The sequence below is a fragment of the Lycium barbarum genome, chromosome 10 (assembly GCF_019175385.1).
Source record: "Lycium barbarum isolate Lr01 chromosome 10, ASM1917538v2, whole genome shotgun sequence".
Taxonomy (NCBI): Eukaryota; Viridiplantae; Streptophyta; class Magnoliopsida; order Solanales; family Solanaceae; genus Lycium; species Lycium barbarum.
Window position 1 is genome coordinate 119,641,881 of NC_083346.1, and position 72,089 is coordinate 119,713,969.

Here is a 72,089-nt window from a genome sequence, read left to right on the forward strand (position 1 = left end):
CTAAAAGTGTGCCCATAAAACATAACTAAAAGTATGCCCCATAATGCGTAAGTTTTCATTAAGGCATAACTAAAAGTTTGCCTTATAAGGCAAAGTTTAAATTTTGTATGCCCCCTCCGGCAGACTTTTAGTTATGCCGGATCCGGCATAACTTTAACTTTTTCTTAAAGATTGTATGCTGGATCCGGCATACACTCTCCCAGTCCTGCCTTGCGAAATTATTTTTTTATTTTATGCCTGAGCGGGGGTTCGAACCCAGAACTTCATGTATTCGCCTATCTTTCCAAGCAAAGGGCAAAAAATGTCTTTTCTCTTCCTTTCAACCCTAAAACCTAACAGATCCGCCTCTCTCATCTTCTTTCTCCTCCCTTCCTCTCTCTCTCTCTTTCTCTCTCTCTCTCTCTGTCGACGTGAATGGAAAATACACAGTGAACTTTCGCAAATCCAGGCCGTGCATGGCCATTTCGGGGAAAGGCAATCAATGCTCGTCCTTTCCCCGTCAGTATTCAACCCGGGTGGGTCGTCGTTTTCCTCCGTCGTCTGTCCTTGATCTGAAACCATTTTAATGGTTTTGGCCCTTTGTGAGTTGAAATCCATATTCTTCATCAGCCTTTTTCATTTTTTCGGGTACGAAGTCTTAATGGTTTTTTGTCTATTTCCCTTTTTCTGATCTTGGGTAGGTCAAAATACCTGCAAATATGAACGTTGAGCCACAAAAAAACCCCGCCCAATTTTTTGAACCCCAAGCAAACCCTAGATTTCCCCCTATAAATAATCGTTTTCTGAATTGAAAAAGGGGCTGGAGCCGCAAAAAATCCCCTACAAAATATAAGTTTTAGCCGCCTAGAATACCCTAAAACATCAGTCCTTCAGCAGTCGTAATCTTGTTTTAATATCGAGTCAAAATACTAAATCAATTTTTGTTTTCGTTTGCCTTGGTACTGCTTCTAATCCGAGCATCGCAAGCTTGGATTTGATAGTGTTCGAGTGAATCGGAGCCCCCCCGCATCCTGTTCGCTGCACCCGAAGAAGGTGAACTTCTTCCCTTTAGTTACTTTATGTTTTGTCGGATCTTTATGTGTTGTCCTGCTATGGTTTAGTTTGGTTAGTTAATATTAGTAGTGCAAGCATGATTAGGATAAAACCTTAATATGTTTATATTGCTCAGTTAGAAAGATTATTGAATGTTAATAGTGAGCATGATTAGAGTACAAAGAAGTTTAGCATGCTATTTAGTTAAAATTATTACTGAATGCTTATTTGCGTGGCATGTTTATTGATTAATTAGTTCGTATATGATTGATAGCATTTGTTTGTCTCCGTTAGATTAGTTAATCCTCTGTTGATAATGTCTGAGCATGGTTAAATGAGTTATGGACTGATATTTGATTGGACCTCTGTTAATGAATTTGTAGTCCAAACATGATGCTTATCTTGTCAATAAATAAAATGTTGGGAGTCTCTGTCTATGCGCCATCACTGTTAAATCATGATGTTAACTTGCCCCTGTGTTTGCTTGAACTCATCTAGACATGGATTGCATTTAATAAAGCTTATTGAACTAAAATGGTATTTAGCTTGATTTAGAAAGTTGAACAGACCATTTATTTGCTTCTTCTAATGTTCTTGTCCAACCCATGAAGTACTTGCAAATGATTTGTTATTAGTATAGTTGGTATGGTTCTATAAACCACAAAATATGCTTAATAAGTTTAAAGAGCACTTTAGATTCAGTTTTAGTATCTTTGCATATGTATTGTACCCTGATTGAATCCTTTAGAAATATTGAGGTTCACTAAAAAATGATAGTTGCATGCTGAAGTAATCATTCTCTGTTATGTATGAGCCTGTCTTTATTCACTAATGTCACTTAAGAAGTCACATGAATCAGTTAAGTGTACATCTTCTAAAGTTGTCGCCTTCGATACATAATCTGAGATTTTTGTGTAGTTTCTACATTTCCATCTTTTAGTTTACTATTCTAGTTTTGAATCTTTAGTGATGGTATAAGAAAAACTGCTAACTTACATTCATAAACACGGTAATAGTTTGCTGAATTTTCATACGCATGACATTCAGTTTTTTTTTTTTTTTTTTGCTGGGCTTGCATTGCTGTGCACATTCATAGAAATTTTTAGTGTTGTTTTTGGGCTTGCTTTAATTGACTATTGGTTGTATTGTTCCATTCTTTAATGGCATTCTGATTGCTTTTAGTTGACCCTTGCTAGGGAAGCTAATAAGGTTTGGTTAGTAATGGTTAGTAACTAAGATCTGTAGTAATCTAGGGATGAGGTATACTTAAATATACGTAGTCTATACATAATCTACTGATCTGTTTGAGCTTATATTTTACGTGTTTGATCTTATTCATTTGATTATATTCTAATCTTTTTCCTTTCGTTTTTATGCATGACCACCGCGTGCGAGTCCGAGGGACTCGTCTTCTTCCGCATTCGATATTGGGCCAAAGCCCAACGAAACATTCTTATCGAGTCAGCCTCATCACCTGTGTAAAATGATTCTGGGCCGAGGCCCATAACAGCAGCAACAGTGCACATCAATTGGCCTGAAATGGGCCGATCCATTTAAATCCTTTCCTCCTCTATTTTATGCTCCGTTGTGCATTTTTGTTTTGGTATTGAATGACTAACGCTTTGCCTTGTTTCGTTTTCTTAACATTAGATGAATCCTAGCGGATTAGTGGGGATAATGTTAGTAGTAACGAGTAGTTAAATTTAAAAGAGAAACCAATAGTTAATTCCCTAGGTTTCAGTTCTTATGTTAAAATTATTTAAAGTCTCCTCTTATGCAAATTATTATATTTTCATTTAAAGCCTTAACATCATTTATAAGTCTTATTTTAAATAGTATTATTATATTTTCTTTTAAAGCCTCAACAACATTTGCAAGCCGTTTTCTTAAAGTTTAAGCACTATATTTGCATCTTCCACTTTAATTAATTAACCTAAGTTTGACCGGATAACCGTAGTAAACGGATTCTAAAGGATGCCTAACCCCTTTACTTTTAGGATAATCTAGAACCCTTACCTAGAATCATGCTTATTAAGCGGACCATTAAACGGAGGTTTAGTTTTAACTTTGCCTTAGTTAATGTTTAGGTGTCCTAATTCACCATTAAATTAATTAGGTGGCGACTCCTTAGAATAAAACAAATAGGAATCACCAAAATATTGTACTCTACTTTAACCCGGTTAAAATGGGGTATAACAGCTTGGCGATTCCGCTGGGGACTTTAGGTTCTTAACCATAACAACTTAGGTTAATAATTAATTAATTGGATGTTTTGGGTGTTTTCTTTATTTTGCCTTTATTTTTGCTTTTATTGTTTTCTTATGTGCTTTTAAGTGGTTGTTTTATTATGTGAAATTTTCTATGTTACCGCTTTCTTTAACTGACATTCCGTTCATATTTTCTCCGCTCCTGGAAAATTCACACAAATTCACACACTTAAAGCGGTTTCGCGGTTCGCGGCCGTGCACTATTAAATCACCCTCTAGTTGGATCGATCTTGTGGATTTAGTCGATCGGCGGTGCAGTCGACAGCCACGGACTTTCCACTCCCAGGTTGTCCACTTGGGAGAACCTTGTGTCTAGTAAGTCAAATCTTAGAAAACTTAGGATAGAGCTATGTCACCAATTCTATTTAAGTCATGCATGCATAAGCCTTAGGTGGGTCGGTCCTTGGTATCGACTCTACAATTAGGAAACCTATCAAATTGTCGACGGGTTTCATAACCCAACGACCAACAATCATATTATGTGTAACGTGATAATGATAGAGGGATCCAAGCCTAACCATGACATGTCGAGTTTGGGAGTCATTTCTTTTTGTAGGAAGTTTTAACATCCCCAAGTTCTGAACTTTTCAATTACGTCGCTTAAAACAAAAAAATTTCTCTTGTAAATCGAGTTCTTGAATTATCGGAACAAGTTAAAATATTTTTGAATTCGAGTTAGCTATCGCGTTGTTTTTAAGTTGATTCGTAACTCTTGTCGCCCTTGTCGCTGCACATACAAAAAGTATTTTTTTCCTTCCTTCAGTTTACTTTCAGTAATTTAAATATTTAGGAGTGTTATTTGTGTGCTTTAATGGTTAGCTGCTAGTTTAGCTTAGTGTGACCTTGTTGTAATGTTTAATCAATCATGATTAGCAATTAGTTTGTTAGTATAGTCTTGTTTAAATGCCTAGTTAACAATGATTAGCTGCAGTTTAATTATTAGTTTGATTCTGTTCATATGCCTGTTCATTCAGGATTAGCTGCTGGTTTAATTGGTAGTTTAACCCTCTGTATTGTTGGATTTATAAATATCAGCAGTTTGAGCTCATGCCTTTTCAATTCCTGTCTAGTCCACAAATGTCAGATGCTAGCTCTTGAATCCAGTTTACATGTTATCTGCTATCAGTTTAGTGGCTCAGTTCCTATATTACTTACTTTGGGTATAACGATTAGTGTTTAACTAACTACTCATTAGACTTTGATGCGTTCCTAGTGTGTTTACATGGCCTACATCAGTCAGAAAATATGATCACTTAAGGTATAATCAGCAGAGTTAATGCCCTGTTAGGCCTATAAATGGCTCAAACTGCCTAATCATGCTAATGTTTGATAAATAGGGGATAAGCTGGCCATTAATCTGTTTAACTGTTTTATTATTTGAAATTAGTTGAGTTATGTGGGTTGTAAGCTTGAAAGTATGCCCACCATGGGTATATTAGGAAAGGTTTGGTCATCCTCCTTTTGCTTTGTTTCTGGTTTGAGATTCAATCCAATACCCTTTCTCTTCTCCTTTATGTGTTAACTAAAGAGTGTTTGTACTAAGAGATAAAATGAGATTGATTTTCCCTAACCTTTAAGCCAAGACACTCTCAAACTATGCTCTTGTAAGCTGTTATTCCTTGACGTTTTATGTCACCACTACTTTTGTATGTTGGAAGGTGAGATGTGAACTTGTCTCACCATTTTGTACCAAATTTACACTAAGAGATTTCTTTTTCCAATCTGTCTTGAGAATGTAGATTGACAGAGTTAATTTAGGATTGCTGGAAGTATAATCTTACCTATTTGATCAAAGAACTAAGGGTTCAATCTTGAATATTTGTTGCCAGGGTAGTTTGTGCACTTTGACATTACTAGTTAACTATCAATTTTATTGCTTGCTGATTTCTCAGTAGCTTAAGTCCTAAAATTCCTCAGTTTTTAGTTTAGATTCTTTAAAAAATAGGAAGTGAAACCTCTCTTCTTTGCATGACTTGGGGATTTTCAAATCCCAAAATGCTCCGGAGTTGCTGCCTAACTTGAGATGAGGCTGCTACTTTGTGCTGAAAAATGAAAGGAGAGCAGTGGCTGCTAAGCCTGTCGTTCGAACCACTACTATGTCGAGAGGCTCTCCTATGCTGATGTTTTTGTTTCGGTCCTTTGTTGTGATTTTGCTGCACTTTGAGGCTATACTTGCTGCTGCAATTTTGGCTATTTACACTGCATTTTGGGCTGAAATATGCCGCCTCTTGAGTCAACGGGTTGCTGCATCTTTTGGGGCTGAAAAATGCCAAACTTCTGAGTAAATTTGCCACCGCTTTCATGGACGAAAGCTGCTGCAGTTGTGGCCGGACAGTTGCTGCATTTTTGGCTGAAACGCTGTATTTTAGGCCAAAAAAAAAAAAAAACTGCTGCACACAGTCCGGAATCGATGCCACATCGAGTCAGATTTGTGCTACAGTTTGGGAGTCAAATTGCTTCTGAATTTTTGGCCTAAGCCAATGCTTTTTTTGGACCAGTTTTCCCGCTACATTCCTTAGACCAAATGCTGCACTTAACTACAGCCCTGTGATAATTTGTTTACTGCATTTTGTGGCTCATTGTGATTGCCTTTCTAAGGTCGTGTTGCAGCCTATTGTTACTACTAGTTGCTGATTTGCTGATTTGCTGCTTTAAATTTTGGGGCAAAAATAGATGCTGCCCAGCTTGTGGTTGAGCTAGTGTCTTGTTAAAAAATGGTGTGTTTTATTATGTGTTTACAGCTGATTATATATGAATACCTATATAGTATAGCTGTTTGGCATAGAGGTCATCCAAGTTTGAGAAATTAAAATGATATAGACACCAAAATGGTTTCACATTTTTCGCATTCATAGAGGAGTAATGGCAGTTAGTGAAAGTTAAACAGTAATATTTGTCAGATATGAGGCGAAGCTGAGTACTATTCAGTACTCTGAAATTTGGTTATTCTGGCAACCTACATTGTAATATTTATGGCTTAATGAAGAAAGTACATAAGCATCTCAATTGTGGATGTGAGTTAGTTCCTTTAAATGATGGGAGTCATGGAGATCATCTATGTTGGACATGCTTGAAGCACAGATGTCACTTTTTGTGATGTTAGTTATATCTGTTTTTTACTTTTCATCACTTAATGTTTGTATGTTCATCAACTAATGGACAAATTGGATAAGATATTTGTGTTACTGTCCTTGTAGAGTGTCACTGAAAGTTGTCTTGTTGTCAAGAGGAGCAACTCAAAGTTAGTTCTAACACATGAACTGGTGTTAAAGTTCCTACCTTTTGCTTACATAACCTGTCCCTAAATAAACCTCTGACCCATAATGCTTTGTGATACATCCAGACCAGACACGTTGGTTGTCTTTGCAAATCATCATGATTTTCATTTCCTCTTCTGCAGGGCCCCACATCATATATAGCCCTGTAGATTCATATTTTGTGTCATCTAGATATTTATGTGCATTGGATTTTCTGATGTATAGCTGCATTATTTGTGGTCTGAGGTAAGCGAAAATAGATATAAAAATATTTATATAATCGATACTAACTAATTTGGTAATGAGTCAATTGGTCACCATTTGAATTGCCTCACGTTCAAATCTTAGTGGTCTCAGAAACCAAGCTGTCGAGCAATGCCAGGTGTTGGGGACTGCAGAGATTTTTTTTTCTTTCTTTTCATTTTTTGGGGTAGATTTCTTTTCTTCACACTATGAAACTGAAGGTGGTCATTCTTATTTGAGATTATAGTCTTGGCATGACTTGGGTGTAACTACATTTTTCTTTTGTGTTCAGACCTGTATGTATTTCAATTAATTAGCTGAATATCTACTACCTTTTCACTAGCTTACAAGACATAGAAATGCAATGCTTTTTATTGTTGCAACTCTAGTCTTGCAAGATCTTTTTTCCTTCGCTGATTATTAGACCATAATTATGGATGCATTAAAAACTAGATAGTTTCCCTGTGTCACGTCAATTCTTTCTTACTAGAAAAAGACTATTTTAAAATTCAATATTCAAAGGTTTTACCAATTAAAAACAGGTCACGGCTAGTCCCTTTGGGAACATCCAATTAAAAAACGGGAGGTCAAGGCTCAATTTTCCCACTTTTTTGATTAGAAACATGATTGAGATAATGTTTGTTGAGCTAAACCTAAATCTGCTACTTTTGCACTGCGGAAAACCTTGTTTCAAGTCACAATAGTTTAAAAAAATTCCCAAAATAAAATTTTCAAGCACTTATCTTTTCCTGGAAACATCCCTTGGCTTGTTCTTTCATCAAGGTTTTGTTTAATTTAAGTTGCAACTGCTAAAGGCTGTATTTTGTAGAACTAAGGAGGAAAAGGATACCAACTGGTTTCCTTAAGGATAAAGTCGTTTTGGTGCTAACTGGGGGATCAAATGATGCCTTGAACCATCTAGTTTTCTTTGATATTTGTATGTGTCGTAGCAGGAGAAGGACAGATTTATATAAGAGTTGATTTCGCGATCTTTTCTTCTTTTGGTTTACGTATGGAGATTTTCTATTAGGATTCTAATTTAATTAAGTTTCGCATGGGTTGAGAGTGTTTATTGCTTTTGGATGTTGTCATGGGAAGACAATGTGGATAAGACATTCTCGCTTAGGGACCATGTTGTCACTCCTGAGATGTGGGCTCAAATGGCTTTTGTTATTTCAATGAAACTTGGCCCTTTTATTTCCAAACTCAAGTGTCTCAATTAAATGGCTTGGATCACTCTATCATAATCTCGAATATTTGGCGTTAGGCCTACCTCTGGCATAAAGAGGTCCCTACATATTAGGACGTGTTATTAATGTTTGTGTTATAAACTTTGTAAATCGTATGTTCACTTACTTGCTAAGTGATTTACTTGAATTCATTTGCGATATGCTATTACTTGATGCTAAGAGAATTACTTAAATCTATTTGCAATATGCTCCTACTTAAATTTATTTGTGATATGCTATTACTTGATGTTTACTAACGTCTTCTTCGTTTCTCTAGATAAAAGGAGAGAAAATTGAATCCATATTTGTTTATCTCTTTATTTTGATATTATCTTTTAATTTTTTTTATGCATCACCTTCACGATTTTTAAAATGATAATAATCAAATTATTCTGCGATCAGCGCACTTTAGCAATTCTAAAGCACTCTTAAGACCGTTCACATTCCTAGCATGATTCCCGTTTTCTTATAAAGTAGGACGTTTTACTCGAAAAGTTCTAATCGTCGGAGGAAATGTCCTAATTTTCACATCCATGAACTAGCCTTGAAAAATTCATTTGCCAACACCTGAAAGTTAATTCTTATCATTCCAACTTTGTTTTTACAGGCATTCTCTTATAATTATATTTCCCATCGTTATTTGCTCAGTTAATCAAATCTATTAGTGTCAAATAATTTGTCTCGCGTCAAACTGCAAATTCTAGAGCGTTTCCGTGTCCTTTCTTTACGGGTATGATCTTCTGTCTCAAACGACAGAACATTTGGCCGGTTAGCTCCATGTCTCGTAGAATCCGTTTTGCACTCGATCTACGTCATGGAACTTTTACTTTTAAACTCTGTCATTTTCACCATTTATCGCTTCTTAAATTGGTAGATGTCCAAATTTATTTGTGCAATCTATCAAATGGCACTTCTCGATATTTGTTCGATTTTTCCATCAAGTTGCTCAAGAACGACTTTTCAAGTGCCTTACTTCTGCGGAGTCTTCACTCATTCAATCGCGTCATCCTTATTTTGGGTCGCCGAGATTTATCTTCGCGCACCCATCAATTTCAATTTTTGGCATGCAAGTCGAGGGACAATCTCATAGGTTTTCATCCTTGACATTTTGTAACCTGCTAATGCTTCGCAGCTCTCGGGTATATTACATGCAACTGTCGTGCGCTCGATCAATCATGATCTTTCTATCTTAATCCCGAGTCTGTCTATCATATCCATACAAGCGCTCGATCAATCATGATCTTTTGTAAGCTTAAATGACCAATCTTTTGCATTATTAAAAAGTCCCTTGTTATGCAAGACGAACTGCGCTTGACCTGATTCCTTGGTGGATACGTAGGCAGCCCACATAGGGACTCGGTCATATTAGGATAGAATTTTTAATTCCCATTTGCATGCAACCGAAACTACATATTGACCTGACTTCCTGTCGGATACAGGATACGTAGGCAACCTATATAAGGCTCAGCCCTATTATTATAAAATTTTAATTCCCCCCCCCCCCCCCCCCCCCCTAAAAGAAGGAGCATGAAACTGGGGTAAATTCTTGGCATGCAACTAAGCCATCTTCTTCAAAAAAAAAAAAAAACGTCCTAGAGACTGGGGCAAAATTTTTGGAATATGCCGGAGTTAGTAAAGGATAAAAATCAAGCTTTAATGTTCGAATAAGTCATCCTTTAAAAAAAATAAAAAAAAACTTCGTATTCTACTCCAATGTAGTTTGCTTTCCTTTCGTTAATTCTCGAGCGTTACAGCCTGCTAGTTAATAAGTCGTTTCCCTCCACTCGTGCTACGACTTAGGTCAATCTATTTTGGCTTAACTAAATCACAAAATAATCCAATTTCTCACATATTTTATTATTTTGTGCATTTGCTTCATATGCATATTCTCATGCACTAACACTTTAATTTGCGTTTGTTTAGTTTTATTGTATTCTTTAGAGGTTGCCTAGCATTGAACACTGTTTTGGCTGTGAATCTGCACTAAGGAAAGGACTAAAATGACAAAGAGATTTGAATCATTCAACACTGGGACAGCTTTGCAAATGGCCTAAGCATGAATCGAAATCCCGAGCAATATATTAGCGTCGCCAGATTGTTGCAATGACATCACCACGAGAAATGCAGATTCAACGCCAAAGCTTCAATGTTCAATGCAAGGCGACCACTTTATTTTATACTAACAATTTTTTTTTAAGTAACGCAGGGGCATATTTTAGCTATTCTTGAATGATATTGCACAACATCAAGTCGGCAATTGCAAGATTCAGACAAAGCAAAGGGCAAAGCCAACCTAATACTAACTAAATTTCACAGCTCACAATTTTCTTTGAGTGCAGGATTTTTTTTTTAGCAACCAAATTGCAACAAGTTGGGAGATCTCCAATTTATTGGCATTGCACCATGAAATATTTGCTACTATAAAACTAGGAAATGCACAGGCTTTCCTCATTGCGCCATGAATGTTCGCTACTACAAATCAATCATCGCATTAAGCTCTTCTTTCTGCACCAATTTTTTTAGTAAGCATGAATCAAGCACCGGCTAGTCTGCCTTTAATGGGACATTCTAGGCTCGTCCGCCTTTAATATGACATTTTAGACTCGTCCGCCTTTAATTGGACATATTAGGTTTGTTCGCCTTTAATTGAACATTTAGGTTTGTCCACCTTATAATAAGACTTCATTATTTATTTAGGTTTGTCCACCTTATAATAGGATTTCATTATTTATTTAGGTCTGTCCACCTTATAATAGGACTTCATTATTCATTTAGGTTTGTCCACCTTATAATAGGACTTCATTATTCATTTAGGTTTACCCACCTTAAAATTGGACGCAATATTATTAGGCTTGTCCGCCTTACAATAGGACTTAATCATTTTATTTGGGTTTGTCCGCCTTATATTAGGATTCGATTAATTTATTTGGGGCATATCCGCCTTAAAATTGGACATATTAAGTTTTAAAAAAGCACTGATGTTGCACTTGCATTTGCACTATTTTTACCTCGAATATTCTTTTTTACTAATCTCGCACTAGTACTACTTTATCTCAGATATTTTGTACTAATCTCGCATTTGCACAACTTTTACCTCAAATATTTTATACGAATCTCGCACTTGCACTATTTTTATTTCAAAATAATATCGCACTAATTTTTACATCTGCATTAATTTTATCTAAAAGTAATTCCACGCTTCTTATAAAAAGAAAGAAAGTACGTAGTGTTTACAGCCTTGCAAGGACTATGCGTCGAACGGTTTGAGCTTTCTTATAACAACTATGCCTCTCGAGTATCAATAATTTTCGAGATTTGCAATAAATTAATGCTTGAGTCTTGCAAACGATTTTTCAAACGTATCGATGCACAAATATTTCCTATTGCTTTCAAAGGCCTCGCATAAACGCTTTCAAATGCACTGCGCATGCATTATTACTTTCAAATGTCCCGCACTGCACATGCACTGTTGCTTTCAACTGCACCGCACATGCATTGCATTATTACTTAAAAATGCCTTGCGAATTCTCGCAAATGCACTGCACATGCACTGCTGCTTTCAAATGCACCGCACATGCATTGCATTATTACTTAAAAATGCCTTGCGAATTCTCGCAAACGCACTGCACATGCATTGCTTTATTACTTTCAAATGTCTTGCGAATGCTCGCACATACATTGCATTATTACTTTCAATATCTTGCGAATGCTCGCAAACGCACCGCACATACATTGCATTCAAATGCCCTGCAAAGGCACTGCATCAATGCTCGCAAACGCACCGTACATACATTGCATTCAATGCCCTGCAAACGCACTGCATCAATGCTCGCAAACGCACCGCACATACATTGCATTCAAATGCCCTGCAAAGGCACGCATCAATGCTCGCAAACGCATCACACATACATTGCATTCAAATGCCCTGCAAAGGTACCGCATCAATGCTCGCAAACGCATCGCACATGCATTGCAATATTACTTTCAACCGCCCTGCAAACGCATCACATTATGCCGGCTTAGAAAGCCTCATTTCTCATTAATCATTCGGCTTAAATAGCCCACATTCATATCCGGTTTGAGGCCTCATTTTCATCGCCAAAAGGCATCATTCTCATGAATCATCAGCCTAGAACCTCATTTGCATTAGCCTCGCCAAAGACTATCATTTATTTAAATCATTGCAGCTTTTTATGGGTTTATTTAACATCGTTTTACTTCCGATATTTATTTTTACTGACTATTTTATCGAGTTTAAGTTTCGCAGGAGCCTTAGCGCGACGTGGAGCTATTTCTTCTGCAGCGAACTGGGGCAAATTGTTGGGAAAGATAATCAGACTTCCTGACAAGGGTCAAAGATCTACCACGAACACTCGCCTCCAACTCCAAATATCCCGTTTGCAGTCCAGCATACTCAGTTTTAGAATTCTCAAGTTCTACCATAATACCCAGTGTCATCATAATTTGACACTGGGACAATATTTTGCAAAGATTCGTGTCAATCGGGATTTGTTATTCATAGGTGTCGCAGTTATCCCAGAACTACACACGGCCTGATTCTCGTGCAGCCCGAGATATATAGGCAACTTGGAGACCGGAGTTCGGCCATGATCCTCTCAAATTTTGTTTACCGTTAGTCCTCCAAAATCCTTGAGCCGGGACAAAATAAGCTACTGAGTCAACGTCTTTGCCCGAAAATTCTTTCATCATTACCGGGCAAAGAGGGATAAGTTGTTGACACCCAATTTTGTCCCGCCTCTCCTCCAAAATATATATTTACGCTTCTAATATTTTTAGCAATTTAAGAAATAATTATTTATATTTTTACTATAATTATTAACTTTTATTAACACCAGCGTTTCATTATCTTGTTGTAGTCACTACTGTTATTACCTTTTATTTTATTACTGTTACTGCTACCACTATTATCATTATTATTATTATTACTATTTTTTGTCTTTATTATTATTACTGGTATTATTATATTTCGCTTTATAATCATTTTAGCATTTTACCAGCTTATGCACACGCATCGCATTTATTTTGCGCAGTTAAATAATAGCGTTTATTTACTGATATTATCGCACGACCATTACGACGTCATATAATTTTATTTTTATCCGAGCACTGATAAATACATACTTTTATAATAGGTAATATTTTTAATTAAAATAGATCTTTTATGCAAATTTAGAAGCACAAAATAGCACAAGGAGCAAATATATTATTAGCCCAAATCCAAGCCCAATCAGCATAACTATTTTCGGACCAATCAGCCCGCATTTTATTCATCAGCCCACATTTAATACCCAACCCACATTTAATTCACCGAACGGGCCCACTATCCATATACCCGACCCAACCCACATCTTTTCTCTTCCTTTCAACCCTAAAACCTAACAGATCCGCCTCTCTCCTCTTCTTTCTCCTCCCTCTCTCTCTCTCTCTCTCTCTCTCTCTCTCTCTCTCTCTCTCTCTCTCTCTCTCTCGACGTGAATGGAAAATTCACAGTGAACTTTCGCAAATCCAGGCCGTGCATGGCCATTTCGGGGAAAGGCAATCAATGCTCGTCCTTTCCCCGTCAGTATTCATCCCGGGTGGGTCATCGTTTTCCTCCGTCGTCTGTCCTTGATCTGAAACCATTTTAATGGTTTTGGCCCTTTGTGAGTTGAAATCCATATTCTTCATCAGCCTTTTTCATTTTTTCGGGTACGAAGTCTTAATGGTTTTTTGTCTATTTCCCTTTTTCTGATCTTGGGTAGGTCAAAATACCTGCAAATCTGAACGTTGAGCCACAAAAAAATCCAGCCCTATTTTTTGAACCCCAAGCAAACCCTAGATTTCCCCCTATAATTAATCATTTTCTGAATTGAAAAAGGGGCTGGAGCCGTAAAAAATCCCCTAAAAAATATAAGTTTTAGCCGCCTAGAATACCCTAAAACATCAGTCCTTCAGTAGTCGTAATCTTGTTTTAATATCGAGTCAAAATACTAAATCAATTTTTGTTTTCGTTTGCCTTGGTACTGCTTCTAATCCGAGCATCGCAAGCTTGGATTTGATAGTGTTCGAGTGAATCGGAGACCCCCCCCCCCCCCCCCCCCCCCCCCCCGCATCCTGTTCGCTGCACCCGAAGAAGGTGAACTTCTTCCCTTTAGTTACTTTATGTTCTGTCGGATCTTTATGTGTTGTCCTGCTATGGTTTAATTTGGTTAGTTAATATTAGTAGTGCAACCATGATTAGGATAAAACCTTAATATGTTTATATTGCTCATTTAGAAAGATTATTGAATGTTAATAGTGAGCATGATTAGAGTACAAAGAAGTTTAGCATGCTATTTAGTTAAAATTATTACTGAATGCTTATTTGCGTGGCATGTTTATTGATTAATTAGTTCGTATATGATTGATAGCATTTGTTTGTCTCCGTTAGATTAGTTAATCCTCTGTTGATAATGTCTGAGCATGGTTAAATGAGTTATGGACTGATATTTGATTTGTCCTCTGTTAATGAGTTTGTAGTCCAAACATGATGCTTATCTTGTCAATAAATAAAATGTTGGGAGTCTCTGTCTATGCGCCATCACTGTTAAATCATGATGTTAACTTGCCCCTGTGTTTGCTTGAATTCATCTAGACATAGATTGCATTTAATAAAGCTTATTGAACTAAAATGGTATTTAGCTTGATTTAGAAAGTTGAACAGACCATTTATTTGCTTCTTTTAATGTTCTTGTCCAACCCATAAAGTACTTGCAAATGATTTGTTATTAGTATAGTTGGTATGGTTCTATAAACCACAAAATATGCTTAATAAGTTTAAAGAGCACTTTAGATTCAGTTTTAGTATCTTTGCATATGTATTGTACCCTGATTGAATCCTTTAGAAATATTGAGGTTCACTAAAAATGATAGTTGCATGCTAAAGTAATCATTCTCTGTTATGTATGAGCCTGTGTTTATTCATTAATGTCACTTAAGAAATCACATGAATCAGTTAAGTGTACATCTTCTAAAGTTGTCGCCTTCGATACATAATCTGAGATTTTTGTGTAGTTTCTACACTTCCATCTTTTACTTTACTATTCTAGTTTTGAATCTTTAGTGATAGTATAAGAAAAACTGCTAACTTACATTCATAAACACGGTAATAGTTTGCTGAATTTTCATACGCATGACATTCAGTTTTTTTTTTCCTGGGCCTGCATTGCTGTGCACATTCATAGAAATTTTTAGTGTTGTTTTTGGGCATGCTTTAATTGACTATTGGTTGTATTGTTCCATTCTTTAATGGCATTCTGATTGCTTTTAGTTGACCCTTGCTAGGGAATCTAATAAGGTTTGGTTAGCAATAGTTAGTCACTAAGATCTGTAGTAATCTAGGGATGAGGTATACTTAAATATACGTAGTCTATACATAATATACTGATCTGTTTGAGCTTATATTTTACGTGTTTGACCTTATTCATTTGATTATATTCTAATCTTTTTCCTTTCGTTTTTATGCATGACCACCGCGTGCGAGTCCGAGGGACTCGTCTTCTTCCGCATTCGATATTGGTCCAAAGCCCAACGAAACATTCTTATCGAGTCAGCCCCATCACCTGTGTAAAACGATTCTGGGCCGAGGCCCATAACAACAGCAACAGTGCACATCAATTGGCCTGAAATGGGCCGATCCATTTAAATCCTTTCCTCCTCTATTTTTTGCTTCGTTGTGCATTTTTGTTTTGGTATTGAATGACTAACGCTTTGCCTTGTTTCGTTTTCTTAACATTAGATGAATCCTAGCGGATTAGTGGGGATAATGTTAGTAGTAACGAGTAGTTAAATTTAAAGGAGAAACCAATAGTTAATTCCCTAGGTTTCAGTTCTTATGTTAAAATTATTTAAAGTCTCCTCTTATGCAAATTATTATATTTTCGAAATAGCATTATTATATTTTCATTTAAAGCCTTAACAACATTTATAAGTCTTATTTTAAATAGTATTATTATATTTTCTTTTAAAGCCTCAGCAACATTTGCAAGCCGTTTTCTTAAAGTTTAAGCACTATATTTGCATCTTCCACTTTAATTAATTAACCTAAGTTTGACCGAATAACCGTAGTTAACGAATTTTAAAGGATGCCTAACCCCTTCCCTTTAGGATAATCTAGAACCCTTACCTAGAATCATGCTGATTAAGCGGACCATTAAACGGAGGTTTAGTTTTAACTTTGCCTTTGTTAATGTTTAGGTGTCCTAATTCACCATAAATTAATTAGGTGGCGACTCCTTAAAATAAAACAAATAGGAATCACCAAAATGTTGTACTCTACTTTAACCCGGTTAAAATGGGGTATAACAATTGCTTCATTACTATTAAGCTCTATTTACTTATTGATATACGTGCTTGGGAAAGACGTTAATTTGGAGAAGAAGTAATGAGATTGTGATCTGAATATCCCTAAAGTTGGGCTAGGATTTGTGACTAGGATAGGAATATACTTAGTTACCGCAATCAATTATATACCGTGCTCTTATTGCATTATTGATAGGTCAATACTATAGGAATATATGAGGAGAATTATCTTGAATCGGCGAGTAGTGGTTCGGAAGAATACTACGAGATGAATAATCCGGTTAATTAGCTATTGTGAACAAAGTTGTGAAGGTGTGATACTTGACTGACTAAATAGGATTGGTGAACCAACCACGACCCTGGAATACTTCTAAAATCTTGATAAAAGCAATTCTCAATTACGTGCTAAGCAAAATTTCTTGATACATTATTGGTCAAATACATTACAGCATTTAGTTATAAAAGACCCAACACATTTATTTCTCACTTGCATAGATAGTAAGCAATAATTTGTTTTCGTGAAATATTGGTTATAAGTCTCTGTGGGTTTGAATCCGATTTTATATAATCACTCTATTACTTGTACGACCACGTACACTTGCGTGTGTATTTGGACGCAACAAGTTTTTGGCGCCGCTACCGGGGACTTAGAAATCAATTATTTTTGCCATAATAAATTTTATTGCTTCATTTTTTCCAAGTGTTAACGTCTTGATCTTAGCTGTTATTTGATTGCAGGTTCTTTACTCGAATACGAAGGATTGCGAGTCAAAAAAATCTTGAGGAATTCGATCCTGAGCCTGAACGTACTTTCAATCGGCGCAGGAGAGCTTTGAATTTATTGCAGAACTCGCAGGCTGTTGCAGAATTACCTGTGGTCTTGGCTAATAATCAACCGGCGAAAGTGAGAGAGGTTGCAGTGCCTCGTGTGGCGGATGTCACTTCAAGCATTCTCAAGCCCACCATCGAAGGGCACTTTGAGCTGAAGTATCCTATGATTCAACTACTTCACTCTAGTGGGCAATTCACGGGAATGTCACATGAGGATCCCTAGCGTCACATCCATACTTTTCTGCAGATTGTCGATACTTTTGATACTGGAAGGGTCACTAAAGAATATGTGCAACTGACACTGTTCCCCTTCTCTCTATTGGGGAATGCAAGTAACTGGTTATTAGCAGAGCCCGCCAATTCTATCACTACGTGGGATGACTTGGCGAGGAAATTCTTGACAAGGTTCTTTCCACCAGCTAAGACCGCTCGCCTCCGAAGGAAGATCATGTCATTCAGGTAGAAGAATGGAGAAAATTTGTATCAAGCTTGGGAGAGGTTTAAGGGTCTTCTCAGAGATTGTCCTCACCACCATCAGACAAATGAAGTTCTGGCACACACATTTATTGAGAGTCTGGATGCCCAACATAAGTCATCACTAGACACTGCTGCAGGAGGGCCGACTCTTGATCTAAGCTATGAAGAACTATTCACATTATTGAACAGGTTTACTCAGAGCACTCCAGACTGGCAGGATGATGCAGCCAGCAGTTCAGTTAGGAAAGCACCGGGCATCTTTGAAGTAGATAATTTTACAACATTATCAGCACAGATTGATGCCATGCGCTCCGAACTCAGGAAGTTAGTTGCGTCGCAAGCGCCACCACAGGTGCATGTCGTGCAACAAACCATAGCCTTTTGTGATGTCTGCGGAGAGGGTCACAACAGTGATGAATGCCCTGCAAATCCCGTATCCATATACTTTGTGGGTAATGCAGGCAAGGGGCAAGGAAACAACAATCAATACGGAAATTCCTACAGCCCAAATTGGAGGAACCACCCGAATTTCAGGTGGAGTGACAATTCAGGTAATCAGAAGCAGAACTATCAATCAGCACCTGCTCCTCAAGCTCCCATAAACAGTATGGAAGAGATGATGAAAAATATGATGGGTGACATGCAGAAGATGATGATAGATCAGGAGAAGTTGATAGCAGATAATCAGAATCGCGATTTGGCTGTGCGGAATTTAGAGAGGCAGATAGGACAGATAGCTGGTGCTCAAAATACTAGACAACCTAGAGGACTTCCAAGTGACACAGATGTGAATCCCAAGCCTTGCAATGCTGTAACTCTGCAAAATGGGCGAGAACTAGAGGAAGTGATTTCAAAGAAAACTGGTCGAGTAGAGGCAGAAAAAAAGAAGATTGCCACAGAAACAAGTGAAAAAGAGAGGGCAATCGAGGCACCAGTGGAAAAGCAGCAACAGGCCGTGGTTGCAAAGACACCGCCTCCATTCCCTCAACATCTGGCAAGACAGAAAGAAGAGGCTACTTATAAGAAGTTTCTTGATTTGCTTAAGTAGGTACACGTGAACGTCCCCTTGGTCGATATGCTGCAGGGTATTCCAAAGTATGCTAAGTACATCAAAGATATTGTTGCAAACAAGAGCCGTTTCACAGAGTATGCCACGGTTGCACTTACTGAGGAGTGCACTTCTCGAATTCAGAACAAGTTGCCCACAAAATTGAAGGATCCCGGAAGTTTCACTATTGAGATTTCTATTGGGACACAGGTTGTTGCTCGAGCACTTTGTGACCTAGGTGCAAGTATAAATCTGATGCCTTCGTCTATCTTCCGGAAACTAGGGTTGGGAGTTCCCAGACCAACCACTATAGTTTTTCAGCTGGTAGACAGATCGTTAGCAAGACCCGAAGGAATTATTGAAGATGTATTGGTTCAAGTAGAGTCGTTGATAATTCCTGCTGACTTTGTGATATTGGATTTCGAGCCAGACCCGGAAGTCCCATTTATTTTGGGGCGTCCGTTCTTTGCCACAGGGAGAACACTTATTGATGTAGCTGCTGGGCAGCTTACCATGCGAGCAGGGGCGGATGCACAGCCAACCGAGGGTGTTCACCCGAACACCCTCGGCAAAAATTTACAGTGATATATGGTGTAGATTTTTTGTGTTTATATATATTAGCTTCTGAACACCCTCAATAAATGTAAAAGGTTAGCTCAAGTGGTTTAGGGTATTCAAAATTGTCGCTAGTGCTATAGGTTCGATTCCCATCAACAACATTATATTTTATATTTAGCTTTTGTTATTTTTTTCGAACCCCTGACTTAAAATCCTGGATCCGCCACTGCATGCGAGTACATGATAAAGTAGACGTCTTCAATGTATACTAAGCTCTGAGGATGCCTGCAATCTATGAGGAGCTGTCCGCCATTACTGTTATGAATGATGATACACAAAAGCCACTCATCACTTCTCATGATCCATTGGGAAGAGCCTTGGTGGGGGATGATATTTTTGGTGACACGGCGGCGTTTGAGATGGTACAGACTCTGGATATGGCGAGTATTTATATTCGGGCAGGCGAGTTTGAGCACTTAGACATGACAATGGGAGTAACTCCGAAATCATCAATTGAAGAGCCTCCGAAGTTGGAATTGAAGCCCCTGCCCACCTATCTTAAATATGCATACTTAGGTGATGGGGATACCTTGCCAGTGATATTGGCAGCAGAGTTGACCACCTAAGAGGTTAATATTTGTCTCAAAGTATTGAAGTCCCAGAAAAGAGCATTGGGGTGGCAGATATCTGATATTCAGGGAATTAGCCCCGCGCTGTGCATGCACAAGATACTCATGGAGGATGATCATAAGCCTAGCGCACAACATCAACGGAGACTAAACCCTGTGATGAAGGAGGTTGTCAAGAAAGAGGTGATCAAGTGGTTAGATTCAGACATTATTTTTCCCATTTCGGACAGTAAGTGGGTGAGCCCGGTGCAATGCGTCCCGAAGAAAGGAGGGATGACAGTTGTGACAAATGACAAAAACGAGCTCATTCCTACTAGAACAATTATTGGGTGGATAATCTGCATGGATTATCGCAAGCTGAACGAGGCAACCAGAAAGGATCACTATCCTATTCCCTTCATAGATCAAATGCTAGACAGGTTAGCCGGGCAAGAGTTTTATTATTTTCTGGACGGTTACTCTGGCTACAATTAGATAGCTATTGCTCCGGAGGATCAGGAGAAGACCACGTTTTCATGTCCATATGACACATATGCTTTCAAACGCATGCCATTTGGGTTGTGTAATGCACCAGCAACTTTCCAAAGGTGCATGATGGCTATTTTTTCGGAGATGGTTGAGGACTTTGTAGAAGTACTCATGGATGATTTTTCGATATTCAGGAACTCTTTTGAGGTTTGCTTGCAGAATCTAGACCGAGTGCTGGCAAGATGTGAAGAAACTAACCTGGTCTTAAATTGGGAAAAATGTCACTTTATGGTCCGAAAAGGCATAGTCCTTGGGCACAAGGTTTCAAAGAGAGGGCTGGAGGTTGATCGTGCAAAAGTGGATGTCATTGAGAAGCTGCCACCCCCCATATCAGTCAAGGGTGTGCGCAGTTTCCTCGGGCATGCAGGATTCTACAGACGCTTCATAAAGGATTTTTCAAAGATCTCAAGTCCGATGTGCAGATTACTTGAAAAGGATGTGGAATTCCTATTTGATGATGCATGTATTAAAGCCTTTGAACGTCTAAAGAATAGATTGGTAACTGCACCAATAATCATTGCACCTGACTGGAACTTGCCATTCGAGTTAATGTGTGATGCAAGTGACAACACTGTGGGGGCTGTGCTGGGACAGCGACGAGAGAAAGTTTTTCATTCTATCTACTATGCTAGCAAGATGTTAGACACTGCCCAATTAAATTACACTGTGACAGATAAGGAGATTCTAGTTGTGGTTTATGCGTTTGATAAGTTTCGGTCCTATCTTGTTGGAACACATGTTATTGTTTACACAGACCATGCAACTATTCGCTACTTGTTCAGCAAGAAGGATGCTAAACCCAGGTTGATTCGGTGGATTCTTCTGTTGCAAGAATTTGATATTGAGATTAAATATCGGAAGGGAGTGGAGAACCAAGTTGCAGACAACTTGTCTAGATTGGACAACCATAACCACTTTGTGGAGGATGTTCAAATTTGAGAGTCTTTCCCTGACGAGCAACTATTTGCAATTCCTGCTGCCGAAGTCCCATGGTATGCTGATATTGTGAACTTGATCGTAAGTGGGGTGTACCCACCTGAAGCCACTTCACAGCAAAGAAAGAATTTATATCATGACTCACGGTTTTACATATGGGATGAGCCGTATTTGTTTAAGTAAGGAACTGATCAGCTAGTGAGGAGATGCATTCCACAGACTGAGGTAGGTCAAGTGTTGGAGAGTTGTCATTCTTCCCCTTACAAGGGACACTTTCAAGGTGGTCGTACTGCGACTAAGGTATTACAATCTGGCTTCTATTGGCCCACCCTCTTCAAAGATGCCCATGCATTTGCTAGAGGTTGTGATCGGTGTCAACGAACGGGAAACATCTCTAAGAGGCACGAGATGCCTCTGACGAACATATTAGAGGTGGAGATATTTGACGTTTGGGGCATCGACTTTATGGGACCCTTCCCACCATCCTAGGTACATTCTGCTTGCAGTCGATTATGTTTCAAAATGGGTAGAGGCAGTCCCTCTTCCAACCAATGATGCGAAGGTGGTGGTGAATTTTGTGCGAAAGAATATTTTCGCGAGGTTTGGAACTCCACGGGCTATGATCAGCGATGGGGGTTCCCACTTCTGCAACAGCCTGCTGAAGAACCTTCTGGCGAAATATGAGGTGAAGCATAAGGTGTCTACAGCTTACCACCCACAGACATGCGGACAGGTAGAGGTCTCAAATAGAGAGGTAAAGCAAATCTTAAAGAAAACTGTGAACGCTCAGAGGAAGGATTGGGCAATGAAGTTGGATGACGCTTTATGGGCGTATCGCACAGCATATAAAACCCCCATCGGAGCTTATCCTTACATGTTAGTCTATGGGAAGGCATGTCATTTGCCGGTTGAGCTAGAGCACAAAGCATATTGGGCAATCAAAAAGCTCAATCTTGATATGAGCTTAGCCGGAGAGAAGAGGTTGTTGCAGCTGCACGAGCTTGATGAATTCATATTAGGGGCATATGAGAATGCAAAGCTGTACAAGAAGAAAACAAAGCGATGGCATGACAAGCATATACAACATCGTGAATTCGCCCCAGGGCAGCAGGTACTACTCTTCAACTCTAGGATGCGGTTGTTTCCGAGAAAGCTTAAGTCCAGATGGTCTGGCCCATTTGTGGTGTCGAAAATCACACCCCATGGGGCCGTCGAAATACAAACTATGGATGGGGTGCGCAAGTTCTTGGTCAATGGACAGCGCCTCAAGCGATATTGGGGCGGAAATTTTGACAAGAAAAAGGAGAAAATGCTCCTTGATGATGAGTAGAGAAGGATATGCGTCATGCCGCAACGTTAACTCAGGCTCTTCTCGGGAGGCAACCCGAGTTTGTAATGTAACAATTCAAAAAAAAAAGTGTCGTGCCACGACCTTAACTAAGGCGTTGGCTGGGAGGCAACCCAAATTTTGTAGCATATATGTCATGTGTGTGTTCATGTTGCAGGACCAAATAATGAGCAGGAACAATAAACACTCGAAGCAGTTAATGAAACAGCTCCAGGTTTGTGTGTGCTATGCCCATGCGTCGCATGGCAATTGCACATAAGGAGGCCAAAATTTTGGCTAAGTACAAAGTTCAAAAAGGGGTGTATTGTGCGCTGGCCATGCGTCGCATGGTCAGCGCATGATCAGCACTTAGAGCCAAAAATTTGGCTAAGTACAAAGTTCAGAAAGGGGGATGTTGTGCGCTGACCATGCGACGCATGTCCAGCGCATGAAGGGAAATCAGAGCAAAATATTTCTAAGTATAAAGTTCAGAAAGGGGGATGTTGTGCGCTGACCATGCGACGCATGGCCAACGCACGGGTCGGCCCAGTTCGAATTCTTTTAAAAGAATAAGACACGGTCGACCCCCACTTACTCCCCACTTTTCACAACCCCCCCCCCCCCCCCCCCTCTCTAAAACTACTTCCAACCGAACCCAAACACCAAAACCCTTCTCCCAATCCCTTCCGACTCCAAGAAAAGTGGTGTAAATCATATCCTCCACAACACAAGGTAAGAATTCGTGTGTTTTCATCAATGAAATCCCATTCCTTCTTTCCCCTTTTTGTTGGGTTGAGAGATTGATAAACAAGGGCGTGTGGGTTGGGCAAAATTGGATGGGTGTTTCGGAATTGTTTTATTTGTACAAAGTGTTGGCTGCTAGAACAAGGATTCCCAAACATAAGAGAGGGTTTTACAACTCTTCATTGTTGCGAAACTTCAAGGGATAGTTCTATGCCCACAAGTTGCTTGATAAAATTCCTCAATTAAGTTTCGTGTGATTTTTGTGAAGTCTTGAGTAGCAAATAAACTTGAAACAACATTCTAAACCATAGGGAATTGCCATGAACACCCATAGGTCATTCAACATGTTTTTCCTTGTTTTGTAGGATAGTCTTTATTTCATTAGTTTTGTCGTTTTAGGCTAAAAATTTGGTTAACTTCTTTGTCTTGAGTTTTGTGTATCATAGTCGGAAGTAAGTGTGGGGTCGTTTCACGACGCCACTGGAGAGTCATTAAATCCATGAGCGTACCCGAACATCAAAAAATTAAAAAAAAAGATTAACATTCAATGCATAAACACACGACTTGTAATAAGTGAAACAACCCCACTTGGTTTTAGATTTGCTAACAAAGTTGGATGTGTGTGTTTTGAATCTCCACACAGGTACAAAGATGAACAAAGTAAAAGGTAGAGTGAACGAGTCCGGCCCGTCACAAGGTTCCAAGAGGAGCAGAGGTGGCAAGCACACCGCCACTAAAAAAGGGGCAACAACTCGTAGTGGAAAGCAACCAGTGGTCCCTATCCCTCGGGACCCTTCCCAAAGGCCTCGACCTACCTTTTACGGTGCTGGTTTGGCAGAAGAATGGTACAAAGAGTTCCCCTTGGCTGATGGATATGTGCATGAACGGCCTGTCAACAAGGTGGCGTTGAAGAAAAATTTTAGGGGAATTTACAATCAAATAGTCGGAATGGGCTGGAGCTCGGTATTTGATAACCCAGGGCCGGTAAACATTGACATGGTTCTGGAGCTTTACTCCAACATGATTCTGTCAAGAACAGAGGGTGGAGAGCCTCATCATTCAGTGCAATTGAGGGGTGAATGGGTGCCGTTGACAGCCTCCACTTTGTGTGCACAATTGGGAGTTCCAGATCATCCTGTGGGCCCTTTGCTTGAGTTCATAAAAAGGCCTGACTATAAGGTCATTCGGGAAACCTTGTGTGGCCCTGAGTCCATGGCTAAGTGGGCAAGATACCGAGAGGACCCAAAGAGGCACAAGACTATGCTAATGGGTGATTTTATGAAGGAGGCACGAGTGTGGCTACGCCTACTAAATTATCGCATTATGCCTCTTGACCACTTCACCACCGTGCTGAAAGAGAGAGTGGAAATAGTGTACTTCTTCTTGACTGGGAAGCCGGTCAACATTGGATACTGGATGCTTCAGGATATGGCCCGCATCAGAGAGGGAAAATCCCTTAAGCTCAGCTTCGGAAACACACTCACAGCATATCTGCGGAAGTTGGTCCTGCATTTGGAGAGTAAGTATGACAGGGTGCTTGAGTGCCCAGATAACATGATAGACATCTCTAATGTCAAAGCCCCTGAGCAGAGCAAGTTCAACTTGACTCCAGCACAAGAAAGATCGGCTCAATCGACTGTGCTAACACAACTATACAAGATAGCGGTACTCGCTAGTGAGCAGTTTGAGCTAGATATCTCGAGTGTGTTTGCGGAGTGTCCCCACACCACTTACTCAAGAGTGCTTATTGGAGAGGAGGGCAGGCTACCCGTTGATGAGGACTTGTGTTCTGCGGATCTAATAGCCGCTGAGATGGATGAGGGTAGTGAAGAAGAATCCCAGGCACAGGATACTGAGGATGATGAGGAAGAAGATGCCGAGTCGTCTGGTGGCGAGGCTGAGGATGATGACTAGGCCCTAGTGGGCCTCAGGGAGTATTTCTTGCCTTACTTTGTTTTTCAATTTTTCCATCTATATGCTTCGAGGGCAAAGCATGATTTAAGTGTGGGGTGGGAAATACGTCCCTTGTAATAACATTTTGAGGTTAAGGATGGTGATCAAGTTGCCTTAGGTTTTCTTTTTGTTAGTGTTTGAGTCTTTGAGTAAAAAAAAAAAAAAGATTTTCAGTTTTATTGCGTTAGGTTTTCTTGGTAGCTTCTTGAGTCCCTCGTTAGTGGCACACACCATCCAGCCCCTTGGATTTTCTTATGACCTCGGTTCTTTCCTAAGGGGGGACCTTTGAACCGGGTTAGATTTTTTTAGTTTTTGTAGCAAAGTCATAGGAGTCAAGCCTGTCAGACCACTCGAATGCTAGGTGCTCAGGTTAGGTGGAATGTGGAAACCATGAGTTTTTCTTGAATATCTTTAAAAAGCATGCTTAAAAATAGGCAACCTACCTCGAAACATTTCTATAGTAGACTGTATTGACTCATGTATGACCCACTTGGCATGATTTGTGATAGTTTCTTGATTGGATGGTTGTATGAATCTGTTTTGTGTTGATTATGTGCTATGTGTGATGTGAGGAAACTCTGGTATGATCCATGCTTGTTAATGATGACTAGAACTTGCCCAGTGTGTTTGTGAAGTGAAATTGAGTGAGAAGTTTAGGAAGTGATCTAGGCATTTCTTTGTTAGCCAAAGTTTGAAACGTCGCTTGCCTACCCGTTGTGTATGTATATCCCTAGTCAACCCCGTTGAGCCTTTAGCTTTACTTTTTACAACAGCCAATTAGCCTACTCCCGTTGTTCTTATTGACCCAGTTTGATCCCTGTTTTACTCCTTAGGCACTTTTAATAGTTACATATTGAATTGGAGTTAGGATGTGAAGTTAAAGGAGGGTTGTTCAATGAAGTTAAAAGCGAAGTCTATGGGTGTGTCTGAAAGGTAGATGATGGTTAGTGGGAAGTGTATAAAAAAAAAAGAACTGCAAAACAGGAACTGTCTAGTTTGTCATCTGCGTTCTTAATGTCATCTCCCACTAGGCTGTCGAAAGCAAGAGGATGCTTAAACTTGATGAAAATAAATGGGTGTTGATAAAATAGAATGGGTAGCATATGGATGAATGTTATGGGTGATGAAGGATGGTGCAAAAATTGAACTATGATTGTAAGGTATTAAAAGTGCTTAGGGAGGTTAGTCACTATTTTCCAAAATATATCCTACCCGTCCCTTAAGCCTACATTGCAACCATACAAGTCCTAAGTGATCCTAAATTCACCTCACTCTAAGTTGCTGAACGGTTACACTAAGGGCAAGCCTATGGTTCGTCATGTTTTGAGCATTGGATATTCTTTGAGAGAGTGAGCGATATTGTTGCATCTTATGTCCATTGAAATAAGTCGTTAACTTTGTGTGAGATATGGACAACTCTCTTTTGGGTGAGGGCACATAATTAATAGGAGATGGATGAAGTACTCCCGCTCGGTCAGGTAGCAGGTTCTTTATGTCTTGAGTGGTGTCTGAAGTCATATGCATGTTTTTTGAACGTATCGTTTCTTGAGAGGTTTGGTTGCTAGAATTTTGAAGCATAAGAAAATAGTGGTTCTGAAGCAGTTGGCATGACTTTCAAGAATTGGCTCAATGTGTATGTTAATGCAATTTCGAAATTTGCATATCCACCGAATTCTGATGTAGACCTGTTTGAGTGGCATGGCTAAGTAAAGTACTAGGGAATGTATGATAAGTGGTTGCTCGAGGGCTAGCAAAGTCTAAGTGGGGGGTGTTGATATTTGGCACAAATATCTAGATTTAGTGTCATTTACACTTTACTTCTTAGCACTTTCATCGCAGTTTTGAATGAAAATTGTTGTATATGAGCTTATGTTGGTATGTTTATATGAATAGGTACAACAAGGACCAACGAAGGGTATTCCAGGCAGTTTTGAGTGATTCTGAGGCTGTGTACGTCGATTGAACGTTGCGAAGGAAGTTCCAGCACTTGAAGGCCAAATCTGACCACTGAAGGGTCTCATGCGCTGGCCATGCGCCGCACAGCCAGCGCACAAAAACACCGTTCCTGAATCTCAGACAGACCATGCGTTGGTCATGCGCCGCAAAAGAATAACATAAAGGAGGTTATGCGCTGGCCATGCGACGCACAGCCAGCGCACAAGCGGCGTCAGTTATCCTATTGAGATCGGGATTGGGCCAACTTATCTCATATTTACCCTAGCATATAAATAGCCGTTTTTAACATTAGAAAGGCGGCTTGGACGAATTTTTGAGACTTGTGAAACTCTTTCTATGTTTTACTTCTCTTCTATTATTTTTCTTTTCATCAAAACCCTATGTTAACCATGAATTCTTGTTTCCATCATCGAATCATGTGTAACTAAACACTTAAATTCTGGGGTTGTGGCGTAGCCATGAATATTGATGTTTGACAAGTATTTCAATCTTAGTAGCTTGTTCGTATGCAATTGCTTCATTACTTCTGTGTTTATTTCTTGATTGTATGCGCAACATTTGAGCTCTATTTACTTATTGATATACATGATTGGGAAAGACGTTGTTAATTTGGAGAAGAAGTAATGAGATTGTGATCTGAATATCCCTAAAGTTGGGCTAGGATTTGTGACTAGGATAGGAATATACTTAGTTACCGCAATCAATTATATACCGTGCTCTTATTGCATTCTTGATAGGTCAATACTATAGGAATATAGGAGGAGAATTATCTTGAATCGGCGAGTAGTGGTTCGGGAGAATACTACGAGATGAATAATCCGGTTAATTAGCTATTGTGAACAAAGTTGCTAAGGTGTGATACTTGACTAACTAAATAGGATTGGTGAACCAACCACTACCCTAGAATACTTCAAAAATCTTGATAAAAGCAATTCTCAATTACGTGCTAAGAAAAATTTCTTGATACATTATTGGTCAATTACATTACAACATTTAGTTATAAAAGACCCAACACATTTATTTCTCACTTGCATAGATAGTAAGCAATAGTTTGTTTTCGTGAAATATTGGTCATAAGTCTCTGTGGGTTCGACATCCGATTTTATATAATCACTCTATTACTTGTACAACCACGTATACTTGCGTGTGCATTTGGACGCAACACTTGGCACCAGGTTGCGCCTACTCACTTAAAACAAAAGTAAATTCAGAGAAATTAGAATTAGGAATATGTGACAATGTTGAATCTCATTGTTCTAAAATTTAACTTTTTACAAGAAACGACCTTAAGGTAATTTGATTATTCATATATTAGGGAATGATCATATGTAAGCTAGGTCGTTCAACCGCGCGAAGTGCAGGTAAATTACCTAGTTCACAATAATAAAACCAAAAATGAAGAAAGATACTTATTGGAGGTAGCTTGAATAGTACGTGGTATTTTACATCGCTTTACCTGCAGCATTTAGATGTTCTGATATTATTAAAAAACACTTAAACTATCAATATATAGAAATTAGATTCAAAGGGAAAAGGTCTATACTCTGAACTAAATTATCTTTGCACCCCTCGAGAATGGGTGGATAAAACTTACTGCTTTGTCTTTCTTCTTTTTGTAAATAGTAGGTCCACATATATATCCATCATTTTTCTGAATCGAATTAGGGAAATAGTAGGTACTTTCAGGAGTCTAGTGCTCTTGATAAAATGGAAGCTGAGTTTCCTGCCCTGAAGGATATGAAGGCGCTAGCTGATTGGGATATTGCTCCAAGTAGATGAAAGCTAGAGAGACTTCAAGAGTAGATAATCAAGTGACTACTGCATAAACCTGCTCTTCATGTGAATTTGCTGGCTAGTAAGAAAGAGCATGTAAATACTTTTTGCTGTGTACTAAAACTCTCTCTGTTGAATGGCATACCTAAGTATAGCCCAGTTAGTCTAAACATGTGAAGTGAAACCATAAGTGTACTTCTCGATCGGGAGAATTACAAGAAGACTTCAAAGCTTGCAAAGTGATAGATACTTTGCTTACCAATCATAATAGATTTTTCAAAGAATGAGGAAAAGGTTTCCTATATTGGAAAGCCTTATTTGGTCACATAACATGCCACTCAACATGAATCTTATCATGGTACAGTATGGATGAAGATTCTCGCAATAACCAATCTGACAATGAAGCAACGGCAGTACCCAATAAGAGAAAAAGATCACCATCAAGAAGGATGTAAAGAACAACTATGAAGTCTTATAAAAAACAGAGAAGCAAATGAACCGGACTTCTGGCTTCATTAGGGTAGGCTAAAGGGCTGAGGGACACTCGTCTCATTCGAATTTAAACATTTGGTACGTAATAGTGAAGAGAAATGAAAGACATTAACATTATCAGTTTCAGAGAAGAAGAAAAGACAATATGAATGCATTAATGGTTGGAAAAATGATGGTCTGTATTGAAATATACATTCAACGCAACTCCTCAAGTTCTCACATTTAATTTTTTTAAGCTTTAAGCCAGTAACTATGGAAAACGTTCAGATTTTCGTGCATTGCACAATAGTAAATTCGTTAAATCCAACGCAACTATTAAATCAAAAGCAAAACTTTTAGATGATTTTAAGGAAATAACTTAGTGGTTAAGGGGTAAAACGGTCAATGAACTTCTAAAGGATATCTTCGTAATCTAGCTTTTGACTTAGGATCTTCCAACTTTTATAGTAGTATGATATGATATGATAGATGATTAAACTCTTCTCCTTCTCTTTCTTTGCAGTCTTAATATTACTTCAACAGTTTAAGACTGACAAACAAAAATATGTTCCAACCAACAGACGGCGGTTACCTAACAAGTAGCACCACTTCACTTGACAAAGTTAAAATAATGAAACTGCTCAAAATAATAAGATAACCCATACACATAAGGAATCACATACCCATATTTGTACAAAAAAATGCACAAGTTTACCCTTAGTTATAGTTTTTTTTTTTGAGTTAAGAGTCAAAAACACACTTCAAGTATGACTTTTTTTTTTTTAGTTTTCTACATGAACTATCAGGTGTGAGAGCTTCCTAGTTTAAAAACACACCTCAATTATCAGTTGTTCACTTTTCTTACCTGAACTATCATCAACTAGTTTGCAAAACACACCTTATTAAAAATGAATAACTTATAGTTGAGATGTGTTTTGCAAACTAGTTGGTGATAGTTTAGGTAGGAAAAGTGAACAACTGATAGTTGAGGTATGTCTTGCAACTAGTTGGTGATAGTTCAGGTAGTAAACTCTCATACCCGATAGTTCAGATAGGAAACTAAAAAAAAAGAAGGTGATAATCGAAGTGCATTTTTTACCGTTATCTCTATTTTTTTTATATTACCCTTACTAGTTACTATTCTGACCTTTATTATCCTGCTTGGCCTGGCCCGTCAATATTATCTCCCAATTTAAATCTACTCACCATTAAACCCTTCTCCCTGTCTTTCTTTTCAGTCCTGACCAGAGACTGAGGTAAAAAAGATGTTACAACCAACAGATAGCGGTTACATAAACGGCTACTACCACCACGATGCCACACAAACGTCTACCACCACCACGACGCTACCGGTGGCTATGACATCGTTAATAGAGTACTGAGGCACAACCATGGAAGGACACGTGGTGGCCGTAGAGGTGGTGGTTATGGTGGTAGGAACGGTGGTGGTGCTAGAGTTCCAATACGACACGAAGATGAAGGGGAGAGGGAAAAACCTGCACCGCCTTGTACGGATTTCGTTAGGCGTATTTCCACTTATATGCTCATATTGGCATTCAACAAGAGATGATTTGTGACGCCCCGAACAATGCCCTGGGCGCGACACGGCACTTGGTACCTGGTTACTTGTGACCGAGCTAACCACATGGCTGGTTGAATCAATATGGGACATGTACTGATGCGGAATATAATTTGAAACATGAATAGTCTGAATCATGAAAATACTATTTTAATCGTAAGTGAGGAAAAATAGTCTGAAACATAGTTGTGTAGCTCATAAGGTTAAACATAACTGAATACTGAACATGACACACAGACTAGTCTATGAAACCCCTGACATGAGTATGAAATACTGAACTGGTGTTGGGAAAAGGCCCTAACATACCTGACTGTCTAACATGACATAACTGCTAAAAGTAAAGACAACACGTCAAAGTAAATAGGACTCACCAACAGCTGATACGATGAAGTCCTAACGAGCAGACCCGTCATCCTGAATATCTATACCTGCATCGTGAAATGTACGCCCCGGGAAAAAGGGACGTAAGTACACTAGAATTGTACTTGTATGTAAAGCAACTGAAGGAAAGAACTGTAAGTGGGGTGCTCGGGGAATGGGCAACCCAAATCAATAACATATATACATAAGTAATCTAAAACTGAGACTGTAACTGTAAGCTGTAACTGAATAATGTAAATCTATTAAACTGTAACTGAAACCTAGTGTCACGACCCATTTAGCTTAAGCCGTGCGAGAACTTACCTTCCCACCTCGGTAAGCGAACCCTCATTCCAACAGTTACAGCGGGAACCCTCATACATATATAAACACCCCCAGGGTCTAGTCTGAAAGTAATACATAGGAAAGTCTTCAAGGTCAGTGGACGTCATGCTCACCCTGAAAACTCGAGAGAAAGTCGAAGTGTCGATCAGCCACGGGTCACAGAAGTGGATCCAACTTGGTACTCTGCATTCATTAAAGAATGCCGCAAGTGCAGGTCAGTACAAACAACAATATTGGTAGACATCATCAGCCGACTAAGCATAGTTAACGCAGTTCAGATAATAAAGCAGATAAGCAAATAAACCAACCAAGCATGAGACAATATAATCGTAATCGAGTATCCGTCATCGCCTATGTAAAGCAGCTAAACCCAAATATGTCAAGTCTGAATATATCCAAACCAATCCAATCATCAAACATCTCAACCAAGTCAGAATGCAATGCAGTACAATAATGGTATGAATGCAATGCAATGCATGCAAATGAGGTATACACATGTACTCCGGACGGAAATATCGACGCCTCGGTAGCACAACCCAGCGTGACTTGCGAAGTCTAAGTGTCACCCGTCTCAGATCTTTTCCCAACGGACAGACCGGACCCCGGATCTTTGCCCACCGGGGGAGTCTCATCGGCACCACCCTAGGGGACCCACGGAGTCCATGCACTAACAACGATTTTGGAATATCATCGGAATCGTCCATGCAACAACGATGCCGGAAGAGATTATCGGACATCGGTCATCTCACAATCACTCAATTAAAAGAGTCTATCAAATATCAGTTTCACACAATTAATGATTCTGGAATTGAACCTCGGACATCGGCCTTCTCACAATCACTCAAGTAAAAAAGTTTATCCAATATCAGTTTCACACAATCAATGATCTGAAAATAAACTTTGGACATCGTCCTTCTCACAATCACTCAAGTAAAAGAGTTTATCAAATATCAGTTTCACACAATCAATGATTCCATAATTGATCTTCGTACATCGGCCCTTTCATAATCACTCAAATAAAAGAGTTTATCAAAATATCAGTTGACTCGATCAACGATACCAGATCATCACCGGGTATCAGCCATGCATCATGAATATGTGAGAATGCGTGCAATGCGTATATGAATCATCAACAACCAAGTTCAATATCACAAGTACCAACAATGGGGTAAGACAACAATGTATCATACCACAATACCAACAGTGGTATGCCAACAATATATTAATATCACAAGTACCAACAGTGGGTATGCCAACAACATATCTAAGTACAAATACCAATAACGGGTAAGTCAATTCTATCTCAATCAGGACGATAACACATATTTCAATATCTACCGACTACTCATGACATCAAACCATCACAATGGAACAATCAAAGCACACATAACGGGGTGGCTAGTCCCAACACACAACAGGGACCAACCTAAGGCAATATCCAACCCGACTTCATACCCGAAGGTTCACATACTGTCTCTGACAGTATAATATAAATATGTGTTTCACTATACAAAGTCTCACCAAAGGTAAACCATAACCTACCTGAATTGCCGAACCGCAACACCAATAACTCACTCATTTGCCTTGCCCTTCCGTTGAACCTCAGAACCAAAATAGTCTAAGCATAATCGAATTCTATATTAGAAATCATGAAGAATGATAGTAATGTTGCTATGATTTCGATAAAGTCAATTCTAACCCTAGAAATTGGGAAAAACGGGCCCACAAGGGCAAAACGGGAAATGCGAGAGTAAAATACCAAACTAAGTACTAGGTAATCATAACCCAACCACTAATTGTTGATTTAGCTCAAGGATTAGCCTAATTTCTGATTTCAAGCAAAAGCCCCAAATTAGGTATAAACCCTAAGTCTTCAATTTCGAAATTCAACGCTAAAAGTGGAAGATATATGATTAATAAGCTTAGATTAGTCAATATCTAGCATAAACATCACCAATTTATCATTAATAACCCTAGGGCCAATGTTCTTCCAAAACCCTCTTTTAACTCCCATCACCATGAAGCTCAAATATCGAAATGGGACATAATGAGGTCTAAGGGCTTTTAACACTTTATTAATATCACTAACTGCCCGTCGCCCACTTTAGCGGTACTGCGACTACCCCAGGGTGCCGCTTCAGTGGTCACCTGATCGCTTCAGCTGTAATGACCAAAAGTCATTGACCGGTCCAGCAGTGCCGCTACCGCAGTGCTGGTGCCGCCCAAGCGGGCATCAGACACCAAAAAACTCCTAAAGTTTCACAACTCGATCCGATTTTTCGACAAGTTCCCGAGGCCATCTGCTTGCATATCAAACATATAGCCCCACATAAAAATGGGCTACGAACACGCCCGTGGCCTCAAAATTTTCAACGGATGTCTTGTTGACCGAGTCAACCCCCAATGCCTTAATCTCAAATTCCCAACTGAAGTCCCGAAATGCATCCAAATGCATTGGGAACCGAACAAAATACACATACAAGTTCTAAATGACCATCCGGACCTCTCGGAATCGACGAAATTCCGAAAAAGGTTCATTTGCCCAAAAGTCAACTTGGGGTCAACCATTTTCACTTTGAGCCTATTTTTCTCAAAAGTTGCCCAAATCGGGTCAGACGCCTTGGGAAACGTGTCAATGGTCCCCTCGGATCAAAGGTGAGCTAATCAATGCTCCAAAATGGGCGAAAACGTCAAAAATACTATAACGACCAAACGGGTCATTACACCTAGACATTACTATGATCTGCATGACCAAGCTGCAACATAAGTAATAGTATAACTGACAACATAAACCCAATACGTGAGCCCGTGGAGTCTAGTACAGGCCCGATCCATACCTTACCGGGGTATGAGACATGAACATGACATGAATGGATCCAATCAATAAACATGAAGGAATAATCTTAACTGGAGGAACGATCCTTATCCTACATTAGCATACGTAGTTTCAGGTGTTCAAATCTTCTCGATAAATCTATGGTACTCCCAAAATGTGAACATGAACATGGTTGGCTTAAAAGCCTATGAATTTCATATATATAAATATATGAAATATAAAATCCTTGGAGAACAAAATCCAAGGATTACAAACACGGGGAGCCCGTGTCTATGATGATACCTAAAATGATATAAAATGATACCTACTTTTGCCTTTTTGTCTATGATTACAAACGTAAAACCTCATTTGAGAGATATAAAATGATACATGCTTTTGCCTTTTTGTCTATGACGCCAAACTCCTGGTCCCTTATACTTTCTGGCTTCTTCTCCTTTCCTTCCAGTGCCACATCTCAGCCGTCCTGAATTAGGATAGCTTCCATCTTCAATTGCCACATCCCGAAGTTTGCATTTCAGTCAAATTTCTCAAGCTAAGTCTTTTTTTCAGTCATCTTTGGCTACTGAAATTAGCCTTGTTAGATCCGGTTCTAACACCAATTTGTTAGGAACAGGAATTCGGGTAATGGTAATGCAGAATTTAGCCAAACAATGTTATAATGACAATAACAAAGACAATAGTAAGTTGATAATAGCCGCAAGTAAAGAAAATAAATGAGGTACAAACTTAATGTAGTTCGATCAATGTGACCTACATCCACAAGCGGGAGGAATAATTTCACTATATCAGCAAGAGTACAATAGAAAGTACAAAATTAGAGTAAATACTCTAAATAACCCGAAAGTATCCCAAGAGAATAACCTCACAAGATCAATCCAAAAGAAGTTCACACAAGTGTTTTCCAACACCCAACTCTCTTACAAAATACTCTTAAAGGAGGAAAGAAGATAAGAGAAAGAGAAGCTCTTCAAATTGTTTTTTAGTGTGTCTTCCATTAGAAGCTCTTCTATTTATAGCAAGAAATCCTTGGTCTCCAAGCTTGTGATGTCATGCCTAATGTCATGAACAAATGTTTCCGCCACTAGTTTAAACTTGGCCTCCAAGGAAAATTTTCCACCAAGTAATTTGGCAAATAAGCTTATGCCTATATGGGGTGTACCCACTGTGCCAAAAGCAAAAGGCCACATTACAGCCAAGAATATAGAAAGAGGCCACATTACAGGCAAGAATATAGAAAGATTTCCAAAAGAATAGGACCCGTTTGGCCATGAGAATTATTCATTTTTTTTCCAACTATTTTTTTACTTTTTCACTTTATGGTGTTTGGTCATAAAAAAATTCAAATACAACTTGAAATTTAAAAAACAATCAAAACTTTGTTTTTCACTTTTTCCATTTTCTGTTTTGGATCCTTATTTTTGTTTTTTTGCTTTCAATTTTTACCCTAAAATTTTTTTATGTTGCTCAAATTTTTACCCAAAAAGTTCATACAACTTTTTCACTGGTTAGAGGCAACTTATGTTGCTCAGTTGTTCTCCACTCCACTAACATTGAACATCATGTACTAAAAAGCTCCTAAAATAAAAGAAGCAGGTAGAAATTTTGCAACAAAATCATATTTAGAGATGTTATATTTTTTTTATACACCAGTAAGTCTCCCAGTTGCAGCCTTTTGGTAGAAAGAAACCATCAATTTTGAGCACTCCTTAAGCACAAACACAATTCCAACTTTAAAAATTCCAATTTTTTTCGGTTTCTATGGCCAAACGCCTACTAACTCGTCTTCTTGCCAAAAACAAAAAAGTTGCACTACTATTTTGTAACCTCAACCTCATGACATCTAGCTCTGTGACATGAGCATATACGTTAGTTTGTGCAACTTTATTATTCACAAATACGTTAGTTTGTGCAACTTTATGATTCACAAATACGTTAGTTTGAAAATTTTCAAAATATTATATTATTTTTGTTAACTGCTTTAAATAATGCATTATTTAATTAACTTTTTTTATTGTTGGCAAGAAGAAGTTAGTCAGTCTTTTGGAAATCTTTCTATGTTCTTACCTGCAATGTGGCCTTTTGCTTTTGGCACAGTGGGTACGCGGTACGCCCCATATACGCATAAGCCTATTTGCCAAAAACAAAAAATAATGCACAAACCAGAATTTTTGTACTTAAATAATGCATTATTTAAAGCAATTAACAACAATAATATAATATTTTGAAAATTCTTAAACTAAAGTATTTGTGAATTATGTTTTATGTAATATTAAATTTAAAAAATGTAATGAATAAAAAATAATATAGAAGGAATAAATAAATGAAAAGCAACTGCAAATAAATAAAAGGAATATCTCTTTCTTTGCTTTATTCTTACTTTTTCCCTCTTCTTGCATGACTTAGGACCCGTTTGGCTACGAGAATTTTTTACTTTTTTTTATTTTTTTCATTTTATTTGAAAATTAATGTTTGGCTATGAAAATTTTAAATACGATTTGAAGTTATATTTGAAATTTGAAAAATATCTAAAACTCTGTTTTCACTTTTTTCATTTTGAGTATATTCAAAAATCAAATAATCTTTGCAAAAACTATAACCAAATACAACTTCTCCTTCAATTTCAACTCGAACTTCAACTTCAAAATTTTAAATAAATTAAAAAATATTTGGTTTTAATGGCCAAACGCCTACTTAAGTCCTAACATACATTTTCAGGCCTTGAAATTTAAAATAAAGAATGTGTTAGCAAAAAATACTGCACCCATCTTTTTGAAAATTTTCAAAATGCCTTGTCACTATTTCAAGAGACAGAAGATAGAAAAAGCATAGATGTTGCAAGAGGAGAGAGAAGTGAAGAAAGAGAAAAGACACTGGGAATGACTATGATTTGGGCCCACATAGAGTGAGGCACAAGGAAAGAGAAAATACCCTAAGAAGCCATTTGAAATCACGATTTGAAATCATGGTTTCAAATCATATTTGGACATGCAATTTGGATATCTTAAATTGTATATATTCTCTTATAGACATAAAAACTTCAGAAGTTGTGAAAACTATCAAAACATTCTCAATTCTTATACAATTTTATCAAATGAGCAAGTCATAGTTCATAACAAAATTAGTACGCTACTAAAAGGCCTTTCTAAAAATAAAACATCAATTGATCAAATTTTAGTTCGATAAAAATGAAAATTTAACGTGAATAGTAACGAAGTTGGTAGACATAAATAAAGGTTAGTGGATGTTAATGAGGTTGATAAATGATTGGTGAGAGTAATTGTTAAAAATATCTACCAACTTATGAGTGTTTTTTTACAAAATATAAATCTATGAGTCAAATTTTATATTTAAAATTATTGAAACCATAGATGAAATGCATGTCCAAATCATCTCATGATGTCCAAATGCCTACTAAGATTGCGGCGTCAAGAATCAACTTTTCTCACTTAACTCCTCTTTTTGCCCACTTTTAATTTCAAGGTATATTAGTTCAAGGGCAATAATTTTTTAACCTTACGTATTTTTGCCTGTGATAGTATTTAAATGGATTAGTAAGAAAATAATACTATCAAATAAGGTGGAATGGATAGAGTAATTAGAGTCCGCAACTTAAATGATCCAAAAAGTGAGTTTGAATAAATAAATAACGTCAAAAAAAGAAAAGTGACAAAAGTACCTTTTGTGCGCCCCACCAGCTTCCTTTCTCGATCGGTCCCCCCACCAATTTTTTTTTTATTTTAAAAAATTGCCATTAACAAGAAAAGGCCGAGGTCCCACCTTCAAAAAACGTCTTTTTCGTGTTATTTTTTAATCTGAAAGTCAATTTTCTTGGTATATTCAAGTCAAGGAACAAGTTTCGAAGCTTGGATTTCGGAATAAAGCAGCATAGAATTCGATTTCAAAAAATCAAAAACAACCTTTAATCTAGGTATTTTACTATGAATTTTCTATTACATTATTAAATATATTATTATCTTAAGCATAATTAATGTTTAATAGTTGCGGATTTCGAGAAAAAAATATTAGGCCCAAAAACAGCCCTCAATAGGGCTGTCCAGTGAGTTTTTTTTTTAATTTTTTTAATTTGTTAATTATTTGATTAGCTAATTGTTAATGATTTGTTAATCTTTAATTATTTGTTAATTGTTTGATTATTTGATAATGATATGTTAATCTTTAATTTTTTGTTAATGATTTGTTAATTGTTTGATTATAAAAAAAATATAATAATCTCCTAATAATATCTTTATTTGTTGATTTATTTATTTGTAAAATTGTTTAATCCATGTTAATTATTAATGTGCTAATTAGTATTATGGTGGCCTAGGTGGTGGCGGTGGGGCTAGAGGGGCTAGTGGCCGAGGTGGTGGCGGTGGAGGCCTCCATTTAGTAGATGAGCCTGACGAGCATGCTACCGTTCCCACACTAGCCCAGCAGCACCCGTCGACTTCGAAGCGCCCGTTGACAACTATATATACGCCGACGGAACTAATTTCAAAGCACTTAGAGTGGCCATCATTAGATGCATACCATGCGCAGCCGCCAGTTCGTCATCCATAGGGTGGCAAGGAGCTGCAGTACGACTACACATTCCTGGACTTTGACAGCTGGAGTCAAGATTTAAGTGTTTGAAATAATTATTTTAACAAATTAAAATACTTATACTAATTATTATATAATTTTCCATTTCTTAGGATCTAGCTCTCCCGCCATTTTTTTTGCCCGGATTGCCCTTCATTTGGGGTGGTCTTTAATTTTTGCCCTTCAAATTGGTGGTCTTTAATTTTTGCCCTTCAAATTGGTGGTCTTTAAGTTTTGCCCTTTGTCAAATACCCCGAGGTTGTGGATTTGAACCCCCGCTCAGTAAAAAAAAAATTGCAAAATTCTGCCTTAAGGCAGAGTTTTACCTTGCGAATCCAAACTCTACCTTGCAATTTTTTAAAAAATTTTTTGACTGAGCGGGGGTTTGAACCTGAAATCAAGGGATTTTTAACGAAGGGCAAAAGTTAAAGGCCACTAATTTGAGGGGCAAAAATTAAAGACCACCCCCAGTGAAGGGCAATCATGCAAATTGCCCCTTTGGCACCATCTACATCTCTGGCTCCGTGGCCCGCTCGAGAGACCGCTCAAGAGCCAGCTCAGGAGCCCTCTCATCATCCATCTCAGGAGCTCGTCGATACACAGTTTTGATTTTTTATAAAAAGATAATGTATTAATTAAATCTAAATTATAATTAGATTTTTAACTGTTTATATGTTATTTTAGGTTTACTTTAGAATAAATCTAAACTAAATTGTTTATATGTTATTTCAGGTTCATTTTTCTGCGCTTGTGGACCCATCTCCAGCTTTGGCACCATCTACATCTCCGGCTTCGGGGCCCGCTCAGGAGCCCGCGAGACCGCTAAAGAGCTAGCTCAGGAGCCCTCTCATCATCTTTCTCAGGAGCCCGTCGACACACAGGTTTGATTTTTTACAAAAAGATAATGTATTAATTAAATCTAAATTATAATTAGGTTTTTAATTGTTTATATGTTATTTCAGGTGTAGTTTAGAATAAATCTAAACTAAATTGTTTACATGTTATTTTCAGGTTCATTCTTTTGCGCCTGTGGTCCCGTCTCCAGCTCTGGTACCATTTCCTGATGTTGATGAGGTTCTGACCATACAAAACCCACTTGTGCCCCATAAGAAGCATATTATTGTCAAGGGCGCAAGGAAGGGAAGGAATGATGATCATGACATAGAGCATCCTATTATTAAGAGGAGAAAGGAGATGAGGATGATGGTGGGGGTGGTGGGGATCGTCTTAGGCCTAGGGTTACTCTAAAGGCTATCACATGTGGGACCTAAGGAAGAAGGGGGATGGAGATTGTGTATATGTAAATAAATTGTACATTTTATATTAATATTATATATTTTTTTGGTATTATTTTCTTAATGATAATTAGTTGTCAAAGTCTTTATTTTCGTTTATTAATAACTCGTGTGATGTCTTAAATTAATTATGAAAAAAATCTCGACATATACGAAATAAAGTAATGCTTTGACTAAATAATAAAACGCTTAAATCAAAACCTTATAAAATAATACACTTAAACCTAAAGAAAATAAGTTTCCAAACAAACAAGACTTACTTCGGGACACTTTACAACCCCTAAAATGACGATCCAAACGTTTAGGTATACTTAATGTATTGAGCCTACATTGTTCGCAAAAAAAAGATATTAGGTTCTATATAAAATATTGTTATTCTAGTTAAGTCCTATTGCGCACTAATTTAGTGCACAATAGGACTTAACGGTGCCCGTTACAGTTAAGTCCTATTGAGCACTAAATTAGTGCGCAAAAGGTACTTTTGTCATTTTTTTTTTTGACGTTATTTATATACACAAACCCACTTTTTGGGTCATTTAAGTTGCGGACTCGAGTAATCAACACCTTGTGCCAATTTAGAGTTTTAAACACACATCAATTAGTCTAAATTGATGTGTGGCTGCAAATTAACATTATATGGTTAAATTCTGGGATTGACCAAGTCAAACATTGGGTTGGGGTTGCGTGGGTGGTGGGGGTCTTCAGCATCTTTCTTCCTAATTATTTATCTCATTGCACTTATAACGTACTTCAGGAGAAGAGCAACAAGGAAAGAATAAAATATTACCAACCCAAATAGGTAACTTTAATTTCTGCATTTCTCATTCTATGCTATGCCATATATACAGTTTTCATCACAATAGAATTCTACAAATTGAATAAACTAGTTCATATTTTTTGTTGAACCAGTGGTATTACAGTTGCAACACAATTATCTAACAGCGAGAGATGCTTGATATTACCCCACTGCATGATCAAACTCCTCCAAATGAAGCTACAAAAGATGAGGTAACCCCACCTACCCCCCGTTTCTCCCTCCCTCTCTCTCTCTCTCTCTCTCACACACACACACACAGAGTTCTTAGCACAAAAAGTGGAGTTTTTGTGGCGATCCTAGTTGCGACAAATAGAAAATTGCATTACGGCGACATAATTAAGTTGCCACTACCAGAGATATTTGAGGTGACTCATGTTGCCACAAATAAAAGAAAATGCAAGTTGCCACCAAAGCATAACATTTAGCCGCGACTGGTCCTCTACACTTTTGTGAGTGAACTTTCGTGGCAAGCTAAATCTCTTTTTGTGGCGCAACTTATTCGTGGCAAGCTAAATCTCTTTTTGTGGCGCAAATTATTTGGATCACTACAAATGAGGTATCAATTACTTAATAAATTTTAATACAAAGTAGTGTTTTAAAAGGCAGTTCTAGTACTCGCCTCGGAGCTCGCCCCGGGGCGGGGCACTAGCAAAATGCCCCAGGGCTCACGTACGGAGCTTAATTCCTGCGAGGCTTACGCCCTAAGCGCCCGATTGTACGCCCTAAACACGCCTAACGCCCAACGCTCGGGGCTCGCCTAACAATTCTTACACAATTATATGTTAAATTCCTTAATTAAAACCGTTGACCCTCATAATTCTTTAACAAATGATTGATACTTAATAATTTTTCATTTACCGAAATAAGAAGATTGGGTTAACTCAAATAACAAGTCGTAGTATTGCATATTTACTATATGAGAACATCGTGAGGGTGAATATCACTTAATATTTCTTTTAAGAATACATAACCGAATTGTGAATTTTCACTTGTCGTTGGTCTTTTGTCCTATGTATCAAAATTATCATATTTTATTATTTCTCTATTTGAAAGTAATTTTATTTTGATTCATGAAGGAGTTACGTTTCAATTATAATACTGATAAAGTTGTTTATAGGGAGATACAATGAATAGAATGATAGTAATATTGTTTTAACAAATTGTGATTTTTCATTGTTTGAAAGTTAAGATGTTAGAATTGATTTGCATTTCATAATAGCTTTTATTTCATTGTATTGTTTATACTTGTAAGGTTATATATATATATATATACACACACACTTTTCTTTTCTTTTTTTATGTAATTTTACCTATTTAAAAATATTTATTATAATTATATTATTTTATGAAATACAAAAAATTAAATACCCATGGGGCTTACGCCCCGCCGAGGCATATGTAAAACACCTCGCCTTACGCCCCTGCCTTTTTAAACACTGATACAAAGATAATGCTAGAAAGTATAAAAGGCAATGGCGGGAATGTTAGTTTGATTGTCTTGTGAAAGTGGATAGATCCGCCTTTTCCATTCTTGAGCCCGACTATTTATAGGACATTGGTATCAAGGAGTCCAAGTCTTAGAGGAGTCTTTGTTGAATAGATGTCATTTAATAATTATTGAAAATATAATTAAGTAAATAAAGTGTGTTTTCTCTAATAGCTTAAGATTTTATATGAGATGGTCACATACTTCAATATGGTATCAGAGCAGGTAGAAGTTCTGGAATCGAATCTCACCGCCACCCATGATCAAAAAAGATATGTGCTTGGTCCATAAAGAAAAAAAAAAAAAAGAATCAGGCCTGCACGTGAGGAGGCATGTTGAGAATAAAATTAAATAAGTAAAATGTGCTCTCTAATAGCTTAAAATTTTAGATGAGATGATCATACACTTCAATAATTATCTCATATACGGTTGAGGAGTTTGTGGGACTCCCAACATTATTCCCTGAGACTTTATCACGGGCTACATGGGCAGAGTTGCGGGGTGGACATGCGAAGGTCGTCATGGCCCACATTGCGGAAGGTCATTTGCACTGAAGTTCTAGTGATAGGAAGTAGGGAAATTCTGCGAATTGCCCTTCTTTTGGGGTGGCCTTTAGATTTTGCCCCTCATATTTGTGGTCTTTAAATTTTTCCCTTCGGCTAAAACCCATGGATTCCGATTTCGAACCCCACTCAGTCAAAAATTTTAAAAAAATCGCAAGACAGAGTTTGAATTTCGCTACGCACCCACAGACAGACTTTTAGTTATGTTTAACTAAAAGTTTGCTGGAGGGGGAAGACTTTGCGTTGAAGCATATATATTATTATTATTTTTACTTTTCAAGGTAAATTTTTAGTTATGCCTTAACTAAAAGTGTGCCCTATAAGACATAACTAAAAGTATGTCCCATAAGGCGGAACTTTTCCTTAAGACATAACTAAAAGTTTGTCTGATAAGCAAAGTCTATACCTTAAGGAAAAGGGGCATACTTTTGGTTATGCCTTAATAAAAGTTTGTCTTATAAGGCATAACTAAACTATGCCTTAAGGAAAAGTTCTGCCTTATGAGACAAATTTTTAGTTATGCCGGATCCGGCATACACGCCCCCAGCCCTGCCTTGCGAATTTTTTTTTTTTATTTTATGTCCGAGCGGGGGTTCGAACCTAGAACCTCACGTCTTCGCCCACCTTTCCAAGCGAAGGGTAAAACTTAAAAGACCACAAATATGAGGGGAAAAATTTAAAGACCACCAAAATGAGGGGCAAAATTTAAAGACCACTCCAAAAGAAGGGCAATCCGAACAAAACAATGTAGGGAGTACGGGGATAGTCATGTAGAGCCCATTTGAATGGGGTTATGGCTTTTTTGACTCATAAGCCAAAAGTCATAAGTTAAAAATTCTAGCTTATGGCTTTTGGCTTATTTTTGTCATTTTGACTTAAAAACAAATGCTTAAAATTATTTTTTTATTTTACCTAAACACTACAAAAGTGCTTAAAAGCACTTAAAATAAGCCAATCCAAAAAGGCTTCTAATCGTGGAGTTTGGCCATATGGAGATCAACTATAGAAGTTTTTGCATGTATGGCATTTCATATGAATCGGTCCTTAATTTTGGGAATGTTAGTTTTCTTTTTTGTCTAAAAAGGAAACCTGTAATGTGTTTTGAAAGATATGTGGCCCCTTAAAGATATGTTACTACGCTCTGTTTCTGTGTTTCACATTTTATTACAATATTTTTGAGGAAAATGTTCAATGTTAGCATTTAGTTTTCTCTAATAATCTTCCCGTGACAATTTTATGTTTAAAAAACACAAAGAGAAAAACCATCACCATTTACCACTAATTACAGATACAAGAAGGTTGGAAAGGGGATCGTCCAATCAAGATATGCGCAACAGATGGTCAAGTTAGATTAGGGGTACAAGCAAATAAATCGACAGAAAAAACCTTAGAAGAAAGATTTAAGGATTTGAATAAATCGTCAACCAAATCTTGTACTATATTCAAAGCAAATGTGGTACTACATGAATCAAATCCAGATGCTTATAAGCCAAAATTGATCTCTATTGGTCCTTACCATAAAAATAATCCACAACTTCGCTCAATGGAGAACTATAAACTGCGTTACTTACAACGGTTTCTCCGGAGGAAATTGGGGATTGATGTGGAGAGTTGCATTAGGGAAATGGAAAAACTGAAGGATGAAGCACTAAAGTGTTATGATGATATAGGGGACCTTGACCCTCATATTGTTGGCAACTTTTCGGAAATGCTATTGCTTGATGGCTGTTTTATAGTTGAGTATATGCGAGAGGTTTTTCAGATTAAGAGAGAAGCAGAAGACAAGATTGTCAATGCGGAATGGATGGTAAGCCTAATAGACCGAGACCTGCTCCTGCTAGAAAACCAACTTCCTTTCTTTGTCCTCACCAAGCTTCATGACATGACCAAGCTGGATCCTGAAGAATCATTGTTGAAAATGGTTAAATATAACTTTTGTGGTAGTTTACCGAGGGTGACTCCTAAATTCTTAAGTCAAAACTATTTGTAATGTCAAAGGCATCAAACATTTACTTCAAGTCGTACACCTGTGTAGCTTCTCATCAACTAGCCGCCGGAGATCTCATTTAGTAACATTTGAGTCCGAATGGACGCTAAAAGCGAAGGATTCCGAAATATGGCACGATCTAATGAGAAGTGCAACAGAGCTTGCTCAAGCTGGTGTCAAGTTCTCCAAAGTTGGTCATATTTATAGAATGTTGGACAAAGACAACATGGGTGATAGTACGAGTTTATTTGATATCGAGTTTGATGAAATCGATGGATTGATGAAAATCCCTTGCTTCGAAGTCGTTACTGGAACAGAGACTATCCTGAGAAATCTTGTTGCTTATGAGCAACATTCTTCTGATGTATATCATAAATATTTCACAGATTATGTAGTTCTTATGGATCGGCTTATCAACTCAGAAAAAGATGTGAAATTGCTTCGCTTGAAGGGAATCATCAGAAACCGGATCGGGGACGACAATGAGGTGGCTATTATCTTTAACAAACTTGGAGGAGTCATCCCTTCAACTCAGTTCTATTACAAAGAAACATGCAAAAAGGTGGTTGAGCATTGTAATCAAAGATGCAATAGATGGATGGCAAATTTGAGGCACAATTACTTTAATTGTCCTTGGGTGGGACTTTCAACTGCAGCAGCCGCCTGTCTCCTCGTCCTCACAGTTATCCAAACAGTTCTAACTTTCATAAGTACTCTTTAAGTAGTTGGTGTAATCATATACTTTGGTCTATTTATTTTGTATTAAAGGCACCACAATGGAGTTTCCTCACTGTTCCATTCATGTAATTGTGTGTCGATTGAAGGGGTATCCAAGTTTAGGGAATATGGTTTATTGATATGATTGTGCCAGAAGGCGAGATTTACGTTCCATCTAATTAACCATAATTTTCTATTTTACCTGTGATAGATTTAGCACTCACATGACACAAAAGAGGGTGATCGCACTACAACAAATTTGACTACCAATGACGATTTATTTTGTCACCTAAAAGTGATTTTTTGTCACAAAAAACTTTTCTTGACGAATTTTTTTTCGTCAATCGATCGTCCCTAATGGTGGGTCGCAAAAAGTATTCAAAGACAACTTAGCGTTTCGTCACTAAATCTAGTTATATTAACTACGACATTATTTTTCGTCCCTAAATGCATAGTATTTATGACGAACTTGTTTGTCTAGAAAAGCATAAAAAAATTGCAGCTGATAGTGTATTTTCGTCAGAAAAAAGGTTACTAATGCCGATGAAATTAGCTTGTCACTAAATATTTAGTTTAATTAGTGACGACGTCAATCATCCCCGAAGTTATATGCATTTCGTAGTTGAACAACCGTAATTTCATCACTAAAGGTTGCCTTTTATATATAAAAAAATAATTCGTCCCTAAATGTATAAATTAGTGACAACTTTGCTTTTATTCAAAAGGTTTATAATTTTGTAGGTAAAACTATCATGTCGTCACTAAAGATATTGCTTTTACTGACAAAATAAAATTGTCACAATTAATTACAATTACAATTCTCATAAAATAGGAGGTGATTCTGACTTCTGAGAAATAGAATTATACAAGATTTCATTGCTAAAAAGTTAAACGTAAAGTATACTTTAAAAAAAAAAACAAAAAAAAAGTATACAAAGTATATATTATGATAAATTTTCTTTGTATAGATGCATAACCCAAAAAATAACATAAAATGTCTCCAAACTATTCCTTTGTCTTCAAGCTTCTAGTTGGCAGACTTCATTTCCCGTTGTTGAAGAACTTATCCTTCACAAGTAGCAAAGGACCAAAAGATAGAAAGAAATTAGGAAATTTGATAGTAATCCAAATAGAATTTATCAAAACCATCAAATTCGAACAAAAAGGCAGTGCATACAATGGAAACTAGATATTGGTAAGAATTTCAACGAGGCCTTAAGACTTGAATAACATAAAAATTCCAGTAACCATCAAAGATTAGGTTAGCCAAAGCTACAGCTAAAAAGACGACTTATTAGTGAGTTACTCAACGCTAACAAATTGATGAGATAAGGGTTAAAAACACACCCTAACTATCATTTTTTTTTTGTTTTACACCTAAACTATCATAAAGTTGAGAAAATTACCTTAACTATCACTATCTAGTTTGTAAAAAACACACCTGAACTAAATGTATTAACTCACTCTCCAAAAGGCAAGTAAAGTTGAAATTTTCTCAAAAAAATTATCCACATGGCATAAATAATTATATGGTGGCACCTATATAGAAATTAAAAAATAATTTTTTTTAAAAAAAATCAGCATTTTAAAAAAAAAATCTGGATTTTTAAAAAATGTATGAAAAAAATAATAATTTTTGTAAAAAAATATCAAAAAATTTAGAAAATCAGAAAAAAATGATTTAAAAAATGGAAAAGTTGATATTTTTTTTTTTTAATGTGAAAACTAAATAATCAGTTTTCTTATTTATTTATTTTTTAAAAAGGTTTTCCATTTTTTAAACTATTTTTTATTTTCTATAATTTTTGATATTTTTTTACAAGAATTATTATTTTTCCGTTTGTTTTTTAAAACAAATAGTTTTTTTTTTTAATTTCCATGTAGGTGCCATTGTGACATTATTTATCCACGTGGACAACACTTGGCAACATTTTAATATAAAATGGAGAGTGTGGATCACATGCCATTCAAGAATGAGGTGTATTTTGCAAACTAGATAGTGATAGTTTAAGTAGTTTTCTCAACCTTCTAATAGTTTAGGTATGAAACTAAAAAAAAAAATGATAGTTGAAGTGTGTTTTTGACCCTTACCTCTATATTGATACTACCAATTATAAGCATCTGACCACAAGAACATCCAATTATTTGAAAATAGAGATAGATTACATAAAAGAAACTCTATTTAGTAATAATTGAAATATGCCAAAAGAAATCACAACAGTGCTTATACGTGAAACAACACAAACAGAGGGTCAGCATATGTATAACCCAAAAATCCTCTTTGCCAGAATACGGAGACACAAATGCTCAATGGTGTAACAAGCAGACGTCATTATTATAAAGTAGTTGCTCAGTCTAAAAGTTAGGACATTTTTCAAAATAATTTATTACATCCTAAATAATATCGAATTTATGACATGGATACCAAAGATGAAGTTACAGGAACTAATCAGACCATAGATTAACCATGACATGTAGTTTTCATTTTCTTATACACACATCTAAAGCAGTTCCTGAAGCAATGACTGAACTTCCTAAAGAAACCAACTTAAAAAATTCTCTCTATCTGAACAATGGTAGTATTTACTATGAAGCAAAAGAGTAAGCAGGGTGAAGTGGGAAGATTACTTAATTTAAGTTAGAGAAAACAGCTCCTGATTAGCATAATCATCATTGTTGCATCTAATGGTATTCTAGATGCTGTTTTGTCCTACAATTTCAAACAATAAGAAAAGTAAGCTAACAATAACAACAATAATATAACATACAAGAGAAAGTAGTCAACACCGGTATATGTGAGCCAAGGACTTAAGGAGGGAATCATACTCGTATTAAAAGGAAATTATGATTAAGTAAGATTTTATCTTAGTTTCATGTTCATCAGTTTATTTTGTAATTATGTTAAAACTGAGGAGAGGAAATTGGAAGAAAGGTTCAAATATGAATATGATAATAGTGTAAGGAATTAAGGGGTCCGACCAAGGAATTAAAGGAGATGATATGGTATGTATATAAGGTCGACCAGTACAAAAAGGGGATAATCTAAAATAGCACCAAAGAAGCAAGCAAGGAAAGGTGTCATATCTAAACAAAAGACCTTGTCTACTAGTAGAGAAATAAGGAGCAAGGCAAAAGAGTACAACAACTAAGAGTAGTCACAGAGCGACGGGGAGCCGTAGCAACTATGAGTTAAGACCATCTTAATGGCAGTAAGTCCCAGGATGGTAGCTAGATATCAGTTGACCACTGGGTACATACATAAGAACATGAGGATATGGTACTAATGAATGAGTTTGACAAATAATTGGGAGAATATGAAAGAAGACTAATGAGCCCATAGTGTAAGAGCATGGAGATTAGGAACTGAAGGAGGACAACCATTTCAAGAAATTAATGATAGCATCGTAAGCTCGCAAGCTACAACATTCGAGGACGAATGTTTCTAAGAGGGAAGGATGTTACACCTCAAACTTTCATAGCATGAGCATGCCACGTACTTCACCGTATTAATGGAGTATCGGAGATGTCCTATGAAGTTTTGGGAGGTACAAGTCATGCGAAGTACGTAACAATGAAGCACAGGATTAATTACGATCTTATAAGTCGTAACCGAGAAGGACAACCGTGAAACCAAAGGACATGACCATTATCAAGTATAGTAAATGATAAATATGGGGAGTTTTGGAAGATTCCAGGATCAAGCAAATTGAAGAAAATAAGTTGGTCGAAAATTTGAAAAAAAGTTGGCAGAATCCTGGATAGAATTTTGGGTCAATTTTGGAGGGGTATATCTCCAGGTATATTAAAAGTTTTAAGGTATTTCAAAAGACTAAAATGAAGTACGTCGAGTCTAGTTTCCAACACAACAAATCACTCGTCAAAACGACATTAGAGCAAGGAGTTATGGCCATTTTAAGATAACCCTCCAAACTGCCAAATGACTTCCGCGGGTCCCACTTCGGAAAGTCGGTTCCACCGACTTTCAAGGGGTATAAAAAACCCATCAACCCCATTTTTTCATCATTTTACACTCCCATGAGTTCTACAAATCTCCTAACGCATCCCTTAAACATTTATAGCCCATTAAATCAAGAATTTAACAAGATTACACCCAACTAGTCCATGAAAGGTGATTGTTCTTGCTTCTACTTGATATTGTGGTGAGCTTGGTCTTGAATAAAGTTGGTGTGGCTAAAGTTCATCAAGTATAAGGTATGTTCTTCATCCTATCTCTTATGTTGAGTTGATTTGAAGGTTTAGCAAGTCTTAAAAGTGAAAATAGTTATTGAGAAAAGGTCATAAAGTGTTGTGTTGTAGTTGTTGTGTTTATGGACTATTTTGAGCATGTTGTGGCCGTGTGTTTAGGCTGATTTACGTGTATATGGATGGTATCTAATGTTGTTGGTGTGATGATGAGATTATGCTCCTTAATTGGGAATAAGGGAAGTGTATATTATTGTTGTATGTTGAAAGACATCGTGTGAGATGTTTTATGGAATATTTTGGTATTGATGATGATGTTATTGATATTAGTATTGCTATTGTTGTTGTTTTGTTGGTATTGTGATTTCAGGCTAGGGATATAAATAGGAGAGATGCTGCCCAAATTTCAGCAGATTCTAAAGGAGTTTAGTTGAAGACTTAAGATAGGCATATGACAATAAGTCTAATAATAATATGAATTCTCTTGAATGTAGATTTACGAACTTGGGAGGATAAGCGTTAAATAGTTATAGTTAAGGCGATCGAAAAGATATATTAAGGCTAGTCCCTTTCTTTCAAAAGGCATGATTCCTATGTTATGATTCCATAGATGTTTCCATAATCTTCATTTCTTATGAATCCACAAATGTTTTCCATAACATCCTTATTCTCAAAAGTTAGAGGTTCGTGACTCTTAAAAGCTTCTTATGATACTACAGATGAGATGTTTTCTATGATGAACATAATGATGATGATTCCATTTCTAGAAATTCCAAAGCTTATGATTTTAATGTAATTATGAGATTATTGAGCTTATTTCATGATTTCCTTGATTTTATTCATTTTTGTTGATCTCACCGTATAATAATTGTTCCTTCAAGGTGAGATATAGCGATGATAATTGTTCCATAATATAAATCGGAGGTTACCGATCTTACGTCACTCCGATAGAGTCGTAGCTTTTATTTGGGCTCTCATGCATGCTACCTATATATAACCACCTGATCAGTTGGAATATTATGATATCGTCCTGGACGCGGGATATATGACTAAATAGATCGGGCTGCACGTTTCGCAGCAACATAATATATTTATGGATCGGGCTGCACGTTCCGCAGCACTATTATTTATATAAATATATGAGAAATGTTCTCTTTTGAAAGCTAAGCATGCATGGTTCTCGCCTTATGAGGCAATTAGATGTACAGATTATCTCTTTATCTCCTGTTATGTTCCATATTTCTTATTATGATATTATTCATGCCTTACCTACTCAGTACACTGTTCGTACTGACATCCTTTCTTGTGGACGCTGTGTTCATGCCCGCAGGTAGACAGGTAGACGGATCTGACCCATAGGAGCCTCATCAGCGGAATCTCAGGAGTACTCCATTTGCTTCGGAGCTGTAGTCTATTGGTGTTGGCCCTTATGGTCAATTGTATTCTATGTAGAAGCTCGTATACATGTGTGCACAGTTAGACGTTTCATAACCCTACTGGTCCATATCATTGTATAACACTTTAGTAGCCTTGTCAACTGGTGATGATGGACATAATTGTTGAAGATTATATAAAGATGTGTCGTTATGTTATGATATATGTCATTACAGATTATGATATCCATGAGCTATCTTTATGGTCCACCCAGGAATGTTTATGAGATGTATGTTCAAAGGTGCTCAGTGTGTTAGCTCTGGGTTCCCGTCATGGCCCTCTGGTGGGGTCGTGACAATTGGTTACTTATCAGATAGAGGGATTGCATTTCAATTGTCTACATCAAGTATTCTACAATAGATTGGTGTGGAAGAGGAAAAAAATATGACTCTTATGAAGTTGGTAAAATTAATGATTGACTTATTCAAATTTGCTTTTTCATTTTGGGATATGTCTTAAAAATTGCGAGTTACATTCTTAATTTAATTCCTTCTAAGTTAGTAGCTTTGATACCCATAGACAGTGGATTGGATGTAAGCCAAATTTGCAACATGTTCGGATATGAGGTTGTCTAGCACATATGTTCAAAGGGAAACAGATAAGTGGGAATCAAGAACAAATGTACGCATGTTTATTAGATATCCAAAGGGAACGAAAGGAGATTTATTTACTGTCCTAAAAGAAAATAAGGTAATTGTTAATACAAATACCAGATTTTTATAAAAAGGACTATTTAATAAATCAAGTTTCTTGAAGTAAACTAGTTTTATAGGAACTGAGCAAAGAAATAGCAAATGAGTCATCTAAAAATTCAGAAATTCAAGAAGATCTAACCAATAAGTCAGGGTTGACGTTCCATTGCATTTAAGTAGTAGGAAAAACGTTAATAGACGTAAGTAAATTCACTACCTCTAAGTAGAGGGAGTGATGTTGAGTAAATGGTAGTGTGACTATATATTATAATAGTAGTAGTACTTAGTCGTTGTGGGAGAATAATTACCCAGATCGGTTCAGTGTATACTATTGGGAGAATTTCATGATAGGATTCCTGAAAAGAAACGCACTTTAAGGAGAGTTTTATGATAGGATCCCTGAAGATCTTAGTACAGAACTGATTAGTTACGACGAAGCACTACCAGACGAGTTCATCAGGAAACAACTTGACAAGTTTTTTTTGCAGATAGCTAATTGGCTAAGACTTTTGGTATTTGTGCAAAAGGAATACATGTGAAAGTTGTAGATGCATGGTTAAAAGTCTAAGTGGGAGATTGTTGGGGTATATACCATTAGCCATGAGTATAGATATGATATGTTTTAACAATTGTCATGGTTAAAAGTCTTAAGTGGGAGATTGTTGGGATATATACTATTAACCATATGTTTGGATATAGTATTTATTATAGAATAATTATTATTCAATTTTTAATAAAGAGTTAAATAAATCATGTACTAGTATGTGTGTCCTTTACTTATATAGTAGATGATTTAGTGTATAGAGTTTAGCTTATATACGAAAGATTAAATCATCGGTTCTTATAAGTATAAAGTTTATGTTAACAATCAAAGATGGAATTTGGACAAAGTCATCGGTATGATTGTAGTACAAGATTAATATAATGTATCTTCATTATGGGAACGGTATAGCTCCGTCTTCTTGTGCTAGTACATTTTGTATGTATTGAACGGACCAAGTAGAAATAAGTGTTTATACTGAATATATAAAACAAATTATTTAGTTGATCATTAAATGTACTTATACTCTTAATCTTGATATAATTATTATGATGAATGTGATTTGTTCATTATTTTGATTTATTAAAAGGTACGACTCAATTGCAGGTCTATGTATTCCTGGTAAATTGGATAATGGCAAAATATATTTGTGAAATAATAATTAGTTGATAGAATTCATATCTCGACTTTGAGATTGATGATACCCCTTTATGAATGCTTATAAGTCTCATGTGAAAACCCTGCAGGTGGATTTTGTATCTGTCACATGATATAAGTTAAGCGGAAATATAAAAGATTCAATTAGTCAATGAATTAAATTGTCATTAGTTTAATTTAATTGATTGGTATCTGTAATCTTAACATGGGGAGTTAAATAAGATTTAATGAAAGATTTCGAAATTGAACTGAGGAGTGCAGTTATGATTTTTCAGTGGAATAATTCGTAATTTATTATGGTAGGATTAATTCAGATATTTCGAATTAATTCCATAATAGGAAGCCTTATTAATTAAATTATATGGTCCCTGTTGTGCCCGACTAATAAAGAATTAAATGAAATATTATTTCTTGGCGGAAAATAAAGACCCGACAGGTTTTGGAAAAGGGTGAAAATCTTAAAACCTGTAGTTATAAAATAGGGGTATTATTCCATAAGGAGGCCAGGGATTTTACAAGTTTCTACACATTTTCGTCACACGAATTTCTCAGATTCTGGTATTATTCGGGTTACACAGTAGAAGACCCTGGAACTGAAGGATGAATGCGTGGATGGTTTTTGCTCGTGCTTGAAGGCTAGATTCGAGGTTGCATTCACGCTTCAAGAGATAAGTATCAATTTTATGTTTGATTAATATCTTAATTATGTGTCGTCTATGTTACATGCAAGTTCAATTCTAGTTATTTGCTTCCGCTGTTTATGTTGTTTATGCCTGTATTCCATCATAAAGCTGCTAGAAGACTTGAAAGAAGAGTAAACAAACAACAAAATAAAGCGTACACATGGTCACAGCTACGACTCCGAATCACTTTACTGGTAATTCCTTTCATGTATAGAATAACCAAAGCATACGTTTCGGGGGAACACCCTAGTGTAAAGATTTGATATATCAATTGATATAATAATAAAATTTGATATATCAAATTGATCAATTTTTCAGTGAATTATTAGTTTTGGAAAGATTTATTGGGAAAGGATTTGGAAAGGGAAATTGATCTATCAATTTTTAGTGAAGTATTAGTTTCGAGAAATAGATATATCAAATTGATCAAATTTTTAGCTAATTATCAATTTTGGAAAAATTTATTGGGAGAGGATTTGGAAAGAGAAATTGATCTACCAATTTTTAGTGAATTATTAGTTTCAGGAAATTGATATATCAATTGATATAATAATACAATTTGATATATCAATTTGGGGTGAATATTTTTTCGGGTAAAGATTTACAAAAGTTGATATATCAAATTGATCTATAAGGCATATTAAAAGATTTGGAAAGATTTATTGGGAAAAGAAACTCATAATTAACATAAGGGAGGGACAGTGAAAAGATTTATTGGGGAATGAAACTCATAATTAGCCTCAGGGAGGGAGTGTCAAAAAAATTTCAGGAAGGATATTCCTGTAACAGAACATAATAAAAAATAAAAATATAATAATATAAATAAAATATTCCATTGAAAATCATGTAAAGTTATGTTTATACCCTTAATTGTGTCAATTTGTAACAAAATGAGTTGCGTCAAATATAATTTTTCTTTCAATAAATATTAACATCTTCTCTTTTCTTTTTCTTTTGTTTTCACTTTGGGGGACAAAAACCAAAATGTGTCCCCCGTTGTCTCCTCACTTTTTTTCCTTTTGTTTTCTTTTGCGTCTTATTCAATTTTACACCAAATTTTTTTATTTTACGCCGCTTTATTTCTACATAATAAAAATATAATATTAATTACGAAGCAACATAATTAATACTCAAAAAATGATTAAAAATACTAGAATGTGAGGCTAACAATGGATAAATATATGCATTTTTTTTATCGAACATCACCACCCCACACAAAATTTCAGTTGGTCGCGTGTACTTAGCTATACTTGTTTCTTAAGATATTCTTCCTTGTTTATCACAAAATTTAATGAGCTGTAATTTTTTAAAAATGAAGCTTGGATAATTTTGAAACAAATAATCCTAAGATTTTATAACTACACAACCACCTAATAAAGCTTGTGGAGAGAGAGAAGAATAAAGCTGCAAAGAGGCCCCACTTTTTAGAGGAGTCATTTAGAAGTGTTGAAAATGGAGCGCGTGGCATTGAAATCAAATAAGCAGCCACACCTTCAGCAAGTCACTAAAGCACTTTATTGTCCAAGGAAACAAATGTACAAACATAAAACAACACGGTACAACATCATTAAACCAGGGAAATGCCGAAATACAAATTTGCCCTTGGCTGGAAGCACAGATGTTGGCGGGCATGTAAAAAGAGTTGTGCAAATATAATTTTCCTTTCAATAAATATTAAAATCTTCTCTTTTTCTTTTTCTTTTGTTTTCACTTTGGGGGACAAAAACCAAAATGTGTCCCCTCTTCTCTCTTTTTTGGTTCCTTTTGTTTTCTTCCGCATCTTATTTTATTTTGCTCAAAATTCCTTCATTTCACGCCGCTTTATTCTTATATAATAAAAATATAATTTAAGCACAAAGCAACATAATCAATACTCAAAAGACGATTAAAAATACTAAAATGTGAGACTAACAATGAATCAATGTATGCATTTTTTACCGAATATCACCACCCCACACAAAATTTCAGTTGGTCGTGTGTACTTAGTTATACTTGTTTCTTAAGATATTCTTCCTTGTTTATCACAAAATTTAATGAGCAACTTCTCAAAAATGAAGCTTGGGTAATTTTGAAAGAAATAATCCTAAACATTTTATAACTACACAAACACCTAATAAAGCTTGTGGAGAGAGAGGCGAATAAAGCTACAAAGAGGCCCAACTTTTCGGAAGAGTCCTTTAAAAGTGTTGAATATGAAGCGCGTGGCATTGAAATCAAATAAGCAGCCACACCTTCAGCAAGTCACTTAAGCACTATAGTGTCCAAGGAAAAAAAAGGTACAATCATAAAACAACACAGTACAACGTCATTAAATCGGGAAATGCCGAAATACAAATTTTCCCTTGGCTGGAAGCACACATGTCGACGGACACAAAATGAGTTGTTCCAAATATAATTTTCCTTTCAATAAATATTAACATCTTCTCTTTTTCTTTTTCTTTTTCTTTTTCTTTTGTTTTCACTTTGGGGGACAAAAACCAAAATGTATCCCCCTTGTCTCCTCTCTCTCTTTTCTTTTCCTTTTGTTTCTTCCGCGTCTTATTTAATTTTGTTCCAAATTTCTTCATTTCACACCGCTTTATTTTTATATAATAAAAATATAATATTAGGCACAAAGCAACATAATTAATACTCAAAAGACGATTAAAAATACTAGAATGTGAGGCTAATAATGGATACATGTATGTATTTTTTACCGAACATCACCACCTCGCACAAAATTTCAATTGGTCGTGAGTACTTAGTTATACTTGTTTTTTAAGATATTCTTCCTTGTTTATCACAAAATTTAATGAGCAGTAACTTCTCAAAAATGAAGCTTGGGTAATTTTGAAAGAAATAATCCTAAACATTTTATAACTACACAAACACCTAATAAAGCTTGCGGAGAGAGAGGCGAATAAAGCAGCAAAGAGGCCCAACTTTTCGGAAGAGTCCTTTAAAAGTGTTGAATATGAAGCGCGTGGCATTGAAATCAAATAAGCAGCCACACCTTCAGCAAGTCACTTTATTGTCCAAGGAAAAACAAGGTACAAACATAAAACAACACAGTACAACGTCATTAAACCAGAGAAATGCTGAAATACAAATTTGCCCTTGGCTGGAAGCACACATGTCGACGGACACAAAATGAGTTGTTCCAAATATAATTTTCCTTTCAATAAATATTAACATCTTCTCTCTTTCTTTTTCTTTTGTTTTCACTTTGGGGGACAAAAACCAAAATATGGCCCCCCCTTGTCCCCTCTTTTTTTTCCCTTTTGTTTTCTTCCGCGTCTTATTTTATTTTGCTCCAAATTTCTTCATTTCACATCGCTTTATTCCTATATAATAAAAATATAATATTAAACTCAAAGCAACATAATTAATACTCAAAAGTCGATTAAAAATGCTAAAATGTGAGGCTAACAATGGATAAATGCACGCATTTTTTACCGAACATCACCACTCCGCACAAAATTCCAGTTGGTCGCGTGTACTTAGTTATACTTGTTTCTTAAGATATTCTTCCTTGTTTATCACAAAATTTAATGAGCAGTAAATTCTCAAAAATGAAGCTTGGGTAATTTTGAAAGAAATAATCCTAACATTTTATAAGTACACAAACATCTAATAAAGCTTGTGGAGAGAGGCGAATCTTTACAAAGAGGCCCAACTTTTCGGAGAAGTCGTTTAAAAATGTTGAATATGAAGCGCGTGGCATTGAAATCAAATAAGCAGCCATACCTTCTTCTTCTTCTTCTTTTTTTTTTTTTTTTTTTTTACAAATTGTTTTTATTACATAGGGTAGGGGAAGGGGAAATGAAGAAAACATTACAAGATGGGGATTCGAATCCTCACCAACAAAGTGAAAATTCAGGTAGCCAACCAACTGAGGTACTAGCTCTCTAGAGCAGCCACACCTTCAGCAAGTCACTTAAGCATTTTATTGTCCAAGGAAAAAAAAAGGTACAAACATAAAACAACACAGTACAACGTCATTAAACCAGGGAAATGCCGAAATACAATTTGCCCTTGACTGGAAGCAGACATGTCAACGGACACAAAATGATTTGTGCCAAATATAATTTTCCTTTCAATAAATATTAACCTCCTCTCTTTTTCTTTTTCTTTTTCTTTTGTTTTCACTTTGGGGGACAAAAACAAAATGTGAACTCCCTTGTCTCCTTTTTTTTTTTTCCTTTTGTTTTCTTTCGCGTCTTATTCAATTTTGCTAAAAAAAAATTTCATTTCATACCGTTTTATTTCTACATAATAAAAATATAATATTAAGCTCAAAGCAACATAATTAATACTCAAAAATCGATTAAAAATACCAAAATGTGAGGCTAACAATGAATAAATGTATGCATTTTTTACCGAACATTACCACCCCGCACAAAATTTCAGTTGATCGTGTGTACGTAGTTATACTTGTTTCTTAAGATATTCTTCCTTGTTTATCACAAAATTTAATGAGCTGTAACTTTTCAAAAATGAAGCTCGGTAATTTTGAAGGAAATAAGCCTAATATTTTATAACTACGCAAACACATAATAAAGCGGCTTAATACCTAGATGGACCCTTAAACTTGGCATGTTTTGTAAGATAGGCATATAAACTTACAAGGTGACCAGATAGACACTTAAACTTACTCAAAGTGTATTTTTCAAGTTTTCCAGTTATTTTGAAAACAAAAACTATATTTTTCAAACACTCACAATTTTCATGGCCAAACAAGCCCTAAATATATCACAAAATATATTTTTTTTAAAATGCAAAAATAAGGCAATCGCATATACATGAGACTATAAATGTGCACTTAAACCAATAAATACTCGCTAATCGCAATTTTGCAGCTTTCAATTAACTCGTTTTTTTTTTTACACTTGAATAATTAAAAAACAATAACTTTAACCAATAACAATCCTTAAAAAAAGAAATTTCAAATTAAGAAATTTCTTTTTTTTAAGGATTTTCTTCTCGGCTTTACAGTTTTCTTAATTTGAAATTTCTTTTACACTTGAAATACTGAACTTAGAAATTTCTTAATTTGAAATTTCTTTTTTTAAGGATTTTTAATGGTTAAAATTATTGTTTTTTAATTATTCAAGTGTAAAAAAAAAAAACCCGAGTTAATTGAAAGCTGCAAAATTGTGATTAGCGAGTATTTATTGGTTTAAGTGCACATTTATAGTCTCATGTATATGCGTTTGCCTTATTTTTGCATTTTAAAAAAAAATATTTTGTGATATATTTAGGGCTTGTTTGGCCATGAAAATTGTGAGTGTTTGAAAAATATAGTTTTTGTTTTCAAAATAACTGGAAAACTTGAAAAATACACTTTGAGTAAGTTTAAGTGTCTATCTGGTCACCTTGTAAGTTTATATGCCTATCTTACAAAACATGTCAAGTTTAAGGGTCCATCTGGGTATTAAGCCCATAATAAAGCTTAAGGAGGGAGAGACGAATAAAGCTGCAAAGAGGCCCCACTTTTCAGAGGAGTCATTTAAAAGTGTTGAAAATGGAGCGAGTGGCATTGAAATCAAATGAGCAGCCGCACACTTTCTTTTTTTTAATCTATCCCAAAGATAATACATTTATATATTTAAAAATAATTTAATTTTATAAAATAATTTAGAACCACATAACTATTTAAGGTTTTCTTTCTTTCTTAAATTTGATATCTAATCAAATAATGCACACGTAAATTGAGACGGAAAGAGTACAACTCAATATAGAAAGACTAGATTTAAATAAATACCTCTAGTACTTAATTGAGAAATAATTAAGACTCAATTATTTGTTTCTTTTCTGTATCCTTCATTCTTTATATATACTACTAGTTTTAAGATCCCGTGTGTGCACTGGCCCAAGCGCAGGTGAAAATATTGAAATTTGTGATTTTTTTTTTAATTTGGATTGGTAATGTAAAATAAGCTTTATTTTAGTATCATATAAGCATAAATCTAGAGTATGAGATTATTAAATCTTTTAGCTAAGGTTTATAGGTTATCATGTATATCTATATTGTATTAATATTTTGAAGATAGTACTCAAAATCAAAAGATAATAATTTATCATATCTCTGCATATAACATAGTAGAATTTGGATTGAGTCCAAGTCCTAGTTTGCTGTCAATTTGTTTTTCGAAATAATTGGATTCGAAATGGAAACTTTTTCTGAGCATTTCTAATTCTTGGATATGTTACTCCTTTTCATCAGAGTTCTATTCTAGACAGAAGTAGTAGTTCTTTAGTTACATCAAATGGCTTGACAATGAGTAATTAAATAGTAAGTCAAATACAGAAATTGGTATGAAATGGTTAATTAAATGGAGCCCACACATGGTCATAGTAGCATCAAAAGGCTGCTACGACCGTTGATCACTATGTGTGGAGGTAAAGCCAAAAAATTTCTGGGGTGATCTTTAAATATTGTCTCTCATATTTTGTGGTGTTTAAATTTTGCCCTTCGCTTGAAAAATGATCTTATACTTGAGGTTTTGAGTTCGAACCTCCGGCTCAAACATAAATTAAAAAAGAATTGCAAAGCAAAGCTTGGGTTGCGTGTATGCCGGACCCAGCATACACTTGTTAAGAAATAATTAAAGTTATGCCGGACCCGGCATACTTATGTCTTATAGACAAACTTTTAGTTAAGCCTTAACTAAAAGTCTGCCAATAAGACAGAACTTTTCCTTAAGACATAGTTTAGTTATGCCTTATGGGGCAGACTTTTAATTAAGGCATAACTAAAAGTATGCCCCATAAGGCATAGACTTTGTCTTATACGGAAAATTTTTAGTTATGGTTTAAGGAAAAGTTCCGCCTTATGGGCATACTTTTAGTTATGTCTTATGGGGTAGACTTTTAATTAAGGCATAACTAAAAGTATGCCCCTAAGGCGGAACTTTTCCTTAAAGCATAAACTTTGCATTATAAGGCGGAACTTATAGTTATGCCGGGTTCGGCATAACTTTAGTTATTCCTTAAGAAGTGTATGACGGGTCCGGCATACACGCAACCAAGCCTTGCTTTGCGATTTTTTTTTTTAATTTATGCTTGAGCGGGAGTTCGAACCCAGAACCTCATAATTTCTACGCGAAGGGCAAAAATTAAAGACCAATATTTTGAGGGGTAAAAACTAAAGACCATCCCAAAAGAAGAGCAATCTTGCGAATTGCCCGGTAAAGCTAAGGTGGGGTATAAACTGCAGTACGAAATTCAATAAAGCAGCCCACTTTTTTGTCCATAAACAGAAAAGGTACACAGTGTGGCGGATTCAGGACTTTCTTTAAGGAAGTATGAAAACCAAAATGTAATGACTAAGATTTAAATTTGAAACCTCAAGGTGAATTTTGAACACCAAACTATTTAATCAACCCCTTCTCTTGTGTTTAGCGTATTCACAATCGATATATCTACATAAACAATTAAAAAAACACCTTAGAGTGTAATTTTTTGTTGAGGGTGTTTTGCCCCTGCATATGCTAATTTTTTGTCGAGGGTGTTCTGCCCTTGCATACGCTATAACATTTAGTACAACATAGTTAAAGCACAAGAACATTGAAATATCAGAAATGTCCTCGGGAGCAAGCAGGCACGTTGACGGAGTGCTGGATGCTACCTCCCTCTTATAGAATACTAGTGGGAAGAAGCCCGTGCACAACATGTAGTCACAAATTTAATTTTTCAAGCGGTGTTGATTACATAATTTTTAAATTTATCATCTAAAATAAGTTATGTATTTGGGTGATAATAAATCATCTAATTAAGGATATAGCGTTTTCTCACATTTTCTCTCATATTTGCTAAAACGCGTCTCTTGGAACAGCTATTTGAAAAATATAAGCATGTTTAGATGAGGATTATTTTGAAGGTGTAATATTTTTTTCTACAATCATAAGGGAAACACTCTCATGAACATTAGATATTAGACAAAATAAAGTACATTTAGGTATAAAAAAAATAAAAAAGGGAAAAAATTGAGTGTGTTAAAAATTGCTACTGAAGATTTCTTTTGTCCTTTGGGTAACACAAATATTACCATTGAGATATTGTAAAACGTTGTCAAATGTTAAATGCAAGATAACCTATGGAGCCCACATGACCAAGAAGTATTCCAAAAGGACGCAGAAGAGTACAGATTTTTAAGTGGGCCCACGTTTCACATAAAGTTGCTCAAGCAAAAAATAAGTACACAGCAGTCTAAAAGTTAATTACCATAATAGGCTCCGAAGCAGTTTTATTTATGAAAAATCAGAGATAAACTAAGTAGGCGTTTGCCATAAATATAAAAAATAAATTCACTTTTTTTGAAATTTTTAAAGTTGGAGTTAAAGTTGGAGTTGTGTTTGATCATAGTTTTTTGAAATTGTAATTTTTGATGAAATGTAATTATAAAAAAATAAAAAAAATAAAAAAATAATTTTTTTAAGTTTTTGATATTTCGAAGTTATATTCAGAATATTTATGGTCAAACGCCTAAAAGTGAAAAAGTAAAAAAAAAATTAAAAAAAAAATGAATAATTTTTATGGCCAAAACGGCACGTGAATGCAAATAAATGAAGCCTCACACAAACACTTGTGTAAGGCGCATATTAAAAAATTTGGTCAACCAAGTATTGCACACTCTCACTTCTCATACGGGAGGAGAAAGAAAGAAAGAGAGAAAGAGAGAAAGAGAAAGAATATAAATATGAAGATCTCTCATGACTAAGAACTGAAGAAACAGTACAAATTATCCTATTCGTTTACGTTATTGCGTATAGACCCAGGAAAGACAAATGAAAGAGATCGTGTTGGTCAATATTCTGTTGAAGAACCTGTCGAAGCAGTTATATGAAGATGACGATGACTTGAAGCTGATCTCAGGTTCAGAGAGTGAGTTTCTAGATCTGCTGAACCAAGTTCGACGCCGAAATGCCTGCCTACTCTATGTCGCAGATATTAAGACGCATCGATTGAGAAAAGAGTTGAGGGCGGATATTTCATCTGTTATTTATAGAACTGAGGACGTCATTGATGAGTTGCTGGTTAAGAGGATGCTGATAAAAGAGAGATGCTACTATTATATATGGCCGGCAAAACGTCTCTTCATTATGAGCTCTAGCCGCCGGAATAAAGTAGTACTAAAGAGTGCTTCCCAAGTTATCAAAAACCTCCTTGACAGAATGGTGAAATTTAACAGAATGGTGGAATTTGACAAAATGGTGGAACCTCCGGGCGGAGAACGACTAGCTTTTCAAAAGTTTCGTCTGGTTGCAAATGTTGTCGTTGCTTTGGGTAAAACAGTTCACCAGCAGTCTACGAGGGTGCTCGATCCCCTGAGGGGGGTCAGTCAAAAGTCTCGTCTGTTAAAAAATGTTTTGGATGATGCTTCGACTCAAACAGTTCCCCAGCCGTCTACGAGCGTGGTCGATCCCCCGAGGGGGTCCGGTCAAGAGTTTCATCACCAACAGTCTACGATCGAGCACCACCAGGCTACGATAATGCTCGATCCCCTGAGGGGGTCCTGTCTAAAGTTTCGTCTGTTAGCAAATGTTTTGGTTGATGCTTTGCCTAAAACAGTTCACCAGCAGTCTACAAGCGTGCTCGATCCTCCGAGGGGGTGTGGCTACGAGGTATGATCTGATACCAGATGATCTGGAAAACTACTTAGTTTTCTTAGCTTGATGCTTTAATTTAATTTATTTCTTCAAATTTGCTCTCCATTATTTACATGCCCTTTCTATTAGGGTTGCCCCGAATTTCCTGCCGTGATTCTACCACAATTCCGGAGCAATAGTGCAAACCATCTCCTCTGAGAAATTCCTGAACCAAAATATGTTCCCGACATATTACTTTTGTTCGAGATACTTCAAGCTGTGCTTGAAAATTAAATTTTCTTTGGTAGAGGAGAATTTGATCTCCATTCTGAAAAGAACTCATCAGAATAATGTGGAGAACTTCTTACGGAATCCAGCTGGAAGAGATAGTTGAATAAAAATTCCTAAACACCTTTTTTTCTTTTTTGTGGTAATTAGAGGAATTTTATTAACAAGGTAAAATATTTACAAACGAAGCAAAACCTAGATAACTGATCTGATCGCCATGCACCTATCCCACTCCTATCTTCTAATACACTCTGCATATTTCTAGAGTTCTGTTAGTGAGCAATGACATATATGATGCGGTAACGGCGGTGAAAATTTTGAACTCAACTATTAACGAGTGATATGAATGAGTCTTTTTTCGATGGCATGTTTGAGCCTTTTCCATTATTTCAATGATAATGGCGGAAATAAAGAGGTTAAGGTTTCAATATAGTGGCATGCAGGGGCGGAGCTACAACCAAGAGTTGAACACCCTTCGCCCGAAAATTAGACCCGGTATATAGGTAAAATATTCTCTACTATGTTTGATATATAGACAAATGAACACCCTTTGACAGAATTGAGAGAGACAGTCCAGCGTTAAGGTTGTTCACTTGAAGTGATGGAGGTCTACAGTTCGATTCTTGATTTGGCACTTTAACCTTTTCTAGTCATTTTTAAGAAAATAAATAAAAACAATACTTGACAAAGCTGACACGTGCTGGGCCAGATTCTACTAGCTGTACATATTTAAACTCTCTTAGATCCTACCAATTCTTCTTTAATTTTGAACCCATTAACATATGGTTTTCAATCTTTTTGTTATATTAATTACATGTATATATAACTAACTAACTAAGAAATGTATCATCAAGTAAAAATGTCCATATTCTTCTTCTCGTAGATTATTTTGGACTATGACTTTTTATTTTACTGTACCAATTTAGAGAAGTAGTTACTAATTTTCTTTTTATGTTGCACAATTATTCTTTTATTTTTTTAATATATAAATTATTTCTTTACATTAGTTTTGATGTGTGTCATTCTTTATATAATTCAGCTAGTAGCTAAAATTGTTTTATTGGCTTTTCTATGTTAGTTTTGATTTATACAATTGATAGTTTCATAATTATATGTTTTCATATGATTTAGTTAAATGATACTTATGTAATTTGATTATAAATTTTGGGTGCACCCATGCATCAGTAAAAAAAAAAAGTTTTCTGCGCTAAAATAATTATCCACTCCTTTAAAATTTGAAAATCCTTGACAAAATTCTTGGCTCCGTTGCTGGGGGGCAGGAATAATTTTACTAGTTGCTTAACCCGTTAACAGTGTATTGCTAATTCTTGTTTAGGGATGCGCCAGAGTGGTGGGCTACTCTTGGGAAGCAGAAAAACTGATCAAGCGACTTATTGAAGGACCGGAAGATCCAGATGTTGTTCCCATTGTGGGTATCGTTGGACTTGGGAAAACCACATTGGCAAAAGAAATCTATTCTGATTCTCGAATTATACATGAATTTCACTTCAAATATTGGGTTAACGTCCACCAATTCGAGCTGAAGGATATCTGTCTTTCTATTCTTGAACGGCTCGAGCGAGATGGCATTAATGTAGAATATGATGAAGATATGGATGTGCGTGAATTAGCTGAGAGAATATGTGATATTTTGGCTGAAAGAGATGGTAGATGTCTCTTTGTGTTGGACGACGTGCGGACATCAGAAGTTGTTGATCTTTTCAAAATAATTTTTCGAAAAAATAAAAAACGTCACCGTATTCTGATGACCACTCGCATAGGATATGTGGCTACTTATGCCAATGAAGATCCTCATTATCTGAAACATCTGTCTCGAGATGAAAGTTCTGAGTTTTTAATTGGAATGTGTGGCGGGAAAAGTACCTTATCTAAGGAGTTGGTTGGAATCGGGATAAGCATTGCAGAACAATGTAGTGGAGTACCACTTTTGTTAGTTCTTGTTGCAAATTCATTAAAAATTCGCCCGGAAATACGTGAGTGGCATTTTGTTGAGAGAGATATGATGAAGCGAGTTATGGATAAACGTAACCGACTAAGCATTTATCCCTTCGTAAAGGAGAGTTATGATCGTTTGACCGAGGATATGAAGCTATGTTTCCTATATTTGGGCGTCTTTCCTCTAGATTTTCAAATTCCTGCTCAGAAATTGATTCGCTTGTGGATTGCTGAGTGCTTAATAAATTTTGACTCCGACTTCGACTCGATATCACTTGAGGAGAGAGCAGAAATTTGTTTGAACGCCCTTGTCGATAGGAATCTAGTAATAGTGACGCGAAAGAGGCTTGATGGTAAAATAAAAACATGTCGTGTTCATGAGTTGTTGCATGCTTTCTGCAAATTCAAGGCTGAAAAATGGCTCTTTAAACTAGTATCTGAAGATACTGTCACTGAAAGTACTGTCAATAAAGCAGAGACTACGCGTCGATTGTGTATTCAATCCACTGTTGTTCTGAAAAACTTTCTCTCCACAAAGCCAGTTGCAAAGCATGTTAGATCTTTTTACTGTTTTCATTCAGAACAAAGCCAAATGGGGTTGTTTGACAGTTACAGCCAACTCATCCCCAAAGCTTTTCCATTGCTTAGGGTTTTGGAGATTGGTTCCCTTAACCCCGTTTTCCCCAAGGATTTTAACCAGCTATATCATTTGAAGTATATTTCCATCTCAGGAGATTTCAAGGCTCTTCCCGAAGCCTTTGGTAAATTCTGGAACTTACAAACTCTTCTAATTAACACAACTACATCAGAGCCCACCCTTGCGATTGAAGCAAGCATATGGAATTTGTTACAATTGCGGCATCTGCACACCAATATCCCTGCAAAATTGCTGTCCTCTCCTAACCCAACTGGTAAAGATTCTTGCCTACAAACTCTTTCTGTGGTGGCACCAGAAAGTTGCAGGATAGATGTCTTTGCAAAAGCTTTTAATCTCAAAAAGTTGGGTATTCGAGGGGACATGGGGGCTTTCCTTTCCCTTAAATTCAGCAATCTTGAAGACATAAGATGCCTAGAACATTTGAAACTGTATAACGATGGTTCTAATAAATTTCCCCTTCCTCCGTCCTTCCAATTTTTACGCACTCTGAAGAAGTTAACATTGTCTAACACAATGTTTGATTGGAGTGATGCCAACATATTAGGGCAATTGGGATCCCTTGAGGTCCTAAAGTTGAAACAGAATGCATTCATGGGGAAATCCTGGAAGTCGGAGAGAGGAGGTTTCAGTCAACTCCAGGTCCTTTGGATTGAAAAGGCAAACTTGGAAACTTGGAAGGCCTCAGAACTTCATTTTCCAAGACTTAGGCACCTCGTTCTCATCTCTTGTGAAGATCTTAAGGCCGTGCCATCTAAGCTGGCTGATGTACATAGCTTTAAAGAGATGAGGCTGGAGAACACACACGGAGCAGTCAGATCTGCAAGAGAAATAGAGTGCAAGAAGCTGGAAAGCATCAAATTCAAACTCACCATATTCCCTCCTGATGCTGATTATTAGAAGACCACATACTTCTCAAAAGGTCAGTTTTTATTTTTTCTCTTAAAGAGATCTTAAATATACATTGTAGTTTCCATGGAAATTACACGACTACTATATTCATGTCCAGCTTTTGTCATTATTATTAGAGACCGCATCTGTCTCTACATTATTTGTCTTTCATACTTAGTTGAATGTCCTGTAAAGATATATGACAAATTTTGAGTATCCTCTGTTATCAACAACACCATCCTGATTATTTGTTCTTTCCTGTTTGTTACTTAATCATATTGTTCGAACACTATTCTGAATAGAGAATATCCATCATTTTATTTTACCATATGTTAAACGTTTATTGTACCATAGTATATGGAGTATCGTGAATATTACTGGTTTCGTCCTTTCTCTGTTTCGTTTTATTTATTTTTTCATCCTTTCTGCAGGAGAGATCCAGGCGTGATTGTTGCTGGGAGCCTGGAACTATGGACAAGTAGAATGCTCTTTGATACGGAGGCATCAAATTTCATGTTTTCTTCAGTACTCTGTTCATCTGATAAACTTATTCCAATAAAGAAGTTGTTTGTGTTTTATTTATTCAAATATTGTGAAGTTGAAAACTATCCATGTGTGGTTGATCACTGTTGGTTTGTTACGTTTCCAGTTCACCATGTTTGTTTCCAAGTTGTAATAAAAGTACTGTTCCCTCTTTCCATTTTTTTTGTCTATGTTGCTAATTTACTTGATTGTTGCTTTCTCTGTTTTAAGCTTGGATACAACTAACAATATTATTCATAGACATGTTATGCTTTATCAAGATGAGTTCTAGTTATCTTTTTGAAATGGAGGGTTTCAATTTCACATAATGAATTGTTATGTTTTCCAGTTAGTTATACTTTTGACTCGAATTGTTTCTTGTCCTAGACAATTGTCGTTCTTATTAGTTATTACTCTTGGACAACTTTAACAATGTAATTCCTTTCAAATGAAGCTTCTAACACTAGACCGAACCATCTTCAAACATGTAACCAAAACTAACCATAATAATTATTTACTTTTTTTCTCCGGAATAATTTTTCATTTTATTTAAAAATTAGTGTTTGATCATGCAAATTCCAAATTCAACTTGAAGTTGTATTTCAAATTTGAAAAAAAACTTATAACTTTTCCAACTCACTTTTCACTTTTGAAGTTGTACTTAAGTACATTCAAGCATCAACATTATTCCAAATATTCTTTGCAAAAAGTATAATCAAACACAACTCCACCTTCAACTCCATAAATTCCAAATAAAGTGAAATTTGTTTTGGAATCTATGACGAAATGCCTACTTAAATTGAGAAGCCTTCTAAAGCAGGACATATAGCAGCTAACCACAAGTGCTTATGTAATTAACCATAATTCGATTACATTGAACTTTGGATAGCAAGGCAAAAGCAAAAGCAAAAGCATCTCATTTCTGTCCAAGTATAGTCTAAATACATCAAAGCAAAGATCACATTAAACAGTCAAATTTTACAGGTAGAATTGTAGTAACCTCAACATTAAAATGGGATAGCATTCTACTACAGATGAAAGACAAAGGAAAAAGACTACACCAAAAAGGGCTTAAGAACTAGCTTTCGGCAACTCATTGTAGCTGCAACAACTGTTTGCTGAGGCGGCAAATACAAATTTAGAAGTCCAAGTTATCCTGATTCTTGCACATTGTTAGACATAGTATTAAAAGGGATGGGTATAGATCAATCAAGCAATCAAGTTTTTTGGTGTCCAGTCTAAACTAGTCAGGATTCGATTATATGAATTCTCTGTATTCGTTTCGTTCTATTCAGGCCTATTAAATAAAATGTTCGGAGGATTTATTAAGGAGGATAGTAGAAATGCTATAGTAACTCTCTCCTTTGTACCAAAGGCCGCAACTTCTATTCGAAAAGGAAAATCAGCTATGGAGATTCCTAATAGTATATGATGTTTTCCGATCCTAATTATATTCCCATTGCATTTGCATGCATCCTTATCTATATACTAAATGTCTCTAACTGTTAAAGCAAACACTTGGAGGAATCTTTCTCATGCTTGTAATATATATTTTATCAGTCATAGAACAGATTTTCAGCTCTTTGCTATAAGACTTTAAAAGGGAGCTATCTATACTCCTTATATAGAGTTCATTTTTGGTGTTTATTAAGATAACTGGTTCCTGACGTTCACACTTAGCCTGTATCTTGTGTAGTCGATAAGGCGTATGATGCCTCATGGACATATTTTTTGAACAATTAGTCAACATAGCAGATAATTGTGAAGAGTTGTGCATAATTTATGATCCGCATCCAAGCATAGCGAATGAGATTTGGAAGGTTTATGCTAAAGCTCGTCATGGATTTTATATGAGGACATAGTTATGAAGAGTAAATGCCTAAACATCTTCAACTTGACTATATATCTTAATATTCATGATAGAGGATCTTAAAAGCAAGCATAAAATTTCTGGCCTAACCCCGTACAACACAACTAAGAAGAACTGAACCTGATAGTGAATCACATGAGTTGGATATATTTATGGGACACATGACACTAGTTTACCTTTCAAACACTCCTCCCCTAGTTTAGATATATGAGAATAATTTACTTAGCGTTTTTGACTCTCTTTGAATTCTACGATTAGTTCATACTATTGTATTCGAACATGACCTTATTTTATTTAATTTTCATTATCTGATTTTATGACCTTATTTTATTTAATTCTGTTATGGAATAGAATAAACTAAAGAGAAATTGAAGAGAGAATAAACTAAAACTCTTTGTATTGATTTTTGAATTGTTTCTTGCATTGAAAAATAAAAGTCTACATCTCTATTTATAGAGAAATAAAGAGAATAAAATAAAAGGAAAATATATATTTTTCTTATAAATACTAAACTAAAAGGAAACTAAATATTCTATAATTAAAGTAGTAACTAGACTTAGAAGGAAATTAAATATTCTAGAATATTCCTAGCAAAAAAAGAAGTAAATATTTCAACCACTAATTAAATCACGAAGCGAAAGGAAAGTAAATTTTAACATTCCTCCTCAAACTCAAGTTGGTGTATCCAATTTGAGTTTGAAGACTTGATTGTTCTAGGAAAATGCACTCTTCCTTGCTTCTGTTGCGCCACTCTAAAGGAGTTGATCCTTCTCATCTTCTGTTTCTACCACTAATGCTTGTAAATTGTCTCAGATGTCTTTGAACTTGCTTTTCTTCTTGTCTTTGTTTCGACCACCCAATTCAATATCTTCCTTGGGTGTACCTCGTTCTCACATTAATTTGAGAGCCTCTGATAGACCCTTTCCAATTGGAACTTCACGTATCGCCTCATCTGGAGTTATAACTGGTTCCTCTTCTTTGGTTGAGTGATTTGGCAGCACATGAATATTACTAGGTCTTTGTTCTTTTAATTCATGAAGCTGAAGACCTCCCATCTCTGTGAAGACAACTTGTGACTTTCCAGATATAGAAATTGGTTTATGATCCAGGGTTGAATCATTAATCAGGAAAATTAGTTTTGGCAAGGCCCTTTTGTTTTTTCAAAGTAAGCTTTCTGGCTCTTTTGTAGGTTTTTGTAAGATCCACGTTACCATCATTGTCAAATAATAGTACATCATCTTGGTCCTTTTTTTTTTTTCTCGATCACAAAAAGGTTGTGAGTTTGGGCTTTGATTTGAAATATGGTTAAAAATAGTATGGTTTTTAAAAAATTGGTTAAAACTAGTTTAAAGTAGCCCTGCGTTAAAAATAAAAGCAAGGGTTAAAATTGGTTCAAAGTAGCCCCGCGTTAAAAATAAAAGCAAGGGTTAAAATTGGTTTAAATTAGCCCCGCGTTAAAAATAAATGCAAGGGTTAAAATTGGGTTGAAAATGGGTTAAAAGTAGTTGAAAATATTGATACCACTGTTATGGAATAGAAGAAACTAAAACTCTTTGTATTGATTTTTGAATTGTTTCTTGCATTGAAAAATAAAAGTCTACATCTCTATTTATAGAGAAAGAAAGAAAGAGAATAAAATAAAAGGAAAATATATATTTTCCTCATAGATATCAAACTAAAGGAAACTAAATATTCCATAATTAATGTAGTAACTAGACTTAGAAGAAAACTAAATATTCTAGAATATTCCTAGCAAAAAAAGGAAGTAAATATTTCTACTACTAATTAAATCACGAAGCGGAAGGAAAGCAAATTTTAATATATTTTATGAATAATAAAACAAATTAAAAGTAAAAGTAAGTATTACTTCTCTCTTTTGGAGTAATTCTTTTTCAAAGTTACAGAGTTAGTTGAATATTTGATAGAGACTAAAAGTATCCGCTTGACAAAACTTAATGGACCG

At 36.2% G+C, this 72,089-nt stretch overlaps 2 protein-coding genes and 2 pseudogenes across 2 annotated transcripts; 3 read left to right on the forward strand and 1 right to left on the reverse strand.

Annotated features, from left to right (window-relative positions):
* Positions 1 to 17,636: 17,636 nt before the first annotated feature.
* LOC132616374 (small nucleolar RNA R71) lies at positions 17,637 to 17,730 on the reverse strand (annotated as a pseudogene).
* Positions 17,731 to 18,751: 1,021 nt separating this feature from the next.
* On the forward strand, positions 18,752 to 19,309 carry LOC132613409 (uncharacterized). The gene has a single exon (XM_060327427.1). It carries the CDS (start codon positions 18,752 to 18,754, stop codon positions 19,307 to 19,309), a length of 558 nt encoding a protein of 185 aa, XP_060183410.1.
* Positions 19,310 to 29,062: 9,753 nt separating this feature from the next.
* LOC132613410 (putative UPF0481 protein At3g02645) lies at positions 29,063 to 46,247 on the forward strand (annotated as a pseudogene).
* A 16,489-nt stretch (positions 46,248 to 62,736) lies between these two features.
* On the forward strand, positions 62,737 to 68,436 carry LOC132614286 (putative late blight resistance protein homolog R1A-10). Its single transcript, XM_060328700.1, has 3 exons — positions 62,737 to 63,980; positions 65,569 to 67,765; positions 68,166 to 68,436. Exons 1-2 carry the CDS (start codon positions 63,144 to 63,146, stop codon positions 67,741 to 67,743), a joined length of 3,012 nt encoding a protein of 1,003 aa, XP_060184683.1. The 5' UTR covers positions 62,737 to 63,143; the 3' UTR covers positions 67,744 to 67,765; positions 68,166 to 68,436.
* The last annotated feature ends 3,653 nt before the right edge of the window (positions 68,437 to 72,089 follow it).

Excerpts from the sequence above, each read along its gene's own strand:
- LOC132613409 (XM_060327427.1), top strand. The coding sequence starts at position 18,752 with ATGCTGCAGGGTATTCCAAAGTATGCTAAGTACATCAAAGATATTGTT.
- LOC132614286 (XM_060328700.1), top strand. The coding sequence starts at position 63,144 with ATGAAAGAGATCGTGTTGGTCAATATTCTGTTGAAGAACCTGTCGAAG. Across the intron at positions 63,981-65,568 it reads CGAGGGGGTGTGGCTACGAG|GGATGCGCCAGAGTGGTGGG; the intron begins GTATGATCTGAT and ends ATTCTTGTTTAG.